Below are 72,089 nucleotides of genomic sequence, written 5' to 3' on the forward strand. Positions count from 1 at the left end.
ATCCACCCGCTCCAGGAGTTTTGGCAACTCATACTCACCCTTCTTGGTTGAGTTCTTTTCTACTCCAACCTTGTCACCAGTTGGCTTTGGTGAAATGCCTTTTCTCATTTGTGGCGATAACGTATGGGGTTATCATTTTCTTCTATTTTGTTAATATGATTGATTACATTTTTTGGTTTTCAAATGCTCAACTAACCCTGCATTCTTGGGATAAATCCCACTTGATTGTGATGTATTATCCTTTGTATCTAAATATAGGTGAGGTCAATTTGCTAATACAATCACCTTCCTGTATCTGTAGGCTCCATACCTGCAGGCATCTGTGGATTCCACCCACAGGTCAGAAATATTTTTAACAATGCATCTGTATTGAACATGTAGAGAAATTGTCTTTTTATCATGATCCCCTGGGTAATACAGCTGTTTAGACAGCATTACATAGCCATAGGGGTTGTAGGTCATCTAGACATGATTAACGTGTTCAGGATGGTGTGCACTGGTTCTACACAACCCTCTGCCATTTGTGTTTGGGACTTGACCTGAGGGGGTCTGACTGCATTTTGTAAAGGATCTTTGTGTGGAGCACCTTCCAAACAAGGACCCAGAGTGTCCCTGAGAGGAGCTGGATGTTCTCTGAAGCCACTCCTCCACCCACCCACCCACCTGCTCTTCCACTCAGCCATTCATCTGCGCTCCTCTCCACCTCCCATCCGCCACACATTCCTCCGTTGACCCATCCACCATCGTCCGGCCACCCACTATCCACTCAAGTGGCCCCAGGACTTGCACCCTGGGGCTGGCACGTGAGCAGCAGCGCTCAGAGGTGCTGGCTCACTGTCCCCTGGGCGCTGTGAGGTGCTGAGGCTGGGCAGCCCCGAGGCAAGTGTGTACATTCTCACCCAGGAGCGCGCCCTCCCATTTCCTGACCTTCAAGAGAAGAATCTGAGGGAATGGGGTGCCAGTGCCAGCGTGAACAGTGACGCCTTGGTCACTTCAGGGCCACCTGGGGCCACTCGTCGGCTCCTGCGCTGCTCTCCTCAGCTGTGAGGCCTGCTCCAGACCTGCTGCCCAGAAGCCTCACCATGCAGCACCACTTCTCACACTTACATGTGCACATGAGTGGCCTGAGGCCTTGTAAAGGTGGGTGGGCTTCGGGGCTCCAGGGTGGGCCTGAGATTCTGTTTCTGACAAGCTCCGGGAAGGCCGGGCTGTTTTGGGAAGCCTGGGCACAGAGCACTACCAAGCTGCCCCTCTGTCCCTTGCTGTGGTAACACGGTTTGCACTGGTGGCAGGATGTTATTCCTGTGGGCAAGTGACTCTCCCTGTACATGACTGGCTGAATCTTAGCATCGGTCCAGGCTTCCCGCCACATGTCAAGTGTCTGACAAATGGCCCTGGGGGCAGGCATGGTGGAGCCACCCCGGGGGCTGTGGACGCTTGGCTACTCTCTGGTTGGCACCCAAGCTACTGAAACTCTGATCTTCAGGGGCAAGGGGGCCAGGACAGGGCTGCAGCCACCGTCCATGGGCCTGTCCTACCTGTCCCGCCTGGAAGGCCAGCTCGAGGCGGGAGCACACTGCAGTCTGAATCTGGAGGGCAGGGAGTCCGGCCAGTTCCCTGAGGCACGTGCCACCACGGGCAGCTGGTGAGCTTGGTGTAGCCACTCATGCAGCAGCTGGTGGCCCGGGGAGCGAGGAGGGGACGCGTGTCTGTACGCCCTGGTTAGCTGCCCCCAGGGGATTAGTCCTCACTTAATGCCTCCCGGTGCCCTGACCCAGCATTCTGCCTGGCCCCCCCACCACAAATAGCATCAGGCAGGACTCCGAGACTTTATCTTTCAAGATTAATCCAGCTCAGCGTGGAATTAATGAGAACATCCCTTTAGACAAGGGTGCCCAAGGTCAGGCGGCAAGAGCCAGTTGGGATGCTCAGAGGTCATTTTCCTGTAGCAGGGCCGAGGGAAGAGCCCACTTTAGGGGAGCAGGCGGGGCTGAGGGAGCACGGACGGAGGAGAGATTTTGTTGAACGAGGGTGCAGTGTTCGGCTAGGAGAAGACCTCGGGGCAGAACAAGGGGTTCGTCTGGCTTCAGATCAGTGTGTTCACAGGCTTGGGGATCGCCTGGGGCTGCCGTCCTCAAAAGTCAGGGGAGCCCCAAGCTCTTTCCGGAACCCTCTGCACCCAGGGCTCTCGGTCGGGCCCGGGCTGCCGCAGGGCAGATGGGCGTGGTTAAAATAGGAGGGGCTGACACGGCGGACGAAGCTTCGCGTGGGCGGGGCGCCGCGGGTGGGCGGGGCCATAGAAGACGGGCCAGAAGGTCCGCAGGCTTGGAGAGCAGGCGTTTCTTGCGCACAGCTTGGTCCTTCGCGGCGAGGAGGAGAGACCGTCCAGAGCCTCCTGTCACTGTCTCCGGAGGGGACCCTCTGCAGGTCTTGGCCAGCATTGTCGCCGCTCCCCTTCGGTCCTGCAGGGGCCTCAGTGTGGGTGGAAAGACCCGCAAGGGGCAGGGGCCTGGAGCGAAGGCGGAGGAGATGGCGCTGGCCAGGGGCCTAGGACGCTCGAGGCCCCACCTTCCCTTGCGGGGAGCTAAGCCCTCCCTCAGGGCCAGCCCTCCAGCCCTCTCCTGCCCCCCTTCCTCCCCGCTCTGCCTTCTCTACCCGCCCAGCCCCGAGGGCGTCTGCGGCGGGCCGGGAGGAGTCCCACCCAGGCGCGGCTCTGGGCTCCTTGGTCCTCACTTCCTGCGTCATCTGGGCGCCTTCAGTCTCAGGGTCACAGGAGAGATTTACTCTTCGACATTTCAGATGAACTTTTTGTCTTGTACGTGTTTGTAAACCACCTCTGTCCCAGTTTAGAGCAGAGAGTCAGTCTTTTGCGGCTGAAAGCGCTCGGGGCTCAGGCGACCAGCGAACAGTGGGAGGGGGAGGGGGAAGCAGAGTCGGGGGCGGGGTGGGGAGAGAACCTAGGCGGGAGACCAGGCCTGATCCGCGCCCTCCACGCGTGCTGGATCCTTCAGTGCCCCACATTCCTTCCTCTGCTGGCTGGGTGGGCCCTGTCGCTCTCCCCTCTTCCTCCTCCTCCCCTCCCTCCCACCTTGGTGGACCACAGCACAGAGGTGTGGGGGAGGGCAGGACGGATTGCGGGTCCACCCCCTCCTGTTTGTAGGTTTAGAGGAACCCCTGGAGTGACCTGACACCCCCCCCCAAAGGACACCCATTGAAGTCGTGAGGGCTTCAAACAAATCCATCCGGAGTTGTGGCCTTTACTGGATCTTTTAAAAATAGATTTGCAGGCTGTCCTTGCTCACTGCCTTTGATTGTGCTTTGATTTAAAATCAGGCCCATCAGATGCTGCAGAACTAAGCATTATACAGTCTAGCCCCTCTTCCTGGGGTCGCAGTAGGAAGGGCTATACGTTTAACTGCCCGGCACCCCCAAGGGGCCGGCCCTCCCTCCCAGCACACTGGCCTTTATTGCTGTGTTAATTTGGAAAACAGGTCATTGGAAATTAAATTGCTCAAAATAGGTCACCAATTATAACTCTGCATTCTATTAAAATGAGAGCATCTGAGATCTTTATTAGTTTATTGTAATTAAAGGCAAAATCCTCGCTCTTGCATTATCGCTGGGTGTGTGTTCCTGTCTCCAGCACCCCTCCTCTGGGCGCATAAAATGCCTCCAGGGAGCCACTGCCTCCTGGCATCCTGGCTCAGAAAGTCTGAGAGCCACTCTGGCTGAGGCCCCTGCTGGACAGAGCACGAATGGATAAGAGACAAGATGTGGAATTATCAACAAAAACGGGAAGCGCTCTCATTCACCAGCAACACGGGGTCCTGATGAAACTCAGCCCCCAAACATGACCTCCTGCAGCAGCGGCAGCCCAGCACAGTGTGGGCCACCCTGCTGTGACCTTGCTCCTCTGAGAAGGCTCCCAGCCAGATATGCCGGCAGCTGTGTCTTCATCTTACACCTCTGAAATTTATCTGTAGGCACTCAGAGTGAGCTGTTTATCCTTTTTGCATGTGAGAGGACTGCAGCACAGAGAGGCTAAGGAAATTACCCAGGGCCACCCAGCTACTGTGCGTGGAGCTGGATTTGGATCCAGATGCCACTGTGGTCCACAGGAGTCTTTTCCATAAAGAATAGGTCCTGTTCACCTGTTCACCTCCCCGACAGGGGAGCTCAGGGGACGCTATGCCCACCTCAGCCCACCTAAGCCACAGGGAGCAGGTGGCCTTCATTCTACCCAGAGGAAGCCAAAGTCTGAGAAACTCTGCTGGGACAGCACCAGGTCCTGACCATACCAAGCAAGGCTAGGGCCTCTTGCTGCAGGCCTTTGGTTGCTGTAGGAGCCCATGCTGATTGAGGCCCTGGGGAACAGCATCTTTCGAAGCAGAGGACAGGTACGGGCTGGGTCACTTCAGCCTCACCAACTGTGACCTGATTCTCCCTGGCCCTGGCTGATGCCAACCCTGCCAACAGCCCAAGTCTACTCCCAAGAGGCAGGTGGCACAAGGGCAAACAGAGGTGACTGTGCCCATTGTGAGGTCCCTCCCAGCTCTTCTCTTTCAGCCCTCCACTCCCCACTCGGAAAGGGAAGCCCAGGGGCTCCCACCCTGACCTTTGTCACCCACCCTCACCAGGCTTTGGTTGTGGGAAAGGAAGTTCTGACCCTCTTTAGGCCCCCCAAGGCCTGCAGGTACCCCCAAAAGCATGGTAGACCCACTTTCTGCCTTCTTGGAGCTGGTAAGGAGATGCCGTGCTGCCTTCCCGTGGTGTGAGAGCCACCTTTGGCCATGTTGTCGGGGCAGAAGGCAGGAAGGACAGGCAGCAGGCTGCAGGCTTGGGTCCTTGACCGGCTTAGACCAGAGTCCTGTGGCTGAGGTGGCTCCTGAGGGCGATGCTGCTCCCTCCACCTGGGGTGCACTGAGCCCTGCACAGGTGTGAGCAGGGGAGCACCAGGAAGCAGAGTGTGTGACAGCCCCACCTGGCATCCCAAGCCCCAGTGCAGTGGCAGTGAGGCTGTCTGGACAGGTCGGGAGCAGGCTGGGCCAGCTGTGGTCCTCTGCCCAGCTCTTCTGCATCTTCTCCATTTGTGTTTTGGGCCAGCATTCACCAGGCACTGCTGTCTGTTTCAGAACAACCTCAGCAGTCTGAGATTTGCTGTTCCTGGTCCAGTGTGCAGAGCCACAGCCCGGGTGACCTGGAGGCTGGAGCGCTAACCTTCCCTGCAAGAAGCCGCCCAGGGCAAGCTGAAGAGGAAGGGAGGAGCAGCTGTTAGATTTTGCACACGATGCATTACACTTGGAGTGGTGAGCAAGCAGGCTGCGTCCTGGGAGGCAGATGACGCCCTTTGTGTGGGGACAGCGACGCAGCTGTGCACGCTCAGACTGGTTGTCACAGACACTGGGCATTCAAGCCCTTCCCTCTGAAGCATGGATGTCTTGATTTGCGCTGGTGGAAAATATCAGGACAGGAAATCCAGGAGCAAATGTAGCTCTGTGGAGCTGCCCGTTCATTTGCAAAAAGAAAAAATATAGATGCCTCTTTCTCAACTTTGCAGGCACTTTTGTGCAGTGAGAATCAGAATGAAGTGGAGGGAGCGGGATGAAGAAGCTTGGTGGACTTTGTGCCCAAGGCAGTTTGGCAGGTCACAGCCACCTGCCTGCAGAAGGAGACCCTGCACCCCCACTCTTGGAGAGGTCCTAGTGGCCCTTCATGGCACCAGTGTGTGTCCCGGGAGTGTTAGCCAGCACTCAGCAGTCACGAGTTCTGCCTGAACCCTGTGGAGTGATGGAGGGGACGTGGGAAAGGACAAGGTGCATCCCCAGCAGCCCTCTCATTCCTGGATTTGGGGTTGTACAGATCTGCCAGTGCCCTGTCTCCTGTCACTTGGGGATCCCCACATGCTTACCCCTAAAACCTCAGTTGTGGGAGTTTATTTCAGGACTAGGGCACAGAACAGTGGTCTTGTGCCCAGACATGGCTCCTTCAACCCTGGGATCCCAATGCAGCTGGGCATGGGAGACCTGTCCTCTTGTCCTTGTTCAGTGTCCGATCTATGAATATGGGGCAGAAGGAGGGGTGGGACAGGGCCCATATTTGCCAAGCCGCTATCCAGAGCAGCCGTAACCCGGCAGAAAGTAGACGGAGTGGTTCGTTAGGCATGGCGCAGGTCTCTGGGGTTTCCCTGAGGAAGGGCCACAAATGGGGTGAAACCGATCCATAGGTCTGGAGGGCAGAAGTCTGAGACCAAGGGTCACAGCCTGTGTTCTCCTTCCACCCCTTCCAGTTTCTGGTGTCCCTTGATTTGTGGCCACATCGCTCCAGTCTCTGCCTTCTTCACAGGGCCATCTTCTCATGTGTCTCAAATCTCCCTCCCTTGTAAGGGTACCAGACATTGGATCTGGGGCCCATTCTAGTCCAGTGTGACCTTATCTTAACCAATACTATCTGCAAAGACCCTGTTTCCAGTAAGGTACCATTCACAAGAATAGGGATTAGGATGTGGGCAAATTTTTCTTGGGACACAAATCAGGCCTTCATAGCCCAAAGGAGCCACTCAGTTCTTGCCCTGTGTGTCCAGGGCCCCCTCACATGCTGCTCCCCTCCCCAACCTTGAGGGAGCCTGTTATTTTTCAAACATACCAAACCATGCGTAGCTGCTCTTCTGAGTCTGCCTGCTCAAGCTTCTTTTAGTGGGGCCCCTTTGTGTTCCACCTTGTCTGGAGGGGATGGTCTTGGTGGGGTGGGGTTGAAAGACCGCCTTGACCCCAGCCAGGGCCCTGGGTTCCCTTCACTTTCTTGTTTGTGCTGAGCTGAGCCAGTGGACAAGTAGGAGCTGAGGAAATGAGTTTTGACTGCCCAAAGGCACGCCTGGAAGTTGGAGAGTGGGACCATTGTTGGACACCTGACTCGGTTTTGCACTTCTTCAACACGAAGTCGAATGCCCGGATAGAAGTGAGTCACTGGAGCAACTTCTAGGTTGCCAGAGAGCTGCCGGGTAAGCACACAAATCAAACACACGTCAGTCGCTTGGGCTCATGCCTATCAGGTTCCCTATGCACAGGATTTCATGTGGCTGTAGCAAATGCCAGCCCAGTGGGAGGCAGACACTGGGGCTGCGAGCCTCAATGCTGGGTTCTGAGCTCCTGGAAAAATGCAGCAGCAGGGCCACCTTGTCCTGAGGGGTGACAGACAGCTTGGGACTGAAATCTTCGAGCCCTTCAGCGCAGGGTGGCTGCAGCCCTCATGGCCTCTGGAGTGGCAACAGCTGAGTCCACTGTGGCAGACTTGCCTTTTGCACCCACAAGCTTTGTGTTTTAGTTGCTTTTTCCTCACTGAGACAAGACACCTGACACCCACAACTTAAAGGAGGGGAGGTTTATTTTGGCTCACGGTTTCTGAAGTTTCAGTCCATGGCTGGCTCGCTCAAATGCAGAAATGGTGTGGCAGATAGGCTTTTTGTGGAGAAAAACTGCTCATGTCCTGGGGGCCAGGGAGCAGAGAGAGAAGGGAGGAGACAGGGAGGGAGACCCTTCCAGGTCACAGCCCCGGTGGCCGCCTCTTCTCACCAGGCCCATCTCCTAACAGCAGTCAGCACATTCAGTACAGCAGTCAGGGACCCAGCCCTCTCGCTCCCTCCAAACGCGATGCTCCAGATCTAAACCATAACACCCCATGACTCGGAGGGACTGTTTACTCTTGGCACCCCAGTCCCTTCATAGCCCACGCTCATCTAGGTGAGGTTGAGTGAGGCCCTGTTAATGTTGGCTGGTCTCCTCTCAGTGACAAGAGTTCCCCATGGTCCTGCCAGGACACTCACAGCAGAACCATGCTGAGGGCCGCATGGCCTTGCAGTCTCTGAGCAGCTTTGGTTGGCAGCTGTGAATAGCTGCTGGTGCTGGACCTGCAGCAGGACAAAGCCCAGGAGAGAGCTGCTTCTGAGCTGTCTACAGCCCAGACTGAAGTCCAGAAAGAAGAGAGTGGGGGTTGGGGCTGCCTGGTTTCTTGCCTGGTGGCCTTTCCAGGCAGAGACACGGCAGTGAGCCTGGATAGACTTCAGCGTTATGCCGAGCTGAGGAGCCAGAGTTTGGAGTTTCGGCTGCAGGACCATTGAGGACTCCTGTGTTGGGAGGCCAGCAGGGCCAGAGCTGTGTGGGCAGCAGCAGGATTTGTCTGAGGGGCCCGAGTGTCCTTGGTGAAGGGCTGGAGTGCCCATACACAGGCACAGCTGTGGGGCCCAGCAGAAATGTTTAGGACAGAGTTACAGTGTCATAATAGAATTAAATAAGAAATTAGTATGCTATTCAGAAAAGCTCCTAATATCTGCAAATGAAGCAACACACATTTAAATCTCTCATCAAGAAAAAAATCATAAGGGAAATTGGCAAATATTTCTAGTAAAATAAAATGAAAATACAACATGTTGGGATTTGTGGATCCAGGCAAAGCAGTACTCTGAAGAGAATGTGTCACTAGGAGAGCAGAGAGGTCTAAATGTCTAAAATCAATTATTTGCTTCCATCTAAGGGGATGAGAATATAAGAGCAAATTAAATGCAAAACCAGTAAAGGGCAGTGAAAAATAATGAGAGGGCTTGAAACCAGTGAGACAGAAAACAAGCAAACAATAGGGAAAATCAACAAAGCCAAAAGTTAACTCTGAAAAGATTAATAAAATTAACACAAGTGATCAAGAACAAAAGAAAATTCACATGCTTGCTTCATTAGGAATAACAAAGACATTAAAAAGGCAATAAAGGGAATATTATGAACAATTTTAAGCCAATTAACTAGACAAAATAAAATGGAAAGTCACTTAAAAAAAATCTCTTGCCAAAACTGACACCAGAAGAAAATGAAAAGATGAATGAATACCTACAACAATTAAAGGAATGAGGTTCACAAAATTACACAAAAAACCTTATCACAGAGAAGATTTCAGGTCCAGTTGGTTTCACTGTCAAACACATAAGGAAGAGAGATTGTGGATCATACACGGATACAGAAAACAGAGACTGAAGAATAATGTCTTGTTTTGTGAGACTGATCAATGGTTTGTTGGCAAGTATCTAACAATTAGCTTTCTGGGAAAATATGATTCATAGTGTTTTCCAGTTTCTGCGATGCAGACATTGCATTGCGGTTCCTTTCAGGTCAGCAGCACGGTGTCAGCGTGGAGTGGTCAGAGGGAGGTGGTTCCTGAGGATCCCAAGGCAGCGTAGTCCTTAAAAAATATTACAAGTAAACAAAATGACAAACTGAATGTTTCTCTTTTTTTTGTACCAGGGATCAAACTCAGGACATTATGCTTGCGAGGCAGACGGCAGCACCACTGAGCTAAATCTCCGGCCTGGACTGAATGTTTCTTATCAACAGAGACAGATATTTTTATTGTTTTTAGGATTTTAAATTAGTGTACTGTATATTGAATATATGGAGCAATATATGGAACCATTGTGGCATTTTTATACATGTATGTGAGAAATTCTTCCCAGCTTGGACAGCTTACTTAGTGAGACCTTCTCTCAAACTAAAAAATAAAAGGACAGGCGATTTAGCTCAGTGATTATGGTGCCTGCCTCAAAAGCGTAAGGTCCCGAGTTCGATCTCTGGTACCAAAAAAATAAATTAAAAAATAAAAAAGGGCTGGGGATGTAGCTCAGTGTAAAGACCCTGGGTTCAATCCCCAGTACAAAAACAAAAATTTAATAAAATTTTAGTAAGTCAAATCCAGCAATATGATAAAAGGGTACTGCCCTATGACAAAGGAGTGTTTATCCCTGGAATGCAAGGTTGGATTAATATTTAAAAAACAATTAATTTATTTTGCCATATTTACAAAACAGAGGAAAACCTGTATAATCATCTAAAAATGATGGAGACAAAAAAAAATCACCAAATTCAACATCAATTTGTGGTAAAATCTCTCCTCAAATTAGAAGCTGAAGGGGTCTTTCTCAATATGATAAAAGGTGAGTCCTGAAAACTTACAGCTTTCTCCTTAAGATTCTGAACAAGACAATGACATTTCCCTGATCTTGATTTAGGTAAGGTTCTCATAGGAAAGACACAAAAAGCATTAACCATTAAAAATAATCCCCAACATGTGGACTTCACTACAATTTAATTTTTAATTTTTATTTCTTTTTTGGTCCTGGGGATCAAACTCCAGACCTCGCGCTTTCCAGGCAGGTGTTGGCACCACTGAGCTGCATCCCTGGCCCTTCGCTACAATTTTAAAAGCATGTCAGAACTACTTCCAGGAAGATGAAAGGACAGGTCACATGCTGGGAGAAGTCTCTAGATCTGATGAAGGACTTGTATCCAGAGCACACAAATCACTCTGATAGGTCGGAACAGATGGAAAATGGACAGGCATTTGTGGCGAAGACATAGCAGTACTCAGTAAGTACATGAGACACTACTTGGGACCACTATCACCAGGGAAATGCACATCAGAACAATAGGATGCTGTTACGCACCTGTCACAACATCTAGTGTGGAAAGGTCTGGCTGTACCATGCATGGGCAAGCAGAGCTCTAACTCAGCTGTCAGGAGTGAAAATTAATATGACTACCTTGAAAAAATGCCCATTTTTCTCATAAAATAAAACGTACACTTCTATGATCCAGCAGTTCATTCCCAAGCGTTTGGCTAAGAGAAATGCAAACATGCATCCACACAAAGGCTTGCGTGTGGGTGTTCACAACAGCTTTGTTCATGGGTTACTCAGACTGGAAACAATGCCAGTGTCCTCTATTATCTAAATTCCCTACAGCAGTGTGTGTGCACTGTGGAATCCTGCTCAGCAAGAGACAGGAAGGGGCTACCGACCTACGTATGACATGTGCCTCCCTTAGACTTCATGCTGGAGAGGGGAGCCAGACAATACTATACAAGGCATAATCCCATTGATGAAGTTCTAGAATAGGCAAAACCAGTCTTTGGCAAAAAATAAAAAATCAGAACAGAGCTGCCTGGTATGTGTTTGGGCGCCCAACTAGGCAGTGAGCACAAGTTCACTTTCTTTCTTTCTTTTTTTTTTATTGAGTCAGGGTCTCCCTTTGTAGCCCAGGCTGGCCCTGAACTCACTGTGTAGTCCAGGCTGGCCTCAAACTTGCAGCGATCCTCCTGCCTCAGCCTTGCGAGTGCTGGGATTATAGGCGTGCGCCACCACGCCGGGGTACAAGTACACTTTCTGGGGTATGATGTGTTGCGCATGTGAATAAGAAGTAGTCACATGGGTACTTACATGTGTAAAAATGCCTGGAATTATACCCTCCAGGTCTGAGCATGAATCATAGGTAACTTAATGGATGCAGAGGGAATGCCTGGGAATGGAATTGCTCAGATATAGAGTGGGTGTATAACTGACTGTTTTGCAAGGTGATCATACCATTTTGCACTTGGTATTCCACTTAGGATTTGCACTTAGGATTCCACTTGTCCATGTGTGATGCAGCCAGTCTTTTTCACACTAGCTATTCTGACACATTAGTGACAACACAGCCTTGTTCTGATTTGTGCCTCCTGACTTTGCCAGAGCAGGCATATGCAGGCTGACAGAGGGCACCAGGTGGGGAGTCAGCTGCTGGGACCTGAGGCTCCTCAGAAGGACCCTGCTTCAGCCTGACCCCAGCCTATGGTCCCTCAGGCTTTGTGTGCTGAGTTAGTCACAACCGCACAGAGTCACCATAAACTGTTCCACAAACACACTCCTTTTCTACTGTACATTTTTACTTTAGCATCATAATAGCCAGGTGTGCATCTCAGTACCTTTACCTGAGGGATACAGGAAGCAATCTTTGTGTTTACCCACTTGGTATGATGAAGGGCAAGGTATGTGGACATGTGCAAAAGTGTCAAACTGGGATTTTTCACCCACATGATGCCCTATCTAACAGTTTTTACATAAATTTATCTGAGCATCACAGAGGGTATAATACACCCACACCACTCCAGGATTTGTTTCTTTTCTTTTTTGCTTCAATTCTTTTACTGGTACATTTTAGGTATACAGTACGTTTACATTTATCATTGGGTGCCTGTACCTATACATGATGAATCTTGGTTCTTATTTTTTCCCCATTCCCTGTGCTCCCTTCACCCTCTCCACCCGTCTCTATTTCCATTTTTTCCTTTTCTCATCATTTTTCCTTTCCCTTCTTTCCTTTCCCCTTCCCCTCCCACTTCCCCTACCCCTTTGGACCTTTTCCTATTTCAAATTATCAGTTATTCATTTTAATAATTTTAATCCTTATTTACACTTTCAGTTTCTCACACCAGAGAAACTATTCGGTATTTACACATGTGTGTCCTATTTATTTCACTTAAGAGTGTCACCTCAACGTGCATCCATTTAGCTATAAATGTCTCTAGTTTCTCATTCTTTATGGCTGAGTAGTACTCCATTTTATAAAAAACCCACATCTTCTTTATCCAGTTTCCAGTTGATGGGCACTTCAGCTGTTGCCAAGCTTTCGCTATTACAAACTGTGCAGCTATAAACATGGGTGCACATATATTGCTGTGGAATGATTCTTTTAATTCTTTACCCAGACCTCTAGTCCTAGTTCTTTGAGGTTTCTCCATACTGACTTCCACAGTGGTTGCACCAGTCTGCACTCCTACCAGCAATGGAGAAGGGTTCCTTTCTCCCCACACTCCCGCCAGCATCTGTTACTTGTTGATTTCTTGATAGTAGCCATTCTTTCTGGAGTGAGGTGGAATCTCAGTGGTGTTTTCATCTGCAGCTCTCGAATGACCAGTGATGTTGAACATTTTTTCATATGTTTATTTGCTGGTTTTACTTCTTTGAGAAATGTCTGTTCATTTCAGATGCCCATTTGTAAATTGGGTCTTTAAATTTGGGGGGTCTGACTTTTTTCAGTTCTTTATATATTCCAGATAGTAGTCCTTTGTCTGAGGTACAGCTGCAAAAAAATTTTTCCCACATTGTAGGTTGTCTCTTAGCTATGTTGGTGGTTTCTTTTGCAGTACAGAAGCTTTTTAATAAGATGTGATCCCAGTTGTTGATTCTTTGTGCTAGTTCCTGTGCTACTGAGGTTTTGTTCATAAAGTCTTTTCCTGTGCCAATGTCTTCAAGAGTTCTACCTAACTTATGTTCCAGCAAGTTTAGTGTTTCTGTTTTAATATTTAGATCTTTAATCCACTTTGATCTTAGTTTAGTGCATGATGATAGACATGGGTCTAGTTTTAATCTTTGGCAGGTTGAAATCCAGTTTTTCCAACACCATTTATTAAATAGGCTATCTTTCTTCCGATAAGGGTGGTTGGCTCCTTTGTCAAAGATGAGGTGGCTGAGTATGTCTGGAGTTGTTTCTGCATCTTCTAATCTTTTCTACTGATCTTCTGGTCTGTTTCTTAGGCAGTACCATGCTGTTTTAATCACAGTAGCTTTGTAGTATAGTTTCAAGTTGGAGATTGTGATACCCCCTGCCATGTCTCTGTTGCCTAGAATTGCTTTTGCTATTCTAGGTCTCTTCTGGTTCCAAATGAATTTTTGGATTGTTTTCTCTAGTTCTGTGAAATATACTGTTGGGATTTCAATTGGCATTGCATTAAATCTATATAGTGGTTTTGGAAGAATGGCCATTTTCACTATATTGGTTCTTCCTACCCAAGAACAAGGGATGTCTTTCAATTTTCTTATATCCTCTTCAGTTTTTTTTTTCAGAGTGCTGCAGTTTTCAGTGTAGAGGTCTTTTGCTTCCTTTGTTAGGTTGATTCCTAGATATTTCATTTTTTTGGATGTTATTGTAAAAGGAATTGTTTCCCTAATTTCTGTCTCAGTGAGTCTGCTATTTGTGTATAAGAAGGCTATTGTTTTTTGAGTGTTGACCTTGTATCCAGCTACTCTACTGAATCTGTCAATTAAGTTTAGAAGTCTTTTGGTGGAGTTTTTTTTTTTGGGTCTTCTATGTAAAGTACCATATCGTCAGCAAATAATGACAGTTTAACTTCTTCCTTTCCTATCTTTATTCCTTTTTTTCTTTCTCTTTTTTAATTGCTGTGGCTAATGTTGTCAGAACTATATTGAACAGGAGTGGTGATAGTGGGCATCCTTGTCTTGTTCCTGATTTTTTTTTTTTTTTTTTTTTTTTTTTTTTTTTTGGTACCAGAGATCTAACTTGGGTCCTTACACTTGTGAAGCAAGCAGCGGAACCACTGAGCTAAATCCCTGGCCCCTCTTGTTCCTGATTTTAGAATGAAAGTTTTCAGTTTTTGACCATTTAGTATGATGTTGGCTGTTGGTTTTTCATGGATAGCCTTAATCAGGTTGAGATAAAGACCTTCTATTCCAATTTTCTGTAGGGTTTTTATCATGAATGGGTGTTGAATTTTGTCGAATGCATTTTTTGCATCTATTGAGATGATCATATGGTTTTTGTCCTTGGCTCTGTTTTTTGTTTTGTTTTTTTTTGGGTACCAGGGATCGAACTTGGGTCCTTGCGCTTGTGCAGCAGGCAAAAAAACCACTGAGCCAAATCCCCGGCCCTTGGCTCTGTTAATATAGTGTATTACATTTATTTTTTTATTTTTTTAAAAATAACTTTATTATCAAACACACAAACATACAGAAAATTAAAACCATTCAAAGAAGAACAATGCAAGGGGAAAAAAAACTACAATAATATTCAAATACAGTGGAACTCAACCAAAACAAGACTGAAAAGCACTTAAACATTTTTCCAGGGCCGGGGATTTAGCTCAGTGGTTCCACCGCCTGCCTCGCAAGCTAAGGACCTGAGTTCGATCCCCGGTACCAAAAAAAAAACCCCAAAAACATTTTTCCATATACCTTAAAAAAGCATCTCAATAGTGTATTACATTTATTGATTTACATATGTTGAACCATCCTTGCATCCCTGGGATAAATTCGACTTGGTTAGGTTGTATGATCTTCTTGATGACCCTCTGTATTCTGTTTGCCAGTATTTTGTTGAGGATTTTTGCATCTATGTTCATTAGGGAGATTGGCCTGTAGTTCTCTTTTTTGGTTGGGTCTTTCCCTGGTTTTGGAATCAAAGTAACACTTGCTTCCAGAAATGAATTTGGAAGTATTACTTCCCTTTCAATTTCATTGATGAGTTTAAAGAGTGATGGTGATAGTTCTTTTTTAAAAGTCTTGCAGAATTCAGCAGTGAAGCCATCAGGACCTGGGTTTTTCTTTGTTGGTAAATTTTTTATTACATTTTTCAATTTCACTCATTGTAATTGGGGTGTTTAGAATTTCTATATCTTCTTCATTGAACTTTGGCAATTCATATGTATCTAGGAATCTGTCCATTTCTTCTGTGTTTTCCATTTTATTAGAGTACAGGTTCTTGAAGTAGGTATTGATGATCCTCTGGATTTCTCCTGGATCTGTTGTGACTTCACCTTTTTTGTTCTTACTTGCATGGATTTGAGCCTTTTCTTTCCTTTTTTTTTTGATAAGGTTGGCTAAAGTTTTATCAATTTTATTTATTTTTTTGAAAACCAACTCTATGATTCATTGACTTTTTTGGTATCATTCTCTTAGTATCCATTGCATTGATTTCTGCTCTGATCTTAATAATTTCCTTTCTTGTATAAGCTTTGGGCTTGCCATGCTGTTCTTTTTCTAGGAGCTCAAGGTTCTGCATTAGGTTGTTTATTTGAGTTCTCTCTGTTTTCCTAATATGGGCATTCACTGCTATGAATTTCCTTCATAGAACTGCTTTCATTGTGTCCCATAGATCCCTGTATGTTGTACTGGCATTATCATTTACTTGTAGTAACTGTCTAATTTCTTCTTTAATTTCCTCTGTGACCCATTGGTTGTTCAGGAGGTTGTTATTAAATTTCCATGTGTTTGTGGGAGTTTTGTGGTTTCTTATGTTATTGATCTCTAATTTTATTGCACTGTGGTCTGATAATATACAGGGGGGTAACTTCAATTCTTTTGCATTTACTTAAACATGTCCTATGAGCTAGCATGTGGTCTATTTTGGAGAATGACCCATGTGCAGCTGAAAAGAATGTATATTCTGATTTTGTGGGGTGGAACACTCGGTAAACATCTATTAGGTCCATTTGTTCAATAGCTTGGTTCAGTTCTAGAATTTCATTGTTGATTTTTTGTCTAGATGATCTGTCTATTTGTGATAGTGGGGTACTGAGGCCCCCACTATAATTGTATTAGTGCTTATTTGGTGTTTCATGTCCATTAATATTTGTTTTGTATAGTTGGGGGCATTCATATTTGGTGCATATATATTTATGATTGTCATCTCTTCCTCTTGGACCGTTCCCTTCACAAGGATGTAGTGACCATCTTTGTCTCTCTTAATTAGTTTTGGTTCTAAATCTACTTTGTCTGCAAATAAGATTGCTACCCCTGCTTTTTTCTGGGTTCTTGTCGTGTGGAGAATTGTTTTCCATCCCTTTATTTTCAGTCTATGAATTTCTTTTTGAGTTAGGTGTGTTTCTTGTCTACAGCATATTGTTGCATTTTCCTTCTTAATCCATTCTGCCAGTCTATTTTTTTTTTTGATTGGTGAATTAAGGCCATTAACATTGATGGTTTTAATTGACAGATATTGATTCATCCTTGTCATGATGTTTTACTGTTGTTGCCTCTTTTATTTTTTATTTTTCCCCCTTTCCCTTTAGTTTCTTCCCTTGCCTGGTGGCTTCCTTCTGTTGGGCCTCATGGAATTGTGACCTTCATTATCTTTTTCTAGGATATTGTTTAGAATTGTTTGGAGTGCTGGTTTGGTGTTCATGAAATTTCTCAGGTGTTCTTTGTTGTGGAAGTATTTAATTTCCCCGATAACTTTGAAAGATAATTTTGCAGGATACAACAGTCTAGGTTGGAAGTTATTTTCTTTTAAGGCTTGAAATACTTCACTCCAGGCTCTCCTTGACTTGAGGGTTTGTGTTGAGAAATCTGCTGTGATTCTGATGGGCTTTCCTTTGTAGGTGATTTGTTTCTTTTCTCTAACCGCTTGTAGGATTTTTTCCTTCTGTTTGGCTTCTGGGATCTTGAATATTGCATTTCTAGGTGTAGATTTTTTTTTATCACAGCTAGTTGGAGTTCTATATGCCTCACTTATCTATATGTCCAATTCTCTACCTCTGTCTGGGAAGTTTTCTACTATTACTTCTGTGAACAGTTTTTTTATGTCCACTTTACTTTCTTCTGCTTTTTCGTGGACTCCTATCAGTCTTGTGTTATTCTTCTTTGCATCATCTAGCACCTGCTGGATTGATTTCTCGTGGTCCCTTACTATTTTTAAGAAATCTCTGTATTCATGGTCATTAACCACAATCCTGTCTACTATATCTGATAGTCTATCTTCACATTCCCTTCATCTGCTGTGTATACTTTCAATGGAGTTTTTAATCTCCTGTATATCTGTTTGAATCTGTTTCATGGATTCCATTTCTTTCTTATGTTGGGTGATCTTGTTTTCCATTTCGTTCTTATGCTGGGCATTCATGGCTTCCAGCATGGCTCTGAGCTCATCTATTTTTTTTTTTATCTGTTTCTGTTCTAGAGTCTAATCATGTCTTTCACTCTGCTCACCATCTCTGTAGTTATCTGGGAAATTATTTCTGTTTTGAACTTTTCTAGAGGCTCATTCATCTGTTTTATTACTTCCTGTGCTATCAGTTCAGGGTGTCCAGGTAGTTGATTATCAGACTTTTCCACCTTGTTTCCCCCAGAATTTGCTTTTGGTGGGGTGGAAATCTGAGTTTGTGCCTTGCTTAAATGTCTCTCATTTTTTGTATTTGGTACTGTCCTTGGTTTAATTCCTGGGTTGCTCCTTCTAAATTGCTTATTGTAAGTATCTTTGTTGCTTGTATTTAGAACCCTTATGGAATGATTGCTTCTCAGAGATGTCTTCCAGATAGAGCTGGTCTTTAGGTTTTGAGTCTCTAATGACTCTGAGCCTATCTCATTTTCATTATACCAGGAAGGACAACTGATTAGATCAATCACAACACCTTAGCCCAAGTGATACAATTAATAACACCATAGCATCAAGCACAGCTTAGAAAATGACAATTTGTGGTAGTCATTAATCTATCACCTTTAACTGTGTGAATTAAATAAAAATCGAGGACCAACCCAACATATGTTTATAGTGAATCAACTCTTCAATATAGCAACTTTACTCTTTGGGATGGGGAATTAGAAGGAGTTGGGGAGGGAGGGATAGGTAGAAAGATGGGGGGAGGTTAGCAGTGAGGCCAGAGGACACAGGAAGATCACACAAATTTTAAGAAACTGTTGAAGACAAGAGGAAAAGACAGAATGAAAGAACAAAGATGAGAACAGAATAACCTAACAGCAATAGGGAGGTAGAAACTGTACTGACTTTCCTTTAAAACTAATGACAATCAAGAGAGGAAAAAAGAGAGGAAAAGAAAAATAAAGAAGAAATCTGAATTAGAGCCAGAACAGGAACAAAAAGGGAGATGAAGAAAAATGTGGGACAGTGAGAGAGTGTGTGAGACAGAGAGAAAGAAAAGAGAAAAGAAAGAAAAGAGAAGAAGAGAAAAATAAAAATTTGAAAAGAATAGAAAAAGAAAAAAAATTAAAATAAGAGGAAAAAAGTAATAATTTTGAAAATAACGAATAAAAATGAAGGGCCTCCTTCAGGGTATGTCTCTGCTGTCACAATAGATGATGTGGGCAGCAGTGTGCATATATATATAAGTCAATGAGTCTCAGCAAGCCAGTAGCAGACCCGTGAGATGCAAGCAGATTTCTGGCTGCAAGTCCCAAGCTGAGCTTCCTGTCCTCTTGCAGGTTTGAACTCTGCAAGGTTCTACTGCAGGTTCCAGCTGACCTTTCCCTGAAGATAGTCCAGGTTCTGATGGGAGGTGATGATCCCTCCAACTTACCAAGTAAGGTGGTCTGGTGTGCCTTTATTGCAGAGATTCTCTTCACTTTTCCAGTGGGCTTCAGTTTTCATCAAGGAGCCTGAGAGAGGCCCTTTCTGTTGTTCACTTCTTCTCTATCTTCTGGAGTTCAGAACAATGGCCTTTATGACCCCCTGTGCCTCTGTAGTGTGGAACCAGGTAGCAGCACAGCCAGGAGGCCAGAGGCAGGGAGGAGGGGGCTGCAGGCACCACTTGGCTAAGCTGGTGACTGGGGGTGGGGTGGAGCGAGGGTAGAATGGAGCAGGGCTCCAGCAGCCAACCAAGGTCCTTGAGATCCTCACTGTCTGCTGCCTGGTTGCTGGTGGGCAGGGCGTGGGTTGGATGGAGCGGAGCGGGGCTCCACATGGCCAAGGTCCTCTCCACCCACCTGACTAAGCTGGTGGCTAGGGGGTGGGGTGAGGGCAGGATCCAAGATTTGTTTTTTTAAATGTTTTCTTTTGATTTTTCTGGTAGAAGTAACCCAATTCAGTACAGTGACAAATGAAAATCCATATTTGCAAGTTTTGGAGGAGATAAAAAGTGAATCATTAGATTATTCATGCATGGATGATGAAGATGATTCACTATGGTAAAATACATGTTTTCATAACAGAGGAGTGGTGTGGGTGTATGAGGATGATGACTTTGATGTTGACCATCTGTGCCAAAGTTCCTGTGACAGTGAAATGGAGCAAAAATCAACTGATAAGACACAGGGACTGTAGAGCTGCTTGATTCAGAGGACAAAGAACAGAGCAATGTGAGTGCATATTTGACTAGTTGAAATGTTACAAAATGGTTATGCAATGAAATGGAATGATCCAATGTTAGAACTAGGTCTGAAAATATAGCAAGGACCTTGGCAGGGTGAAACCTATTGGACAGAATGCCAGCACTGCCATTCAATGTTGGAAATTGTAACAGAAGAAATGCTACAAGATACTGTGAAATACACGAAGGCTGAAATACAAGTAAAATGTTCTGTATTCACCAGTATCCATATTCAAATATGTATTTATTATGACATCTCACTGGCTGAACTGAAAGCATCCATAGGGCTGCTGTACTTAGCAGGACTTTGTCATGGTAATCATGGGAATGTAAAAGACTTATAAAAACGTGATGGGTGGGGCCAGGGATTTAGCTCAGTGGTTCCACTGCCTACCTTGGAAGTGTAAGGTCCCAAGTTCAATCCCTGGTGCCAAAAAAAAAAGCAATGGGTCAAAATATGGCATAAAATTTATACCCTTGTAAATGTGAAGCCTTATTATGCTTTCAATTTAGAAATTTATCCTGGAACTCAGCCAGCAGGTCCTTATCTATACATTAATAAATCAAATGATGTAATAGACTTGTTGTTCATATCTCCCAAACTAATTGGAATGTGACATTTGACAATTGATTTACCAGTTTCTGATCTATGTCACATTTGCTAACGGAGCATGAGTTGAGCACAAGTGCCGGAACTGTATGCAGAAACAAAGCAGAAATTCCAAATGAAATGTTGCAATTTCAAAACAGAGAATTGTATAGTATAATCTTTGGATTTCAGGAAGATTTACATTGGCCTCATATATGGCAAAGAAAAACAAACTGGTACTGCTAATGTCAACACTGCACCATGATGGAAATATTGATAGGGAAAACTCGAAAATACTGGAAGCCTGAGATCGAAACTTTCTGTAACAAAACCAAAGGTGGAGTAGATGTTGATGAGTTTTGCAGCAACTGTGACATCACTTGAAACACAAAACATTGATTGTATTTTACCTGATCCTAAACATGTGTGGTATAAATTGTTTGATAGTTTACAAAGAAATGACAAGTGAAAAACACCATGGAGAAATTTTCTTAGGAGATTGGAACTGGAATTCCTAAGAGATCATTTACAGCAGAGGAAAAACAAAATATTTTTGCCCAAGTGACTACACAAAAAAATTGCGGAGCACACTGGTGAGCTGACAGGTGAACAGGCAGGTGGAGCATCCCAAAGATCTGCTATGACAACAGGAAAACCAGAACGATGTCAACTGTGCCCTACAAGAAAGGACAGGAAAACAAAACGTACGTGCTATCAGTGTAAGCGATTCTGGAGTATAGAACATGCAATTTTCATATATGAAGACTGCCTTGGGTGTGACAATTGAAACAAAGATTATTTTTCTTATAGAATTCTATTGGTATTTTCAGTGTAGTTCATATAGGAATTTATTTCTCTTGTTCTTTTTTAGACTTTGTACACCAAAAAACAGTTGATGTTGAAAATTTTGATGCTTTTTTATAAACACCCAATAAATATTAAAAATACAATATTTTTGTGATTTTTTCCTGTTAAGCACTTATCATTTAATATAATAAAATTAAAAAATAATTTAAGAAAATATAATACAATTAAAATTAATTCAATAGAAATATTCTGAAGAATAAACGTGGGTTTGACACACCCATGTTTCTGTGACTTTATGACAAAAAATGAAACTGCGAATTCACTCAAACAGGGAGTGCAGATTGGAGTGCATCTCCTACCCCTGCACAGGGTTAGTGCTCTGCAACTATTGGGAGTATGACCCAGAGCAATGCTCACTTTAGTGACAGCACAGTACCCAAAGTAAAGCCCGGGTGGAGAGGTGTGTGCACCCTGACACCTGTGTGGGCTTGAGTGTGTTAATTAACACACTTTGACAATGGCTTGGAGAACCTTCGGTGGGTGCCCAGCCCTGTGCCTGCAGCGCTCTGTTCGGCATAGCTGCCTCAGCCCCACACTGGTCTGTTTTGGATGAGTGGCGCTGAGTCATAGAAGGTGGCATCAGAAGCATGGGCTGGCTGGTACTGTGCTGTGACATTGCTTGCCTTTCTCTATCAGGCGATTGCAATTGGTTCCGCCTTGCTGTGCAAACAGATTTAAAAATTGCTGTTGTGACAATGAGGCTTTTTTCATAACCTTGAATATGATTATATAAAATAATACTAGGAAAACAGTTACCAGACTGTGTGCCCAGATTACAGGCAGAAGTGCCTGTCACACAACCTGCTCAGAGGGCTTAGTGTCTCATCACCTGGAATCAAGCAATGCCTCCTGCCATTTCTTCAAAAGGACATTTGAGAGGTTGCAAAGACAGATGTCACAATGATGTCCTGGGCATCTTCCACCAGCCCTTCTGCTTTGGACACCTCCTGCCGACACTTCCAGTGGCCCCGGGGTTTAGCTGTGATAGACACGGGCTGGAGAGATTCAGTTATGCCCTGTGAACAGAGGATGCTCTCTGGAATGAGCCCTGCCTTAAATCACTTCCTGTATACCACTTGAAACTAGGGTTAGCACTTTTGTGTTTTTAAACATTTGCTGTAGTACTGGGATGGACCAGGGCCCGTGCACGCCAGGGGAGTGCTCTGCCCCTTAGCTGCCCTCCAGCCCCAGGGACAGCATTTTTGCCTGGCAGATCATGAGAAGCCATCTAGTTTTTTCTGTTGTATATCAATTGTCTATTGCTGCAGAACAAAACTCACCCAAAACTTACCAGCTCCAAAAACCACACATGTATTATTTTGCAGTGGAAAATCCTGGGCAACTGTTGCTCAAGGTCCCTCATGAGATGCAGTCAGCCAAGGCTCTGGTCTTCTGAGGCTGGAGAGGGATGAGGCTCCCTTTCGAGGGTGCCTGGCAGGACATGGTGCCTGGCAGGACATGGTGCCCTGGATCTCCTGTGTGTGCTTGCAGTGTGGCGCCCATTCCCCAGATTGTCACCTTGGAAGGCACGCCTTCCCCTTGTTGGAAATGAGTCCGGCTGTCTGTTGGAGTCACCTGGGGGTTTCTTAAATGCTGCTTCCTGGCCTCAGCCCAGGTGGGCCTAGGTCTGGGGTGAGCCAGCGCACCCCTGAGGCTGATCCGGGCTCTGGGTGTTGGGCCCACGCCCATGTCCTACACAGGAGGGATATTCTTCTTGATCTTGTGACTTTAACAAAAATTAACTAAATCGGTGTTTTTATTTCTATTTTTCATTTGCTAGTTTTATTAATTTTGGTCAGAGTAAGGTTTGCACTATTTATCTCTCCTGAGTTTCACTGAGTTTTTGTGGAAAATGGTCCAGTGGTGGCCAATTCTGGGGTAACCTATGGTCTGAACATCTGTGTCCCTCCCAAGTCAATATGTTGAAATCCTCACCCACAAGGTGATGGGGTTGGAAGGTGGGACCTTTGGGAAGTGGAAAGACCACAAGGGCGGAGTCAAGGCCCCAGAGTCCCTTGAGCACACAGTGGGCGGGCACCTCTGCCCGGCAGCAGGCTCTCTCCAGACGGAAATCTGTCCAGGCGGAAATCTGCCACCACTGGATCTTGGACTTCCCCAGAGTCCAGAACTATGACCAATAAGTTCTTGTGTATAAGCTCCTGGTCCATGGTGTTCTGTTACAGCAGCCAGATGGACTCAGGCAGACTCCTTCGGCCCCTGAGAAGGTGCAAGTCATGCCCCTGGGGCTGTGTCTGGGGAGGTCTCAAGGAGCCTGCCTGCATAATCCATTATTCATGCTGTTTCCAGCCTGATGACTGAGCTCTTGGCCTCCCATGGCCAGTGTTCCTATGAACACGAATCCCTTCCAGGGCGGGTCCTTGGCAACCAAGGCTTAGATGCCTTGCTGCCCTGGGGGACAGCTGCTGGGGTCAGTGTGTGGGTTCCAGAGCCCCCAGCCCCAGAGTGCCACCTTGGAGGAGGCCTCTCTCTGTCTGGGAAAGTTGCTGATGGACACAATACAATCAGTTAATAAGAAGCCAAACTTGTCCTAAATCCCAAGTCAGCAAATTCCAGATCAATTTGACTAATCCAGTGTCACTGATTTTGAATTTGGAAAATGATTTTACCAAAAGATTTATTCAGCAGCATTTTAATTCACTGTCTATTAACTTAATTAAAGTGTGCCTTTTTGATTCACGCTTTAAAAATATCTTGATTAGGCTTTTTATCAGCCAAGCAGGTCCTTGGTGTTCATTAGCAAATAGTCACCTTTTGGCATCTGGCCTATGCCAGGGAGGGGAGTCAGGCCCCATGAGGAGGAAAGGCTCCTGGCTCCCTCCTTTCCCTTCCTGTGGGCCTGTGTCCAGCTCTCCCCTTGCCTGCCCTCAGGTGGAGTCTACTTCCTGGGAGTCCTGACCTCACTCAAGGGCTGGACTTTCATGGAGTTCTTACCCACAGTCCCTGGTCTCTGCCTCATCCTGTGGTAGAGCAGCGGCCACATGTGGCCAGGTGTGTGGCCCAGTGTGTGGCCAGAGATCCACTGCCAGCCCTGGACACAAAGCCACCTCCCTGATATCCACTTCCACCAAGAACCAGAGGAGAGGGGACAGGAGCATCTTCCTTGCTGAGCAGGGCAGGATGCAGGGTGCTCTGCAGGTGTCATGTGGCATGGAAGGGCATGTTCTGGAGACAAAGTGCCCAGTGCAGGTTGCAGCCACAATGCTGTGAGCAGCCTCCTGCTTGGCAGCCAAGCAAAAGAAACACATCTGAGAGCACATCTGGCCACCGTGACACACAGGCTCAGCCCTCCTGTTTCCTCTGCCTTTATGTGTGTGGTGACACGCATTTACAAGGAACTGCTACTTCACACTGTACCCAGGGCCACACTTGCCTGCCCGGGAGCCACACAGCTCTGCAGAGACTGGGACTAAGGGAAGAAAGGAGCCAGGGATGACCCTGGAGGCAGTGCCAGGTCCCTGGGGCTTGCAGGGACAGCTCTGTCCTACTGCAGCCAGCAGGGTCTCCAGGGTCCCTCCTCCAGCCTGAGCCCACTGTAGGAGGGATGGACTACCCAGACTTTGCTCAGTTTTTCAGTGTGATTTTTATTCAGGTGGTTTAAAAAAATTAATATAAAGTATCTCCCCCAAAGAATTAAAAGCATCATACCACAGTGATATATGTGCATCCATGTTTATAGCAGCACAGTTTGTAATAGCTATAGCTTGGAAACAGCCTAATTGCCCATCAACTGGAGACTGGATAAAGATGGGTTTTTTTTTTTTTTACAAAATGGAGTACTACTCAGCCATAAAGAACGAGAAACTAGAGACATTTATAACTAAATGGATGCACACTGAGGTCATACTCAAGTGAAATAAATAGGACATACACGTGTAAATACCAAATAGTTTCTCTGGTGTGAGAAACTAAAAGTGTAAATAAGGATTGAAATGTATAATTGATACTGTGAAATAGGAAGAAAAGGTCAAAAGGAGTAGAGGAAGTGTGAGGGGAAGGGGAAAGGAAGAAGGGAAAAGAAAAAAACATGAGAGAAGGAAAAATGGAAAGAAAGTCTTTGCAAATAGGGAAGGGTGGAGGGGTGAAGGGAGGGCAGGGGAATGGAGGAAAAATAAGAACCAAGATGCATCATGTACAGGTACAAGATCCCAATGATGAGTGTAACTGTATTGTATGCCTAAAATGTACCAATAAACTTAATCAAAAGAAGAAAAAAATTAAAATAAAGGTACAGACCCACTGCATTGCCCCATGAGCAATCTCGGGTGTCCAGTGGTGGTGTGTCCATGGCCAATGGTCATGCAAGGCTGGCAGCCTCCTGTGCTAATGGGTAGCCAGAGGGTGCAGGTAGCAGAGACCCTGTTCCCTGGGGTCACTGGGACCAAGCCACCCCCAGGCCTCCTTGCTTGGCTTGCTCCCCCGAGCATGTGTCATCTGGAGATGGGCCCCCTTTTTGTGGTACTGGGGATTGAACCCTAGGTCTTCGCAATGAGCTACACCTACAGTCATTCATATATATAGATATGACAGGGTTTCCCCAACCGCCCAGGCAGGACTAGAACTCACAGTCCTCCCACCTTAGCCTGTCAAGTGCTGGGACAGCAGGTGTGTGGCCCTGCACCCAGCAAGAAGGCCCCTTGACCACATCCTTGGAGTGGAAACCCCAGTGGCGTCAGGCTTAGTTATGTGCGGGTGTCTGAATTCATGTACATGAACATGTGTGCGTAAGGGTGTGAGTGTGCACACAGGTGAGGGTGTGTGCATGTGAGTGTGTCTTGTCGGTGTTCGTGTGCATGAGTGTATGCACATGCAGCTGTCAGGGTGCTTGCACGTGAGCATGCACACACGGTGGCAGTGTGTGTGCTGCGTCCTGCACACTGCCACCTGCCCCTGGATCCGCAAGCACACATCCACCAGTGCCTCTGGCCCCACTGAGTCTTTTTTAGGGCTTGGGATGACAGCTGTGCCTCAGGTGCTGGCCGGCACAGTAACTGGGCCCCAAGTCTTCCCAGAGAAGCGAAGTCCCGTGGCTCACACACCAGGGAGGCTCAGCCCCGACTGAGAAAGCACAGATGAGCCTCAGATGTCCAGCCTGTGAGCCCCAGCCCTGTGCTGCGAGGGAAAGATATGCATCACCCATGGTCACGTGGCAGGGTCATAAACAGTGAATCTTTGGCCAAGGACAGAATGAAATATTGCCTGATGTCCTTTTTAATAAAGAGGATAAATTAGGCTTAATTACCAGGCACATCTTTAAATGCCGGTGACCACTCGCTGTGCAGTGGGTCGGCTGTGAAGTCCGAGGGTGGCCCAGCTGAGTCTCCAGTGCCTGGGCTGGGTCAACTTGGTGCTGCAGGGCTTGGGAGTGGAGCTTCCCGTGTGACCACTGATAGTGCAGGTCGCCCAGGAGTGGCCACTCCTGTGGCTGGAGGGGCCTGATTTCCCATTGTTGTTTCTAATCAGGGACACTTTCCACAATGCCAGGCTTGTTTCTGACAGATGGCATCGTCTTAGCAGAGAGTGATGCTTGGCCCCAGGAAGGAAGGAGTTCCAAGGACAGATCCTCTTCTTAAAGCTGCACCCACATGGGACCACATGAGGTGACAGTGGCCTGGGCCACACAGCCTGAGCTGATGAGTGGGTGCAGAACATGGCGACCTAGCACCCACCTGAAGACAGATGTGCAGCAGGCTGTCATGTGCATGTGTGGCTCTGCCAGTGGTCCCGGTCCTTGTGGCGGGTGACCTCCCTCCAGGTGTGCTGGTGACAGCACCCTGTTTATTGCTGCATCCGAGGATAATGCTGTTGGAATTTCAGCTGTGATGTGTTTTGCATGCAGTGGAACAACCTCTGAATTTGTTCTTTGCCCAAAATAGAGAGGGAGACATTAAAGATGTTGAGAGAGCCATAGGTTGGAGCTTGTGGCCCCACCTTGTTGGCATCAGAGCTTCTGTGACTTGCATCCCCCCTCCCTGGTCTTCTGGGGTCAGGGCAGGGAGGCCCTGAGTTCCGCGTCTTCTTCGGCTGGGCGTCCACTTCCCGCATCTCCCGGGAGGACCAGGGGTGATGAGTTGCCTCTGCTTGTGAGGGGTGCGGGGACCCCTCACTTTGCATTTCAATGGTTCTTTTTTATTAATCCACCTGCATATACACAAAAAAATCTCTTTCTGTGCTGCACAGGGCATAATTTAGGCAAGCTTCAGAAATCAAAGGGGACAAATGTTATTGTTCTTCTCCATCTACAGATGTTTACTCTACACCCCTCTATTTCCACTTCTGTCTCATTGGTGACGACATAAATAGAACGTGTCTCCTCAGCGTCTCTGAGAGGCTTTGTTTCCCAGGACAGCAGGCTATTATGATGTCACGCAGTGGGACAGTAATGACCCCCCACCACGCGCGTGTGCGCGTACACACACGCACGCATGCACATACACACACACACACACACACACACACGACAGTGAAAGAAGCCGGGTTGTTGTGAAGCTGGGTGGTGAGTAGATGAGGGCTCTGAGGGGGACAGAGGCTGGGTCCTGAGGAGGAAGAGTGTTCGGGGGTGGGGCATCTTCAGGCAGGCTGCAGAGAGGGCAGGGTTGTGTATGTGTCAGGGACATGACCGACCAAGGCTGTGGCTTAAACATGAGCCTGAGGGGAGGCAGGAGTCTCCCGCGTCCTTCTGTTGACATCAGGGCATCGGGTGGGGCTCCTGGCTCCACAGCTGCTGCTCCCCAGAAATGTGCCCCGGAGGCGGAGGGGGGAAATGGCCTAATGCGGTCCTACAGCAGCCGCCTGGGCACACAGAGGACACTGAGTCCTTTGTGAAGACTCTGAGAAGACAGTCCATCAGAATGACTCCCTGGGGCAACACACTGAAGGGGAGAATCTTATTCTTCTCTTGGTGCAGAAAGAGTTTGATAAAATTAAATTTCCACTCAGGACTTAGAAAAGCCTCGTGGTGCATTCCAGAAGAGGGGGAAATTTTTCTACCTGCAGAAGGGCACCTTCGAGCTTCACTGCACACCAGAGAAGAAGGGGGACTTGCTCCTACCACGGGATCACGGGACAGAGGTGCTGCCACCAGGAAGGGCAAGGTGGGGTATCTGGAGGAGAGAGAAACTGCCCCCGAAGATAGCTGGCTGTGTGCAGGGATCCAAAACAGTCTCAAGCCCCATCAGCCTAGAGAGAAGGTCAAGGTTTCCATATGGCAGACAATATGCAGTGAGCAGTGGTATTTTAATGTACAGACTATAAACAGGAGGGCACTAAATTAAGGAATACCATTTATAGTAACCTCAAAATATGAACTACAGCAGCAAGCACCACACAAGGACTGAGAAATTAAAGCAGATCCAAATACATGAAGGAGAAATCATATAGATGGGTTAGAAGAATCAATATGGTAAAGGTGACAATTTTCCTGAGACTTATTTGCAGATTGGAATCAATACCAATAAAATTTCAATGGGGGAAAATGTGCATGTGTGAATTGGGGGTGGGGAGGGAGAGAAATTGATGCTACAAGCTGATTCTCAGATGTGTGTAGAAGTGCAGAATTGCTGGGGGCAGCCTGGACAGTCCTGAGAAGCAGGGGAAGCCAGCCCCCAGGCAGGGAGCTGCGGGGAGTGTGTGGAGGTGCTGGGCAGGCCAGCTGTGTGCACAGCAGAGCCGGGGCTGGATGCCCCCAGGAAAGGTAGACTAATGCCTACCACATACACAGACGCCCCCTCGGTGAGTGGCGCACCCGAAGATGAGGGCCAGCCCGAGCTCTTACTGGTGTACGGAGCCAGCCCAGCGACCTCAAAGACCACAACCAAGGCCTAAGCATAGCGGTCAGTGAGGAGATCAACCAAGCCATCACCAAAATGAGTAACTTACTCATCAGAAGGCACCACGCAGAGAGCAAAGATGCTAGAGTTCGTGAAACTGAGGAAGAATTCCAAACCAGAACACAAAGGCTGTGATTCAGCAAAGAGAAAAGGACTCAGTAGAAGAGTGAGCAGAGCCCTGGAGGGCACGCACTTGTCCGTGGGGTTCTGCCCGGGCACAGGCCACACACCCCACACCACAGGGCCTGCATCTGCCAGGACGGCCTCCTGTAAATGACTGGCACCTCAGACGTGCGACCTGGTGCTCCCATGTGCTGCGGGTGGAATACAAGTTGAAACCGAGACGTGGAAAAGCTCCTGCATACCACACCAAGAAGGGCAGGGATCCTGGAGACAGTCCGATATCCACCTGCAGCTGACAGGAGCAGGCTGGGGCTACCGTAAAATGCAAGACTGCACAGCTACAGAAATGAAGGAATAAAGTCACAGCGTGGTTTGGGTGAAGGTCCAGGAAGGAAGCAAGTCCAAGAATTACGTATTGGGAGTGGTTCCATTTACAGAGTTCAAAAACAGGCAAACTTGTGAAGTATTTTATCCAGGGGACATTTAATAGAAAAAAAAATCCACTAACCTCACTTCTTCTGGGTGTCTACCCCAAAAGCTGAGTGCAGGAACATGAAGAGATATGTGCCCACCATATTCGCAGCAGCACAAACATGGAAAAACCCCACATGTCCATGGGCAGATGACCATGTGAACAGAATGTGGTTCAGCCACACGGGGTGGAACAGGACAGAACATTTCATACAAGGGGTTCTCACCTGGCCTTAGAGAAGAAGCAAATTCTGACTCACGCTCCAACTAGGGGTACTTGAGGCCAGGAGGCTGAGTGAGACAAGCCAGTCACAAGATGACACAGGCCCTCTGACTCCACCTGAGGCAGGGCCCTGCAGGCGGGGGGCAGGGGCTGGCAGGGAGAGGAGTCAGTCTCTAACAGGGGCAGTTTCTGTTCAGGAAGATGAAAGTAGTGATCACTGCACAGCATGAGCGAACTTACTGCCGCCGAGCTGGACATTCAGATAGTCAAGAGGGTAAATTTTATATGTGTTGCTTTATCACAGCAAAAATTGAGGAAATACAAAGGAAGAGGGGGAAGGAAGAAATAAAAAGCAAAGGCTGGAGCCTCTGTCTGGGGGAAGAGACAGGTGGAGGCTGCTCCAGGGCCTCAGCATCTTGCTTTGGGCTATTTGATTTATAATCACATAAAGACACAAACCGCGGACATTCGCCTTTGACGTGACACTTCGAGATTCACAGTGAAAGTAACTCAGTTGCCTAGGCTGGGCTTCCAGTCCTCCTGCCTCAGCTTCCTAGGGTTCTGGGATTATAGGCATGTGTCATCACATCCGGCTTCTTTTCTTCTTTTTTTAACCAGCAAGCTTCACCTTTTAGGGCAGTTGTAGATTCATAGCAAGGCTGAGCTGAAGGCAGGTGGTTCTCAGGCAGCCCCTGCCCCATCGGCATCCCACAGAGTGGTCCCTTTGCCGCAACTCCTGGGCCTACACAGTGACATCATCACCTGGAGTCCAGTTTTCTCAGGGCTCCCTCTCGCTGTGAGTCTGACAAGTACTGAGTAACATGACCCAGCACTACAGTACTGTGTAGAATAGCTTTGCTGCCCTAAAGACTTTCTGGGCTCCTTCTGATTCTCTCTCTCCTCTCAATCCCTATAGACCACGGATCCCTACTGTCTGCATAGGTTCCAGAATAACGCAGAGTGAAATTGTTAGCAATTTGTATTTGAGTTTCCTCCTCGATAGCTCATTTCTTTTCAGTGCTGAGTAATAGTCCACTGGTCCTGTGCCTTTTGCCCCTGTCCCCAGCAAAGTGAGGCCCAGTGACTAGCTGGTCAGCAGGAACAGGCAGCCTCCCCCTCCTGTGCTCTGGCTTCACAGCTCCCCGGACCGCAGGACGCCCTTGCCCTGCCCTTAGGCCCTGCGGTCCATCCTCTCAAGGCAGACCTGTTTCAAGGGCCACTTCGGGCTGGGACATCTCACCTGTGTCTCACGGCTGACGGCCCTCGAGCAGGTGACTGGGAGGCGTTCTGATGGGGCAGAAGTGTGTGGGGCGCTGAGGGTCCAGGGAGGCATGGAGGGCTGTGTCTCCTTTGTGGATGATCAGTTAATTCCAACTAAGGGGCATCTCGCTAAGCCCGAGATCTCAGGCAGCTCTAGGCCAGCCCCGTCTCAGGGAAGCCTCCCACCTGTGCCTCTCCCTCCCTCACTGTGTGGCCGCACAGGCAGCGCCCCCAGGCGTAATGGTGTCGTTCTAAGTTTGCAATTACATCCCGGGCTCATCCTCATTAGAGACCCAGTGCGTGTTCATTAAACGTGAAACTAGCACACAGGCCTGGGTGAAGAGGGTAATGACTCCATTTCAGGGAATTGTGTCTCTTATCCTGGGGCAACACATCTAGAAACACAGGCCAGTAGTGGAGGCTCATTTCCGCGGCTGATTTGTGGAGCGAGGCAGCCAGCTCCAGGGGGAGGGCTCCTCCATGTCCCCAGCCCCAGACAGCCCTGGGCCGGGGCAAAGCCACGGTTGCCATTGCATTCCTGACCACCATGGTTGGGAAGCAGGTGGGTGGCCACAGCCCCAGCCCTCACCCTGTGCTGGTGCAGGGCTTCCTTCGGACAGAATCTCCTGTTCTGCCCGGTCCCGAGGATGCGGCAGCCATGTAACTGGGTGGGCTGAGGGAGGAGCTGCTGGGGCAGTGGACAGAGCCCCCGCCTGCCAGGGAGCCTGGGCTAGAGGGGCACGGGGAGGAGGGGAGGCCTCCATCCAGTCGTCTGTCCACAGCACCCACGTCCTCGTCCATCCAGCCCCAATTCCGCCCTCACTCGCTCTCCTGTGGGCATCACAGCTGATCCCTGAGCAGTGCCTGCAGCACGTCCCGGGGCACTGGCTGTCCTGGTGGGAAAGGGTTCAGGCTGACGGCTGCGAGGTTGCTCACCTGCTCCTGGCTGACTGAGGCTGCGGTCGGCTGGGGTGCTGAGGTACCCCGGCAAACTTACGCTCCAGACTCACAAGGCCCCATCCCAGAATGAATGCTGTGACCTCGGCTGGGACAGCCACTGCCTCCCTCCCGGGACTGTGGAGTCAGGCGCTAAAGATACCTGGGTGGGCAGAGAAGAGGGAAGAGGAGCTGAGCTGCTGTCAGGCTGTGCCTTTGTCTTGCATTTGGGGCCTTGACGCTGTCTCTCCTGGAGGCGGGGTGCTGCATAGGTCACAGACCATGTTGGTTATAAGGGTGTCCTGGGCAATGTTCGGGATATGCTAACAAAGTATTTGTTGCTTTTCTGAAATTTAATTTTAGGTGTCCCACAGTTTTCTCTGGGGACCCTAATAGCAGGGAGCCCTTAGGGGCTGATGCAGTGTTGGAAAGGCCAAGCCACTGCCTCTGTTTACCAAGTTAACGCCCTGGAAGGTGAGGAGAGGCTGGTACCCCGGCAGTGGGCAGATCCCATGGTTGTGGGGCTGAGTCTGCACGAAGGCGAGCTTGTAGGACCAGGTGGGGTGGCTCAGAGGCTCCTGGACCAGGTTGGGTCCTGAGAGTGGCATCTGAGCCGCATGCCCGTGGGCCTCTCTGGGCAGTTTTCGGCCCCTGCGAGTGGTGGACACAGACATATGTGGAGCCATGACGGCTGCCAGGCTGAGACTGCTGCAGGTGCCCTCAGCCTCTGGGTCTCACTGGGGCCCTTGCAGAGCCGAGGGATGACTCCAGGACTCAGTGCTGATGGCTGGGGCTGGGCTGCCCTCCTGTCTCTGGTGTGGGCTTGCTCCTTTGTCCACCTGGTCCCTCGCCTAGCATGAGGCCATGAGGAGTTCCCTTGGGAGACTCCCTGGCATGTGTCTGGGGCCTCTCAGCTACCAGCGCTGGCCGTATCCCGGGGGGCCCCCAGGAAAGTTCCTGTACTGAGCGGCGGGGGTCCTCAAGGCCAGTGCCTCTCAGCACCCCAGTGCGTGGCGTTCCTCATCATGTGCAAGTTCTCTGAGAGACTCACAGGCCACAGGGGCCTGGTAGGGCCAAGGGACAGTGTCCACTACGGCAAGAAGCCACGTGGTCACCTCACCACAAAGCCAAGTGCTTTCCCCTCTCAAGCCCAGCAAGCAGGACGGGCTGAGACCCAGTTGCAGGGAGTGGGTGCTCTGAGGGCACTGCCAGCCTTCCACGAGCATTTGCCAGGGGCCGTGGCTGGTGGACACTCCACAGGATGAAGGAGGATGGGTTAGTGACACAACCAACCCACAGCACAGCTGACCCCTGTAGGCAGCGTCCTGATGGGGTCCCTTTGCACCTTGAGGGCTGGGGAGGGATGATGCCGGTAGCTAGGTGGCCCCCGTGCCTCTCAACAAAGGAGCGTGGCAGCACCAGCCCTGGAGCAAGAGCACCTCCTGCTGGATCTGGGCGAATCGCGTTCTCAGTGGCTCCTGGCCACCACTGTGTTTCAGAACCATGAAGAAGGACCCCAAAGATCTTTGGATTGAGGGCTGAGGTTGGGGACCCCAAGTTGGAAGACAGTTGATCAGCTCAGGGTCTGAGGGAACAGACAGAGGGAAAAGCCTGGCGTCAGTGGGCCCCATCCCTAAGGCTGTGTGAGCATGAGGGTATAAACACGTGAGCTGTGTGGGAGTGTTTGTATACACGAGTCAGAGGGAGCACGCATATGTGTATACATTGCACCCAAGTGTGCACCTATGCGCATGTAAGTGTATACACCAGGACAATGGTACACATGTGCAGGTGAGTTTGCATGCACGAGCGTGTGTGTGTGCACACAGTATACATGAGTGTGTGCACACCTGTGCACATTTGCATGTGTGTGTGGGGGGTGGTGGACACACAGTGGTAAGGGCAGAACCAGCCCCTGCAGAGACTGCCCCAGCCCCAGCCAGCACAGTCTCCAGCCTGACTCTCCTGTTGGGTGATGCCGCCCAAGCTTACTGCTTCAGCCGAAGTGTGCGGCCCTTGTCTTGCAGCTGGCCTCTGTCCCCAGACCCCGAGGGAATCTAAGATGGTGACCTTTCCTCCCAGGAGCGATCCAGCTCTCCCCCTCCTCTGAAGGTGGCCCTAGAACCACATTCCCTTCCCCACCCTGGGATTGTGACTGCCCCCTCTGACTCAGGGCAAGTGGCCAACGTCTCCATGTCACCATCTCATGGGACCTGGCACAGGGTCTTTTGGCTGCTCCCATCCAGGGCGGCAGGAGGAAAGGCACAGTGGGGATGGGAGGGGGCTGCCTCCCAGCCAGACACACCCGCTCCCACCAGAGAAAGACCAGCCTCTGGCCCCCAGCCTCCCAGGCCCTGCCCATGGTGCTCAGGAGGGCCATTCCAGTTGATAGATGATTTACAAGTTTTCAACTGGCAGAAGAGCCTGCCTGTGTGCTTCTGTTGGTAAACTGAACTCGGCAGCAGAAACGATTATGGAAGGAAATAGCCAGATCATAAATCTAGGACAGATTTTTATTTGCTTCCAAATCAGCCTGTTTCATGTCACCTCTGTTGCATACATCAAAATAGCTGTTGTTCCTACTATTTAACTAACTGTGGAGCCCCAGTCTTTGACATGCGCACACACGTGAGCATACACAGCACACACAGTGCCTGCTGCATTGCACCACACACAGCACCCACCCACGTGCTGCGCCGTGGCTTGTGGGTGTTTCCTGAGCACCGAGCAGCCCTGCCCTGTGCAGGGTAGGAGCTGACTGAAGCTGCGGTGAAAACAGACTGATGCCTGTGCTCCGCACTGCAGCCCTGGATTGCGTCCCGTGCTCCACGGCTGAGCTCTGCTTCCTGCACACAAAGATAATTGGCAAAGAGCCATTCACGCCAAGCCCAGAGTGACAACTCACTCCTGAGGAGCAAACTCCCCAGGGTGGCGCTGTGTTTGCAGGAGGCCAATGCGGGGTGCAGGGGGCTCTGCTGCAATGGATTGGGAGGCAGCAGGTTCACTGAACCAAAATTGCACACGATTTGCTCCCCTCGCCTGGGCTCTAGGATGGGTGGAATTGTTGGAGTTATTGCTTTTATTATCTGCACTGGCGTGGGGAGGTGTGAGTGGCATTATCTCATGCAGCACACGGAGGCTGTGTTTGCAGCTCTCAGTGCTAGAGAAAGTCCCTAACACCCACCTCCTGGGCCCCTCACATCAGAGATGCATGATCACCCTCGTCCCTCAGCACAGGAGCCAACACTGACATCATGCCACTTGTTGACCACCACGATATTTTTAGGGATGGCAGATATATCACAGCTGCCTCTTCCCTAAACAGCAGGACCCAACCCCACGTAGCACCTGTGAGGTTCCAGCAGCTACACAGAGGCCAGGGCATGAGCAGAGGTGCCTGCTGTGTGCATGTCGGTATGCACACGAGCACACAGAGCATGTGTGTGTGAGTGCACGTGGAACACAGGTAGAGCAGGTGTGTGCATCCACATACATGTATGCACATGCTATGTGCATGTATGCATGTGGCGTGGTCTGGGTACATGTTTGCATGCATGTGAGTTGGCTATTTTTTGCTACTTGAGGACTTCCTGAAGGAGACAAAGCTGAGGCCTGCAGTGCCGGCAAGCCCTGACCCTGAGCAGCGGCAGTGTTGATGTTGCAGGCATCTGAGCAAGGGAAGGAAGGGCAGGCAGACCACAACCCCAGCCCTGGCCTAAATGTCGCAGTGCCCCAGGTGACTGCTATCCACAGCCTCCAAGGCCTGCCAGGTCTTGCTTTGTGCATGCTTACGTATGTGTGTGAAGGAGCAGGGAACATACTCCTGTCCTCCCCTGGACCACTTTGACAAAGATGCCAGGCTGGCCCTGTGGAAGGAAGAGCTTCCTTGCATGTTCTGTGACCACCCTGCATATCCCCACACCCTCCTGTGGGGTGCAGATGTTCCCTAGCTGGGTGCCGACTTGCAGGCTTGCCCTGTCTTTGGACACACAGGTTCTGGTTGCCACAGAGTTCAGCCTTGGCAGATGTCAGGAGTAGGCCGTTAGCAGCTTGCTGGGGAGGAGGGTGTGAGCCACTGACTGCTGCTCACCCAGCAGGGAGCCTATGGGTGTGGTAGACCTGCAGGTCTGTCTGTCTGTCTGGTATCCCTGGCCTTGGGAGGAGGCCATCAGGCCTGACCTAGAGTTGTGGTGGGGCCGTTCTGCTCAAAGCCAGCGGCTCCCCTCATTTGTGCCCTGGCCTGGACCTGCTCGGCCACCGTGGCAGCCACCCCCATCCCACCCCACCCCCCATCTGCCAAGGTGTCCTCAGGGTGGGCCAGGACTCACAGATGGGTGCATTTTGTGCACAGCATTGGGGACCTGACAGGAAGTGAGTGGCTGGTTTGGGAGGCCTCTTAAATGCCATCACACAGTAGATGTCACGCCAAGGCTAGACACCCCTCCATGCAGCCAAAGGTGCCCCCTAAGATGACCGAAGCCTCAGCTGCCTGATGAGCGCGCTTCCAAAGTCACACATCAGCCTTGCCCAAGGGGTGTGAAAGCTGTTTTCCGGAAGAGGGGTCCTTGCAGGGGTGGGTGTGCCGCAGGGAAGGGCTTGGGGAGAAAAGCTCCTCCACAGATGTTCTCGGTGGCTGCTGGCTCCCCCACGATGGTGGAGTGAGGAGGCCGGCGACTAGGAGGTCGGGGGAGCCCCAGACCACGGTGGCCACCAGGCTGCAGGGCCGTCCTCCAGCAGCCCCGCAGCGCGACTGGAGAGGGCAGGGAGTCTACTGTAAGGATCAGGGTTTGTGGGAAGTCAGTGGGACAGGGCCGTGCAAAGGGGAGGCCTTGCCTGGAGCAGCAAGGGCTGAGAGAGGAACTGGGCAGGAGAGAGCCAGCCCTGAGTGGCCGCCTGCCCAGGCAGGTCCCAGTGCCCTACAGCCCACTCGGGCAAGGGCCAGGTGTCAGTGAAAGTGCTGGCTTTGATGCCATGGAGGGGGCCAGAGCTGGCCTTCGCCCCACTCCAGGGGGAGCCAGGTGAGATGGCAGGGGCAGCTGCCCCCAGGCACCGGCCTCTGCTTATCTCTTCCTCCTCTGCTCCTTGGCCACTGCCTCCCATCCTCTCAAGCTCTGGGAGGCACAGAAGGGAGTGGGGCTTCGACATCACTCAGTGTGGGCCTCAGTCCTCAGCACTTGGCTGGGGCGTGCTGGCAGACTTGGTGGATTGCAGGCCAGTGGCCAGGAGGGTCATGTTCCGTGTATGGAAGTGTCCACCTCTGGGCTGCCATTCAGGGCCTGGGAGTGGTCAGGGCTCTGGGCAGCAGGCCATTCCTTCACAGCCTCAGGCCTCTCTGCCCCTTCCTCCCTCACCTAGGTGTGGCAGGAGAGGCACCCAGTGGGAGATCTCCTGTCCTAGACTCACTTGCCACGGTCCCTGTGCTCGGGCAGCTGAGGGTCCTCCTAACCCAGGGCTCCCATGGCAACCCGAAGGCACCTGCTCTGTGCCCTGCAAGTCCTGTGCCCAGTGCTGCCACGCTGCAGTGCAGGCCTCGTTAGCCACCACTTCTCAGGACTCGCTGCCGCACAGCCACTGTGGAGAGCAGAACTGCTAATGAGGTTGTGGAAGGGCGGTCTGTCTCATTAGTTCTGGTGGGTGACGGCTGCCTGGGAGGAGTGATCACAAAGATTGCTTTTTTTTAAATTACTCTGTTAATTGATATAAAACAAAAAGGATGCAGATTAGTTGCATGCAATTAGCAAATTAATTCTCCGCAATTACAGACTTAATAATGGAGCGGCTCTGCGGTCGCACGTTGGCCTCCACCACTTATTGATTGTGTTTTTTGAGTGAGAGATTTATGGAGAAAGCGTCAGGGACCCTGCAGAGGTGCAGGGTCTGCAGAGGTCCCCTGGATGCAGACAGCTCCACCCTGTGGCCAGTGGGAAGGGCTCTGCTGCATTTCCAGATGTGGTGGGCCTGCTTGCTCCTAGACCCACTGGCTCACAGCTGCCCAGGACCTCTAGCATCTGCTGTTTCAGGCCTGGTGCTGGCCTGGCTGCCTGTTTGGGGCTGCCTTGCAGTCACTCAGCACCCACTATGGCAGTCAAGGCAGTGGGACCAGGTAGCAGGCAGAATGGTCACTCTGCACGGAGCGCCGGTGCCTGCATAGGTATGTGTGACATGTGCATGTGTATTCGTGAATGTGTGCGCTCCTTGTGTGGAGGCATTTGTGTGTGCCTGTGTGTGTGGGTAGGGAGAAGCAGCCACTCTGCAAGCGCTTCCAGGAAGAGAAGCTGAGTGCTCAGAGCCCATCCTACCTGCATCCCAGGTGTAAGTTAGGGACCATGGAGGCGTTGTGCTGCGGCAGGTGGTAGGACTCGGATCCAGGCCTCAGGAGAGACGTAACTGCTGGCCTCAGTTTCCTCACTGAGATGAGGGTGACAGCGTCTTCCCTGTGGGAGCCTGGGCCAGGCTGTCAAGTAACGCTTGGGTTCAGGGCAGCCCAGAGGTGCTCCTTGGCTGGCAGGGCCTCCCAGAGCACGGCAGGACGCTGTGAGTCACCTCAGGAGGCTCACGCGCTCATTGGAGGACAGGGGCTTGAGACATCGTGGAGTCCAGGGCTGGGGTCTGCGGGAGGGGCTTTGAGGGGCCCGGGTCCCCTCCTCTAGAGATGGGAAGCATGTGCTTTGGGAGATGGAAATAAAGTTTCCTGTGTGAACTACTCACTCCGCTGGATGCCCAACTGGAAAGGCTGCACATTGAGGCCATCCTCTTCAGTGAAATAAATAGGACACACATGTGTAAATACCGAATAGTTTCTGTGGTGTGAGACACGGAAAGTGTAAATAAGGACTAAATGTATAATAGATAATGTGAAATAGGAAGAAAAGGTCTAAAGGGGAAGGGGAAATGGGAGGGGTAGGGGAAAGGAAAGAAGGGAATGGAATTAATATGAGAAAAGGGAAAAATGGAAACAAAGTCTTTGTAAATAGGGAGGGATGGAGGGGTTGAAGGGAGGGCAGGGGAAGGGGGAAAATAAGAACCAAGACACATCATGTAAAGAACAAGATCACAACGATGAGTACAACTGTATTGTCCACCTAACCTAAAATGTACCGATAAACCTAAGGGAAAAAAAGGAAAAGAAAGGCTGCTGGGCCTCTGTGTGGAGGACTCGTGTGCCTGGGTTACCCCTGCTCTGCTGAGGGTGTGGAATGGAGAGGACCTGGTGGACACTTCCCAGTGAAGGCCAGCGTCCTCCCACCGCAGAATCCAGAGGCTCCAGGTCCAGGTGCTCGCAGTGGGGAGAGAGAGGCTCTTGTCTGGTCTCAGCGGGCCAGGTGGTCGTGCCCCCTGCCTTCCTCTCGGTGGCAAGCGTTGTGTTCTGGGACTCCAGCCCATGGTGCTGCTGGACGCCTCCACCTTATGGCTTGCTGTGATTCCTGCTGACCGCTCTGAGCATGGCCCCTGGCTGCCACTCCTCCCTGTTGCAAGTGGGCTGGAAACATCCGGAGCAGGCCGTGTGCACCTGGGATCCTAATGCAGGGTTGGCACCGGCAGAGGCTCTGCTGGGTCATGGTGCATGTGAGGACTCCTCAGCTGCCGTCTGGTGCTGCCAGTCCCCTCCAGCGGGCTGTCCCAGTGCACAGCACCAGAGCCATGTGTGTTCCCAGAGTGCTGGTGCCTGAACCTTTGCTGACCTGGGAGCACCTGGCCTGGCCGTGCCTTGCCCTGGCTTCTGGTGGAGGTGTTGTTATCCTGTGTTTCATGGCCCACTCAGGTTCTTTTCCCTTCCAACCATCTGTCCTGTACTTGCACGGCATCCTCTACTCTGCTTCATGCGCTCTTCACCAGCCTTGTGTATTTTGCCTGTGATGCCCATCAGCCCGACACCGCCCCCCCCCCGCAGCCCTTTGGGCCCCTGCTTATGTTACCTTTGCAATCCAGGGTCAGCACCTTCCCTGGGCTGTGCAGGCTCCTGAGCTAAGGGATACAAGTGAATAGGGATACTCATGGCCACGCCCCTATGGGACACTGTCCCTGCTCCTCAATGGACAGATGATCAAACAGGACGTGGGACAGCAACGTGTCAGAGTCACCCCATGAGCAGGAGGCCCTGGGCTTGGCTCTCGGAATCCTGTCAGAGAGAGTGCTGTGCCACCTCCTGGACACATGGGGGCTCCTCCTTTGGTTGCCTTGAGCCTCAGTTTCCCATTTTCACAAAGGGATAATAACCTCAGGGTTACTGTGGGGATTGGACGAGACCACTGTGCTCGATATGTGCTGGTTGCTGATTCTTATCACCTGCTTGTTGTGGGTCTCGCACTGTACTGGGGAAGCATCAAGAGCACAGTCACAGTGCAGAGCTGGTGGCATCAGTGGGACTCTGCAGAGCTCTGCACCTCTGCTTAGCAAATCGATGCAACAGTTCAGTAGGTTTCAGTGCAGTCACCTCTGCTCCCACGGGAGCACTTTACAGCCTGCTTCTTTGGGTTTTCTTTGGTCCCCGTATTCCAGGGGATTGGATGGAGCCATCTTAGTAGAATATGGATCGTTTTCCTGGCCTAGGAGAGGGGACAACTTGGTGCACCTGCTGAGTCCCCCTCCATGGTGGTTGAACTGGCCTTGACAGTGTTGCCAAGATTGGACGCCTTCCTGAATGCAAAACATACTTGGAAGTAGGGTCAGAGTAAATGTAATTAGTTAAGAGGAGGTCAGACTAGACTAGGGTGGGCCCTGGACCCAGTATGACTGGTGTCTTTATAAGAAGAGAAGAGAGCCAGGCATGGTGGTGCATACCTGTGATCCCAGCACTCTGGGAAGCTGAGGCAGGAGGGTTGCAAATTCAAGTCCAGCCTGGACAACTGAGTGACTTAGCAAGATCATGTCTCAAAATGAAAAATAAAAAAGAGCAATACCTCCCAACACACACACACACACACACGCCCCCAAACAAAACCCAGGCATATGAGGGGAGACAGCCTTGTGAAGACAGAGGTAGGAGCTGAAGTGATCAGACACCTGCCAGGTGACACCTGGCCCCACCGGAGGCTGGAGAGGCAGCAGGGATCCTCTGGGGATGGCACAGCGAGTGGCTCTGCAACACCTTGATTTCAGCCCGACCTTCAGCACGACTCACAAACAACTTACTGCTGTGCTAAGCACCCCATTTGTGGTTACCGTGTCCCCACTTGTGGTGCAACCCAGGGAGACCACACAGATGCAGCCTCGTGCCATGCTGCCTTCACCACCTCCCTGCCCCTGTGTGAGCCTGCCAGTCATCTGAGGCACAGCTGCCCTTTCCAGATGTCACAGTGGCCTGGCCCCTGTCATCTGCCCATGAGGACTACCAGCCCTCGCGCACCCTCCCTGAAACCCTGCAGATGCCACCTCTGGTCACACGCAGCACTGTGTCATTGGCCAAAGTGGAGCAGCTCACCAACCTCATTTACTCCATGGAGAACAAAGAAAGCAACCCCTCCCTCCTCTGTCAATGTCTGTATCAACACAGTGCCCAGTTCTGTGGCTGCCCAATTTATGGGTTTCGTTTTCTGTTTACATTTTGAATTATACTGGCATCTATGAAGCTAGGATCCAAGAAGGAAGGGATGTAGCATTCTTTTCATTCACTTGACAAATATTTATTAGCTCCACTATGGCCAGCACAGGAGTGTTACCAGCCAATAGAGATGACTTCTTGGCTGTGGGTATCTGACCAGGATGCCAGAAGGTGAACCAGTAACACTGAGCCGGTCCAAGTCTCAGCTGAGATGCAGTGCCTGCCTCCTCTGCTAGAAGGAGCTTCATGTCCCCAGCAGTAGGCTGAGCCTCAGAGGAAGCCAAGGCTAACCCCCTATATCACACAGAAGAGGGGCTTCTAGCAAGACAGACCTGGAGCTCCCATTTCTGTTGAGCCAGGTGCCGGTTTGAGGGAATGAAACAGACGTTCAAGCTCCAGAAAAGCTGCACCCATCATGGGTTTGTGGGATCCACTCGGTCCAGTCCGGGTTTCCTAGGAGGACCTGCCCCCACCAACCTCATGGGCGCTGTCCAAGGTTCTGAGTGGCATCGCAGACTCTCCACCCTCCACCTGCCTGGCGCCTGGGGATGGCACTACCAGGAGGGGTTGAAGCAGTGGCCTCTCTATCAGGGACTCCACTCTGCAGCCATCTGGCCCTCTGGTGACTACATGCATATCCATCTGGTTGCTTGCTGGCAGGCTCGAGTGGGTGGTAGGTTCCACGGCAATGAACTCCCAGAATTTGTGCTGGTCATGTTTTTCCCAATAGAATGTGTGTGCTGTGGTTTCATTGTATTTAGTGAAATGAGAGGTAAGGGGTAGAAGGCTGAAAGTTGGGGTGCTGTGGAGCTCTGCCTAGTACTGGGCTACATGGGTAATGTAAGCAAAAATGAAGCACAGCAAGAACCAAAACCTTAACCTGGTGGAGCACACACCAATGGGAGAGATGGCTTATAGTGCTCCACAGGTGGAAGTGTGATTACACTTACCATAAGGGCCACCAGGGGAAGTCTGCTGTGTGTTGAGAACATAAAATGGCACCTGACATAGACTGGGTGCCAGGGAAGGTCTCCTGGATAGGTGGTATTTGAGCTGATGGTGCAGATTAGTTAGAAGTAGCTGGAGAGGCTTTCCCTTGAGATGGTACTTTGCCTAGCACTAACCCAGATCATCAGGGAGAGTGGAATGAAAGAGTAGCCACACAGGGGAGTGGATCCCTGTGCTCCTCCCACCACCTGATAGCTGCCCTGGGGCTCTGCTTGTAGGAATCACTTTGGATACCTCGTGAAGACTTCATCTGGGCTGGAGCTGTGTTTGCCTTGTCCTGAGAGGATGTCTCAGGAGCATGACCCAGCCTCAAATTAGTCCTTTCCATAGAGGTCCACTTCAGTGCTGACAGCCTCTGACATGTGCTATTTAAAGCACATCTAGATCTGCTTCCCCTATGACTCTGCCCTCAACTCAGGGGGCAGAACTGGGATCTATCCAGATCTCCTCACTTGTAAATGCCCCAACCACACAGCTGCCCCATGGCCAGTAACCAAACAGTGTCTGTGTATGCATGTGTGTGTGCATGTCTGTGGGTCTTAGTTACTTTCTTTGTTGCTGAGACAAAATACCAGATACCCAGAATTTAAGGAAGGAAAGGTTTATTTTTGTTCACAGTTTGTAGAGCTTTCAATCCATTGACAGCTGGTTTCAAGGCAGGACAGCATGACAGAGAGACATGGCAGGGAAGAAACAGTCCATGGAAGGGTAGTGGGAAGCAGAGAGATCAAGGGAGGAGGAGGGCCACACCCCAGTGACCACCTCCTCCTACCAGGTTTCACCTCCCAACATCACATTTAGCTATAGACTTATCAGTGGACTAATCCACACTGATGAGGATCACACCCCATGATCCAGCACCTCCCCAAAGCCCCATCTATGAGCACATGAGGCTTTGGGGACATCTAACTAGAAACCATAACAGTGTGCACACATATGTCTGGGTCCCTGTGTGTACATATGGATGTTTGTGTGTGTGCACTTGTGTGCCTATGTGCCTGTGGTGCATATGTATGTACACAAGCATGTGTGGTGCACATGTGTGTGGGGGGGAGGTTTGTCCATCTGGCTCTGCTGAGATGCTGATAAGGTGTCCCCATGTGTATCTTTACAGACGCTGTCCCCTTGATGCTTAACTATGCAGGATGTCCTGCTCAGAAAGTTCATAACAATGGGCAAAACTAAAACACATCATTTTCTTTTCACCCCAGTCCCCCTTTTCCTTTCAGAATAGCCAGGCTTTCTGCAGTGTCAGAGCTGTCACATCCTCATCCTCAGTGGACGAGACTGTTCCAGGAGCTCAGTGCCTGTCCACTGTGGGACAAGGGGCTGTCACGCTCCTGGTGAGACCTGATCTGGATGCCACAATAGTAAACCAGACCTAGAAAGTGAAATAATGAATATTTCTCTTGCATGAGAGGCCTTAATATAAATAACTAAACAAAATGAGATGAGAGGAACTAGAAGGCAGACTCTTGGAAATGGGGAAAGGGATTGGGGAAGGGGGAGGAAAGGGAGAGAGGAAGAAAGGAACTGAAAATGACCAACATACATGGTATGCAGGTACCATGTGCATTCACCAACATGAGCTCTGCTCTTCCGTATCATTAAAATGCACTAATGAGAAACAATCATTTTTAACATAGTGCCTTGAAAGCAACGCTGGGAAACATCACAGCTGGGTCAAATTTAGATGCAGCAGTTGCTGTGGGTTGCACTCACCTCTGGAGGGGCTCACTCTGCTCCGTGTCTCTGCCTGAGATGGTGAGTAGCATTACCCTGTGGGAACAGGGAGTTGGCAGGGCCACCTCGGCCCCCTCATCTGGGCAGGGTCACTGCAGGGCTGCAACCTTCTGCACCCCTCCACTCTGCACCTCTCTTCCCCACACCCCACCACTTTCCTAAGGCCCCCCCCAATAAACGTCTTAGCTCAGTGTCTCTGTGGCCCCAAACCAAAATGCAGACCCCACTGTGGTTCTCAGACGCCGGCAGGCTGGCTTCCTGCAGGAGTGGTGTCAAAGCCCTAGAGTCTCAGCTCTGCTCACTGTGGCCCCTTCCTGACGGCAGAGCTGCCCTCCCTTTGGGTAAGGGTGGGACCGCCTGCCCCTCTCACCCCTAGCTCCCATTCTAAAGGTACACCTGATGCCTTGAGTACTGAAGTCATTAGTTCAGCTTCTATCAGGAAGCAATTTTATGTCTGCAAGTACCATCATCCTGGTTTCAAAGTCCTGGCCACTCTAAACAAAAATATCGCAGGTGATCATGATACCTCGCTTTATCTGCTATAAAAGAAAGAGAAAAGAATGCCCGCTAGCAACAGATGTGGAAGTTCACCTTGAAATCGCTGTCCATTAATTATATTAAACTTCTAAATCTACATCTTTAACAATTACAGCTTTTTTAAAAAATAGGCTCTGGGGCTAGGGATTTAGCTCAGTGGTTTCACCGCCTGCTGCGCAAGCGCAAGGACCCAAGTTCCATCCCCGGTACCGAAAATAAAAATAAAAATAAATAAAAAATAGGCTCTATTTTTCAGGGCCGTTTTAGGTTCACTGGTAATTATCTTTAAAGGGATCTTTGAATAATGGGCATCTCAGTTGGACAAAACAAGACAAAGAAGCGGGTTGGGGAAGGTTCTCCCGGCGTTCATTGACACACAGAGGCAGGCAGAGTCAGGACAATTGCTCTAGAGCTTTGCGTCGCCTCTCCAACTCCCAGGCTGGCAGAAGGGGTGAGGCCTGGCAGTCCGATGTGCTCCACACTGGGGTCTGCAGGGAGGTCGTGGGCTGCAGCTGCTCTGCCTGATCCTGGCTCCCCAGGGTCCCTAAGCCAGGCTGACCTCGCTGGTCACAGAGGGCACTGGGGCTCTTGGCTGCCAGACACAGCTCCAGCTGAGGCTTGGCTGCTCCAAGGGGGAGACGAGGTCCTCCATGACTCTCACTGCTGAGCTGGAGGTCAAAGTAGTTCAAAGAGCTGGAATGGGGCCTGGGTTTGACTCCAGTGCAACAGATGGCATCAGGCAGCACGAACGACCTTTAGCCCAGTCTGCGCACCTTCAGCCACCTCCCCGGGTGCTGGGGGCCTGCTGAGCCCGTGTCCCCAGAGTGTTAGTCAACTCAGGGAAGGGGCTGCTTTCCTGCTGCAGCACCCCCATGCCAGCCGCTGCTGGCTCAGACCTTTGCACATGCTCACACCGGGCAACCCATAGCCCGTTCTCTCCCCTGGCTTCAGCATCCTTTCTCCTGGATTATGTCTTGCCCCGCCCAGGCTGACCTGGGGCTCATCTGCCTGTCCCCACCCTTCAGCGCCTCCTTCTCAGGAATCCTCTCGGTCTCCTGCACTGTCCCTGGGCCTCAAACCCCAATGGACCGATGAGATCATCATCACTTCTGCACTGGGAAGGCCCGGACAGCAGGTCATAATGAAACCAGGGTATCCCAGACCCGGCTCCTCCAGCAAGACTGGTCAGACAGAAAAAAATGTGTGCATGTGAATGGTGGGAGAGTTGAGAAATAGGATAGAAAAATTATGAGACTCTACGTTTGCAGATACGATACAGATTTTCAAAACCATAAATCACACTGAGCACTTTTGTCAGTAAAATTAAAAATGTTGATGGAATAAATGAATGTATTTTAAAAATCTAAAGCAAAATTGAATCCAAAATATAAAATACAATTACCTTCCATTAAAGAAATCAGATCAGTAAATGAATCTCTCTTTTTTTTTTTTTTTTGGTACCAGGGATCAAACTCGGGACCTTGCACTTGCAAGGCAGGTGGCGGCACCACTGAGCTAAATCCCCAGCCCTTGAATCTCTGTTTTACACACACACACACACACACACACACACACACACACCCTTTTTGACTTAGATTTTACAGGTGAAATCTGTATCTGGCAAAAATTTATTTAAAAGTAACTCATAGAAAAATAAAGAAACTAAACAATTTTCTGGGGCTGGTATATAATCAAAACAAGACCAAGACTAAAGAAATGGCTAGTAAATTGAGTCCTCAGTGTATAAAAATAATATGTCACAATGAGGGACTTGGAGCCAGCTCAATCTCCAAAATCTTGCTGTAAGTGTTAACAGCTTGGCAGAGGCCAACCCCACAGTGCTCTCAACAGAAAGCCAGTGCTGGGCTCTGTCTGGTCCCAGTGAGCCAGGGATACCATGCAACAGGGTGTGGTAAGCTTTGCTGGGTGGGAATGAAACTTCAGCAGCACTGGTGTGCAGGTAGAAATGCTCATTGCCACACTTCCACTCAGCTTGTATTGGAAGCAGCCAATGATACATGGCAAAAGCATGAGGACCAGGAAATCGAGGAAGAGACAAATGTCCCTATTTTCACAGAAGTGAAGGGAAACATGCAGATCAACTACAAGAGCTAATCAGCATTCAGCAAAGTCGCCAAGTGTGGAATTCAGGTACAAAATCAAGCTTCCATCACACACAAAATAACACCCAAACAGTAACAAAAAGAAAAAGAAACTCCATTTGCAATGGCAATTAGTTATGAAGCACCCTCTCAAAGCCTGGCCAATGACCACAGCACTGTGAGCAGTGGGAAGACGCAACTGCACAGAGATGCTGATGTCTGCCAACTTTGTCTCTGAAGCCTTTACCTCCCCTACCCAAGCCCCAGTGAGACTTCAACCGGGGGAGCTGAAGCTCTGGTTCCACTAGGCTGGAGTTACCTCCCTGCCCTCAGTTTCCCTCTCCAGCCCAAACCCTGGCCACTGCAGAGCTAACACATAGGAAGACGGAAAGGTGGAGAGAGGGGTGCTGGATCTCCTGATGGTGAGCCTTGGGATTCCCTGTCCCCCCACAGCCAGGCCAGACATTGCAAGACCCTCCAGAGAGAATCACCCACAGACCCAGGTCATACAGATCCAGAAGGCTTTTCCTCTCCAAAGACCGGAAAGACTGGGTTAACAGCAGAATGCTTTTTGGCAGTACCCACCCTACTCCAGCCAAGACACCATTGGGAAAGCCACACCCCAACCCTGTGGCTCCAGGGTGGCCCCCAGCTGGTCCTGCCAGCGGAGGCAAGGTCAGGGCTGATTTCCCTGTCTGTGGTGTCAACGGGCTGAGCAGGCCCTGGTGTCTTGTGACCTCCCTGGTGGAGGCCTGTGGGGCCAACCCCTGGCAGGGGTGGCATCAAAAGGACCTAGTGGGGAGCTGAGACTCCACAGCCTCCCAGCAGCATATTAAAAGGCGTATACGCCACGATTGCATAATGCAAGTGTAGCTCAACACAAGAAAATCAGTCAGTGAAATAGATCACATTTTTTTAAAAACAAAGTTTTTAAAAGTCCATATTATTGCATTTGAGGCAGAAAACACATACGACAAACTGTAGCCCCTTTTCATGATAAAATACTTGGAATACAAAGGAATTCCCTCAACATAACAAAACGCATTTGTGGAAAACTCACAGCTGCTGCTTTTATACTTGATGGTGAAACACTGAAAGGTTTCCCACTGGGATCAGGAACAACACAAGGGCAGCCCATTGTCACTGCTAATATTCAACACCGTACTGGAAGTCCTAGCCAGAGCAATGAGGCAAGAAAAAGAAAGAAGAAGCATTTAAAATGGGAAGGACAAAGGAAAGCCATCTGTATTTCCAGATGACACAGACCCATATATAGAAACCCCCAAAGAAACTGCAGAAAGAATTGTGAGAAGTAATACTTTAGTTCAACAAATGGGCAGGGTTTGCTAGTTGGTTTTCTGTTGTGTTGCAAATAACAATACAACAAACTGGGTGGGGACGCAGAAGACAGGTTTCTCCTGGCTCATGTTTCAGGCGGTGCAGGGCTGAGGGCTGCGGCTGGTGATGAGCTTCTTGCTGTGCAGGTTGTTGCGTGGTGAGGGAGGAGCAGCCTGTGTACCTGGGCCGGGGCCTTCTCATAGTTACAACGGCCTGCAGAGTCAGCGCAACCTCTACCAAGATCCCAAGGGCTTTTTTGCAGAAAATATAGCTGAACCTCAAATTTACATACAATTGCAAGAAGCTTCAAGTAGACAAAACAATCTAAAGAAAACAAATTTGGGTGACTGTTATTTGTTAACGTCCAAAGGTACTGTGAATCTACAGTAATCAAGATAGTACTATACCAGCATAAAGTTAGATACAATAGATTAATTAAACCAATGGACTCCAGAAATAGACTGTATAGAAGGAGTGATCAAAATATTATACAGTGGGGTTGAGGATTTAGCTCAGTGGTTTCACCACCTGCTGTGCAAGCTCAAGGACCCGAGTTCGATCCCCGGTACCAAGAAAAAAAAAATTATACAGTGAATGTTTAAATTTTAAAAATGTATTACTGTAAAGACACATTACCATTAAGCCCCCTCAAAATATTTATCTTCACTTTGAATACACTTATCCCATCATGCTTGCCACTTTCTGAAGTAGTTCTGGAAGTCCTCTTTCGTGAGTATCAAAAATATAGTGAATGCTGCTGCATGGCACTATCCAAAGGAAAGGCAGGCTTGTAAAAATGTTCCGATGTGTCTCATCCATCTTAGTCACTGAATCTGGCACAGTGTGACTTCTGGCTCTTTCCCAAAGACAAATGTTTTGTCTGGATACTTTGAATCAATTCAGGACATCGAGGCAGCCAGAATAGCACAATTAAAGCCACTCATGAAAGAGGACTTGCAGAACTGCTTTAGAAAGTGGCAAGAACAATGGGATAAATGTGTTTAAAGAGAAGGAAAGTATTTTGAGGGGAGTTAACGGCAATGTATCTTTTGCTGCAATACTTTAAAAAAAATTTAAACATTCACTATAGTTTCTGAGCACACTATTACTATGGCCAATTAATTTTCAACAAATGGCAAAACCATTCACTGGGGAGTCTTTCTAATACATGATGTGGGTCAATCTGATACCTGTAAAAAGCTGAAGTTGATCTCCTACCTTATGCGACTTGCAAAAATTAAGCCTAGCTGGGTGTAGTGGCACATGCCTGTAATTCCAGCATTTGGGAAGCTGATGTAGGAGGATCACCATGAATTCAAGGCCAGCCTGGACTACATAGTAAGACCCTGTCTGAAAAATTTTTTAAAAAATTAAGTCTAAATGGCTTAATTAACCTCAATGTAAGATCTCTTAGAATAAAAGCGAGGTAAATTTTCCATCAGAATTAAAATTTTTTTTTTGGTACCAGGGATTGAACTTAGGACCTTGCACTTGTGAGGCAGGCACCTGAACCACTGAGCTAAATCTCCAGCCCCAGAATCAAAATCTTTTGTGTATCACAGCACATTATTAAGAAAGTGAAAAAGACAACTCCTAGAATGGGAGAAAATATTGGAAAATAATATGTCTGATACAGGACTTGAATCCAGAATATAAAAATAATTCTTATAAAACAACAACAAAAAGACAATCCAATTAAAAATGGACAAAGGTCTTGCATAGACATTTTTTTCCAAATAAGACATGAATGGTGCATAAGCCTTTGAAAAGATGCTCAGGGTCACCAGTCATTAGGGAGACACAAACCAAGCCATAAAGACATACCACTTCCCAACCACCAGAAAGGTGACTGATAAATAACAGAAACCAGCAAGTGAAGATGAGGATGTGGGGAGATCAAAACCAGGGAAAAGCGGGCCTACTGATTCCTCCACAAGGTACACGCAAAATTCCTCCACAAGGTACACACGTGACCCAGCAAGGCCAGCTCTAGGCATGCACCCCAAAGCTAAACACGGTACTCCAACACTTGCACACTTAGTGCCTGTTTACAGCAGTGCTATTCACAGTAGCCAAAATCCCATCAATGACAACATGAGACACACATACAATGGAGTACTATTCAGCCAGAAAAGATGTGCGAAAACCTGCCACAGTGCGGGTGAAACACAAAGCCACACTATGTGAAAGCAGGCGGACACAAGCGATCTCATCTGTCACAGTCCTATTGATATGAAATATCCAGAGTAGAGTTATTCATAGAGACAGCAGACTGGTGGCTGCCAGGGCCTGTAGGGAGGGGGAGGAGTGACCACTTAGAGGCATGGAATTGGGGTGCAATGAAAGTATCTTGGAACAAGTTAGAGGAGTGGGTGCATATTTGAGTAGACGACACGTCACTGAAAGGTTCATTTTTAAATGGTTAATTTAATGTTATGTGAGTTTTGCCTCAATTTTAAAAGAGAAATTACTGAAAATGGAAAAGCTACATATCAAAGTATGTGGGATGGAGCTAAAGTAGTGCTTGGAGAGAAATGTATAGCTTTAAATTATAGCTTAAAACAGAAGAAAGAAAAGATACCAAATAAATCATCTAAGTCCCTACCTTGAGAAACTAGAAAAAGAGGAGTGAAATGAGCCCAGAGCAAGAAAAATGAAGTCAATAATAAAGATAAGAACCAAAATCAATGCAATCAAAAAAGGAAAAATGGTAAGAAAATCAATGAAACAAAATGCTGATTCCTCAGAAAATAAAATAAAACAATATAAACTACTATACAACCAGCCATTGCTTCCTGGGTATTCATCCCAGTGAAACGAAAACGTCTGTTCACATAAAATCCTGTGCAGTTGTGCACAGCAGCTTTACTCATAATAACGCAGCAACCTTGGGGGCCCATTACTCTGCCTACCCTGGGGCCCTTGGCTGAAGAAGAGTTTCACTCCCAGCCTGGACGAGGCAGTGACAGCGGCAGCTTTGGATATTGCAGGGGCCTGAAGGCTGGGCCGAGCAGAGCTGGTCTGCAGGCAGCTGCGCTGGGGTGCAGTGGGTTCCTTCCCTCCACCCTGCGACAGGGCCCTTCCCTCAAGGGTTACAGTCCCTGGGCCCCTCCAAACACAGGCCACGGGCAGTCACCAAGCCCACGGTTCAAGCGGTCCCTGCTATCCCAGGGGCCCAACGTCCTCCGGTGGTTTTCAGGGAAAGCTTCACACCCTTCTCCAGCATCCCGTCGAGTGTGTCCCCCACTCCCGTCAGAGAGCAGACTCGGTCGCCCACACGGGTCCCCTCTGCATAGAGACCCTGCTGCTCCAGGTGCACTGCGTGCAGCTTCCTGAAGGTCAGGCATGGGGTAACCCTTCTTAAAACAAACAGGCTGCAGGGCGAACAGCCCCTTGTGGGTTGTCAGGTGTCTTGGCGTGGAGTTCCTTCTGTGGGATCCTCCAGAGTGCTGCCCAGGCCCAGGCCCTGTTCTGCAGATGGTTGCATGGGAACAGGCTCCCAGGCCCCGAAGCCCTTGCCCTGCTTGGTGGCCAATTCCAGCTGCCGGCAGGAGCTGCTCGGGCTTGAATGAGCAGGGTGTGAGGACATTGAGCTGAGAAATGAGACCACAGGAGCCTCACAGGGAGCCACAGCAGGGCCTAGCACACGCTCCACTCCCCAGAGCTCCTAAAGGCCCGGATCTCTGAAGGTGGCTCTCACAGGAGCACGTGACCCTGGACAGCCCTGTCCCTCACCTCAGGCTGGAAAGAGACTCCTGAGAGAATGGAGAGGGAGGACTGTCCCTCTTGTCCTCCCCAGGCCCCAGGCCCCCTCCACTCTGCTGAGCTGGGGACCCTCACCTGTTTCCTTTCCCTATTACTTCTCTCCAGCACCTTGCCCTGGCAGCTGCAGAATGCAGTTTAGCCCCAGTCTGTGGGTTAGGGACCAAGAGTGGCCAGGATGTGGTCAGCACCCACTCAGGCTTCATCAGGAGCGGCTGCTCTGATTTATGCCTGCTTGGGCACAGACAGAATCCCTTAGGCTCTTCATGGGGACCTGGGAACTCAGTGGGACCTCAGTTACACTGAAATGAAATGACAGAGCCCATGGCCTAGAGGCCAAGCTCTGGGACCACATCAGGCTCCAGAGCTCACGACAGGGGCCAGACTGCAGGCCCTGCTTCCTGGCAGGTGTGAGTGCAGGACTGGAGGGGGCAAGGTCACCCCGGCCTTCCCAACCGTCAGAGGGCGGCAAAGGCTCAGGTTACTGGCTACCGCATGAGCCCTGCGGAGTGATGGCTGGTTAGTGCCGCCAGATGACAGGAGCTGCTGACCCCATGATGGTAGAAACGAGACTGGGCCACATATTGCAAGCACGCAAACTGCTGCACAGGCAAAGCTTTGATGACAGGTGAGGGGCTTTGGCTGAAGGGAGCCACGAATTGGTGGAGAGAATGACCAGGCTGCTGCTCACAGAACAAAGAGAACAGCAGGTTTTTATTGAGTTTGTGAGTAGACTAAAGTCCAGTAATTTCCACTGACCAGGGGTATAGTTCCAAAAATTCTTTTTGTGACCAACTCGGACCACAGGGCGGTCACGGTCAGCTCATCCTAGAAGCTGTTGCATTTTCCTGTGCCTGGCACCATCACTCTGCACCAACAGCCCAGCCTTGTACCTGGACTCACAGGCGCCTGGCTCCTCCCAGGAGCTGCCGCGTTGCTGTTACACTGAGGTCATTGTCCTGCAGAGACGACCTGGCCTCGCAACAGGGCAGAAGGGTTGTCAGGGCTTGAGCTGCTGCAGAAGCACAGGAGTGGGGTAGGAGCTTCACAGCCTCGGACAAGACATCCCCTAAGTGGTCCCCTCGGCAGAGCTGGGCAGGGTCTGATTGGAGGGGAGGCCCGCAGAGGGCCGGACGCAGTGTGAAGACAGAGACGCCGAGCCTTTTACCCCAGGCCAGTCACCCTTAGACACTGAGCCCGAGTAGATCAGCGTTCTCGGCCTCAGTTCCCGGGAAAGGAACCCAGGCGACTGTTGCCACGACGAACACGTCAGAGCCGTCGCCTACTGCAAAGCCAGAGGGGAACTAATGGTGTATTGCCCGGCTGTGTGACCCCAAAGTAGAGATTTTGAGGCGACTAAGCAAGAGCAGTTAGAGGGCCTATTTAGGGTTTTTTTCTTGTAAAATTTCTCATTTTGTACAGTCTGCTTTTGTGGTTTTATCAGGTTTCAGGACAGTCTGCTGAAGCAGGCCCTGTTGCCAGGGGTAACAGTCTACAGCACCCAGGAGTTGTTTTGCTGTCTCCGCCTCCTGCCCCACCACTGTCCTTCATGGTGGCTCCTGGTGGTTTGTCAGCTCAGCAGGGAAAGTGCAGCAGTGAGCCCAGGACCAGCCCTGGCCCCAGGCCACTGGCTTTGAGCAAGTCCTGCTCCGGCACTGCAGGGGCAGCTGGGTACCTGGGAGCCTGTTGGAAACTCAGGGTGGTGGCTCCCTCATCAGGATCTGTACCTTGACAAGGTCTTGGGGGGGCTCCTAGGCACACTAAGCTGAAGCTGTACTCGGGGGAGCCCTGGTTCATGGCAAGACTCGGGGCCCATCTGGGCCCTGTGCAGCTGGCTCAGCTGAGGCAACACCAGGTGCCCATGCCCAGGCTCTGCTGCTGCAGCTCTGCTGAGCTCTGGACACTGAGGGTCCACCTCATGGATGAAAGTCTACACCGACTTGGATGAGTCTCTGTGCCATTCACGAACTGCGGCCTGAGTCACGAGCCCAGGGTGAGGTGTTTTTGACCAATCCTGCAATTACAACACCATGCAGCAGCAGTTCAGAAAATGGTATTTGCATAATTTGAAATTTGAGGAAAATCTCCCAATACTTTAATTTTGATGGGAACTGTTTCCACTGCTGATGTGTGTCTACACCTATAATTTCAGTTGATAAATTGCTGTAATTTCTCCTCCATTTCATGTTCTTTGGAACATTAATTGTCAGTTGCAGGGTAAGACACTACAGAAAAGAGGAGAGAATAACGCTGCAGCCAGGAGGTGTGGAGCGATTTTTTGGTGATTATGCAGCTCAGAGATGCAAGTGGGGTCTGGGCCTCGGAGCCGGAGCCTTGCTGACACCCGAGTCCCCATCCTACAAGCGCAGCCCACGCTGACAAAGCCCTGCAGTCCGTGGGCATCACAGCTGCCACCCGACGTGCGTGGGTAGCGCATCCAGTGTGACTCACTCACTCCAGTACACGCACACACACTCACATGGGAAGCCTCACTCACATTCACATGCACACACACACATGCTCATGCATGCAGGCTCTTACACGCACACTCACGACCAGATGCACTTGTTCACACTCACACCATGATCCCTGAGCAAGGGCTGCTGCTCTGCTTCGTCACTTGGGCTCACCCTGAAACGGGTCTCACAGGAGGCCGCTGGATGGGTGCCTGGGTCCCTGCCCTGTGCCGCTCTCTAGCCAGTGCCCTCTGCCTTCTCCCTGCCCCTCCCTCTGGACTCCACTTCTCCCATCTCCAGTATCCCTCTGGTATGTACAGCTGGTCTACCCTGGACCGCATCCCTGGGTCTTACCCAGTATGGCCCACAGCAGATCAGATCGGCTCCTCCGGGGGTGGCAGGTTGTGCCCTGTACCACCCACTACCCTCCACACCCAGGGAAGGCTGCACTAAGAAGTCGGAGCTCAGACGGTGCCAGGTGGGTGCTGGGCCCAGCAACCCGGCCTGGGCCAGCAGCACTGAAGCAAGCAGGGAGGGCCGCACAGATGGCTCCCTCTTCCTGTGGTGACTGCCGCTCCTCTCCCTCCTGACCCCAATAACACCTCTGAACGTCCATGCCCTGTCCCTGCTCTGGCCACGGCTGACTAGCCAGGAGTGTACACTTGGCCTGGGCTGAGACAGAGGCCGCTGAGCCTGTCCCCGAGGTGGACCTGAGGAGGCCGGTCCTGTCAGCCCCACTCAGGTCCTGGGGACAGGTCATCCACGGACTGGAGCAGGGTCTGAACAGAAGGGCTGGCCAGGAGACCCCAGAAACATCCCCTTCCCCTCTGATCAGCTGCTGCCCTGTGCATGGTCATAAATTTCTCAGGACTTTGAGGCTTGCAGAATTCCTGGTCTTTGCAGAGGGGGGTTCACTGGGGTGTGGAGACGGTGAGATGCACCCCGCTCAGCAGGCTGTGCTCAGGGTGCTCAGATGAGACAGGTGCTGCTGGTGGCCAATGAGAGCCAGCTGGGCTCGGAGGAGACGCCCTCGGCTGTTGCTGCAGCTAAAAGCTCCCTGGGACTTGGCCCCAGGCCTTGCCCACCGACACCCTCAGGCCCATCCCCCTGCCAGCAGACCCCTCCTTGGCCTGGCGGCCCCAGCTCTGCCCTCCTCCTACTCCCCACCCCCCACCGCTGGAACAGAGCATCCTCTTATTGGGCTTGTCATGTGATGTGGCCAGATTACTCCACTAGCTTATTAGTCATGATGAAAGATTATTCTAATAACATTTTCCGTGCTATTGATATTCCAAAGATGAGCTATTTGAAGACCTTGCCTGTAGCCCTCCGCTTGGTGACAGTCAACCTATTTTTAACAAAGTATATTGAAATTAAAATCTAATCATGTGCAATATGCTATGTTTAACAAATTTGTTCTCAGAATTGGAGAGATTGTTGGCAGCAGGGAAGAGCGCTGTGGAATGCCCCGAAAGGGGCTGCCCCTGTCCACAGAGTCCCTGGGGCTGGGACCCTTCCTCAGGAGGGAGCCAGCCCCTCTGCCGAGCCCCTCGGCCTTGTTCTCTCCCCTTTCCTTCCCCATCCAGCCCTCGGTCTCGTGTCCCATGATCAGAGTCTGGACCTCTGGGATGTCCCTTGCATCGGGAGGGGGCTGCTCCTTGTTGACGGGGCCCTTCCTGACCTTGCCTTCCCCACCTGGCTGCTCTCTCTAGGGGTGTCCTTGACCCCCCTCCAATCTTCAGTGCAGCCCCAGCAGTGTCCTCTGGCACCTTCGGGGGCCAAACCATTCTGTCCCTCTTCTGAGCACATTTCACGTGCCACTGCACACAGTCCACTGCTTGGCCGGATGTGTTTACATGGGTGGCTTCTGTCCAGCCACTCTGTATGTCTGGCAGGACCCAAGAATGAGACTGGAGACTGTCTCATGGGTGGGCGTCCTTAGACCCCTCTGACCAGCACCCAGGTCTGCTACACCAGAGCCTCATGCTTAGTTTCCAAGGAGAAGTGCAGGAGAAGCAGCCCAGCAACAGGCTTCTCCACGTGGCCATGGCCCTGAGCCAGGTCTCTGCCTTGGCTGGGATGCTCAGGAGGGATGTCCAGTTTTATCAGCCAGGCCATGTCATGTGGGCAGAGCTACCCTGGCTCAAAGCAGTCCCTCCAGCTTCCCTAGCCTGTGACTGAGTATCTGTTCCCATCTGTGATTGGTGAAGAGATTTGCAGTGTGCACAAAGGTCTCAAGGACCTGGAGCTGGGAGAAAATCCTGATGACCCAGGAGGCACAGTGTAATCCATCCTCATGAGGCGGAGCAGGAGGGCAGAAAAAGGTGATGGAATGAAGAGAGCTCTAGGGATGCGGCTGGCTGTGAACAAGGGCAGTACCTCTAGGAGCTGGAAAAGGCAGGAACCTGGTCCTCCCAGAGCCTCCAGGACAAGCCAGCCCTGCCCACACCTTGACTTTAGCCGGGGAGACCACGTGGGACTTCTAACTTCCCAATGGTCAGGTAAGAACCCTGTGTTGCTCTGAGCTAGTTAATATGTGGCCATTTGTTACTGCAACAGCAGGGGAAATGCTAGGGACTATGGATGCCTCCTCCAGGGGAAGGCAGAGGAGCTGGGGCACCCTACCTCCCCTCCTCTGTATGAAGTCCCCTGATCCATGCCCAGCCCCAGACTCAGGGACACCCAGCATGGTGCATTATTTTTCATGCTTTTTTTTTTTGGTAATGGGGATTGAGCTCGGATCCTTGCTCTTGCAAGGCAGATGGCAGAACCACTGAGCTAAATCCCTGGCCCCTTTCATGCTTTTTAATGGCCACTCTCCCTCACAGGAAGGAGCTTCTACATTAAAGGCTGGCAGGACCCAAGGGAGAAAATGGATCAAAAGCTGCTTCTGATACACAAACTCCATGCACCCAGCTCGTCTGCTCACCCTCTGTCTGCAGGGCCCTGTCTGGTCTCCAGCTAGGTGGCACATGGCCCGCAGAACACCAGAACCTGGAGGATCAAGAGGTTGAATGGTTCCATCAACAATACAGCAATTGGGGGCAGACACTGTTACAAACCTGCAGCCCAGTGCACCAGACCAGCCAGGACTACAAAAACCACGTGTGGGTTTCTACAGAGCAGAAGACAGGAATGGACTTCATACAGCTGGGTTTTCTGGCTCCTCTAACAAATTATCAAACCCAGGGGCCTAAAGCAACTTGATTTTCTCTCTTACAACTTCATTGGGTAGCATCTGAAATGGTGTTACTGGGCTAACATCAAGGTGTCACAGAGCTCCTGGCTCCAGAGAAGAATCTGCTTTCTGCTTCCTCTGGCTTTAGGGCACCTACATCCCTTGGCTCATGGTGCCTCCTCCATGGACACAGTGTCACTCTGAGCGTGCTTGTCCCTCGGCTTCAGCCTCTGCTTTCAAGGACCCCCTATGACTCTGGGCCCACTTGGATCATCCCGGACCATCTTCCCATTTGACAGTCAGTGGGTCAGCAGTCTGGGTTCTCTCTGTCACTGATGCTCCCCTTTGTCATGGAGCCTTACTTCCAGGTCCACATCCTAGGACATGGATATCTTTGGCGGCCACTATTTAGGGGCCTCCCAGGATCCTCAAGGGCTCACCATAATTTTGAATCATGGCTAGGGTGGTCAGACTTAGTGAATAAGAACACAAGATGCCCAGTTCAATGTAAATTTCAGATAAACAAAGGGTAATTTTTTTAGTGTAAGAATGTCTCAAATATTGCCGAATTCACTTAAACGTTCCTGGACTTGCTGTGTTTTGCTGTGAGGATTGCTGTCCCCCACGTTCAGAGGTGATTCAGTGTGCCTGTTTCAATGTCAAGTTTCCCACGGGAGTTTCACCATCAGAGAAGTGGGGCACAGTTTAAGTCCCCAGCCCCCCCTCAGGACCCAAGGATCAGCATGGGGTGGTCAGGGTCAGCAGCTTTGAAATGCATTTCTTCAGCAATGATTTTGAACTCAAGACCCACTTCTGGGTGTCTCTGTCTCCCGTGGATTGACCTGAACTTTGCCAGGTCTGGCCTGGCCTGGACCTAACTGGACGTGGTCATCAGGGCCCCTCCAGATCCCCTGGCCTCAGGTCTTTACTGTCTGTGTGGGCCCCAAACCTGCTCCTTCGACCTGACCATCTGGTAACGACTCACCGTCCTCCAAGTAAACCAGAACAAGAGAATGTGACTTTCTCCTGTTGGACTGAATGAGGATTTACTTCCCTAAAGAAAAGGGAGTTGTGGAGATCAGCACCCAGGGAGCAGCGAACAAGCACATGGAGGTGGCTCCCCTGAGCGTGGCCTCCACTCAGGCGAAGTGTCCCGTCTCCTGGGACCAGGAGCCCAGGCAAGGCCTCACCACACCCAGGTGGCAGTGCTGGCCAGGGCAGGGCAGGGCATCGAGGAGTGTTTTCTCCAGAATATTCCAGCAGAATTCCTGTGCAGTTCCCTCTGTTCACCGCGTGTCCACAGCTCAGGACCCCCTCCTGTTCGCTGGGGTTTTCCAAGGAAGCACCCTATGGGTCCACGCCCCGGAGCTGCTCCTGGTCTCCCCGCAGTGCATCTCTGTGGGCTCTGCCCACCTCACGCGTGGCTACTTCTGCAAACTGTCCTTGAGAGCCCATGGCCCAGAGCCGTGGAAGATGATGAGGTGGCGACAGTAAGAAATTGTAATTGATTTCTTTTTCAGTAAAAGGCAAAGCTATTTTTTTTTTGGTACCAGGAATCGAACTCGGGACCTTGTGCTTGCAAGGCAGGCACTGGAACCACTGAGCTACATCCCTGGTCCCAAGGCAAAGCTATTTTTAAATTGCATGTCTGATTGAATTAAAAATTTAGACAACTGGCTGTCCTTTTTTTGTTTTTCCACATTCTTTAAAATGCATATTGAATTCCATTGTTTTCTGATTTTCAGTGTTTTCATGTGTCCTGGTGTTGGGTGGTGTTGGAGCTGAGACTAAGGGTGCAAAGATGCCTTCTGCAGTGGCCGCTGGAGTACATTTATACACAAGAACTTTTACGGAAACCCCTGCCCATCATCTAATGATCATCTCCCTGCACCCTGCTCCTACCTCCAAACCCAGCTCCTGGCTGCACCACTGCCTTCCTGCCTCACTGGCCACACAGATTTTCTGGGGGCAAAGAGGCCAGGATGGGGCCAGGGAGGGAGGAGAGTGGGAGGAGAGAGTAAGGAGGAGGATGGAAGGAGGAAGGAGGACTGGGGGGAGGGATGAGGTCAGAAGGGAGATGAGGAAAACTCCCAGGGAGGATTTGGCCTCGTTCCTCAGATGACCTGGGTTCTGACACTTGCATGACGGTAGCTCCTAAAGCTTACAGAATCACAGGACAGCGGATGCCAAATCAGCAGCAATGGCATCTGCCTTAGTTACTTTTCTCACTGCTGAGACAAAATACCTGTTACCCAGAGTTAAGGGAAGAAAAGTTTATTGCAGCTCACAGTTTGTAGAGTTCAGTCCATAATTGACTGGCTCCAAGGCGGAGGGTGTCCCAAAGCAGGCAGGGCGCAGTAGAAAACAAACAGCAGCAACAGAAACAGCAGCAGCAAGCAGCAAGAGACATAGTGAAGAAGCAGCAGCTGTAGCCTGCCTCTCCTTTTTATCCCCTCCAGGCTACCCATCCTTTGGGTGGTGCCACCCACACCCAGGGTGGGCCTTCCCATTATCCACAAAGAACTATGCTAAACCAATCAGCTGACTAATTTAGCAATCACACACCCTTAATCCCAGTATCACATTTAATCCCAGCATCACTCAATTCCAGAATCACACACCCTAGATCCAGCAACCTCTGAAAAGCCCAGTCTATGATGACTGCATGAGGGTTTGGGGGGATGTCTAGACACAAGCAAAACATCCCACCCTGGCCCTCAAAGACTCATGCACACACCTGTATGCAAAAGGCATTTAGTCCATCTCTAGGACTTGCCCAAGTCCCAACAGTTTTTAGCATTGCTGAAAAGTCCAAGTCCAAAGTCTCCTCTGAGATTTAAGACAAACGTTTAGCTACGAGCCCCAGTACACATGAAAAGAAAGTTAAACACTTCCAAAATACAATGGCATAAGATAAACATTCCCATTCCAAAGGATACAAATAGGGGGGCAGAAAGGATGGGGACCAAAGCAAGTCCAAAATCCAGCAAGGCAACTATTAAGCCCTGTATTTCCATGCCCAGCACCTGGTGCAGTCTGTGGCAAGATGTGAGCTCTGAAAGGCTTGGGTGGCTCCGCCCCTCTGGCACAGCTGGTAGTTGTGGCTCTTATGACTTCTCTCTTGGCTCGGCTCTGCTCACTCTTTGCAGCTTTCCTCAGACTAACCATGTTCGTGCCCTCTCCAAACTTCTATAGTCTCCACTCCACCTTCAGCTTCACACTCACAGCTTCACACACTGCCCTCTCAGGAGCACCCTGCCTGACCTCCCAGGCCTTCTTCTGAAATCTAAGTGGAAGCCTTCCAGACCCCAAAACTCTTGCATTCTGCATGCTCCTAAAACCAGTGTCACCTGGATGATGCCAAGATCTGGGGCCAGATGAAGCAGAAGCCAGGTTTCCTTCCTTCTCTCTTGATGGTAACAATGGAGTGCCTGGATTGCTGACCGCTCTGAACCCAATCCAGAGGAACAAATTCTCTAGGCCACTGCCATTCTGGTACACGGTGCCCTAGGACTTGGTTCTCCAAGTGAAGTCTTTCACCTTTGAGATTTTGAGGCTGTAAAAGGTGGAATCCTGCTGGTTCTTATGATGTCCTCAGCCATCTTTTCTATTGTTCTGTTCTTTCTCAGCAGCTAGGTTCTCTTACACTCTGAGTTTGTGATCTGCAACTCTACCAGAGCTTTCTTTCTGGCCAAATGTTTTAAATCATTCCACTGGGCTTTTTGCTCTTGATTCTTGACGTAGATCTGGCTAAAAGTCCCCAACAGTAGCCATGCCACCAACACAACATTAGACTGCTCTGAAATTTCTTCCACCAGATTAATTAATCCATAGCCCTTAATCAAGGTCTCAGGCAAAGTTTCAGGACAACAGCAAAATACAGACAATTTTTCTGTCAAATTACAATACACATAGTTTGGAATCCAACAGCTAGTGCAGTCCTTGCTCCTAACTGAGCCTGGTCTTTACTGGATGCATTTCTATCAGTGTACTGGTCTTCTGAGCCCTGACCAGAATCTCCCATCAAGTTCAGTTTACAGCATTCCAGGATGTTTCTTCAATTGGGATCTTAAAATCTTTCCAAACTCTTCCTGCAAGCCAGTTGCAGAGGCTCCTGAGCCATGTGGTCAGGTACAGTCACAGCAATGATCTCACTCTTTTGGTACCAAAATCTGTCTTAGTTACTTTTCTTATTGCTGAGACAAAATACTTGACATCCAAAGTCAAAAGAGGGAAGGTTTATTTCAACTCACAGTTTGTAGAGGTTTCAATCAGCTGGCTCCAATTACAGGGTGGCATGGCAGAGGAGCATCACAGAGGAGAAACAGTCCATGAAAAAGCAAGCAGGAGTCAGTGAAGCAGCAAGCAGCCTGCTTTCCCTTTTATTCCATCCAGGCTACAAATCCTTTGGGTGGTGCCATTCTCACTCAGGGTGGGGGTTCTGTCTTCAGTAAATCCATCCAGCCACACCCAGAACTGTGGTAATTCCACTCAATGGACTGATTTAGTACCATACACCCTTAATCCCAGTACCACATGCCCTAGGTCCAGTAAAATTCAAAAAGCCACACTTCTGAGGGCATGGCGGGGGGGGGGGGGGATTGGGGGAACATCTAGATACAAGCCATAACACAATCAAACCTAAAAAGGAGAGAAATGATCCAAATAAATCCAATTAGAAATGAAAAAGGCAAAATCATAATGGACATTGCTGAAATAAAAAAGATTACCAACAACTACTTTGCAGACCTGTACACCAATAAATTGGAGGATTCAGAAGAAATGGATAGATTCCTAGATACATATGAATTACCAAACTGGAACCAAGAAGATTTAACCCCCCCCAAATAACCTAATAATAAGGAACAAAAATGAAGCAGTAATAATAATAATAAAAAACCTACCAACTAAGAAATGCCCAAGTCCAGATGGATTCATTGCTGAATTCTACAAAAATATCAGGGAAGCTCTCACACCAGCACTCCTCAAGCTCTTTAATGAAACTGAAAGGGCAGGAGTACCCTTAAAATCCTTCTTGGAAGAGACTATTATCCTGATTCCAAAACCTGACAAGGATCAACTGAAAAGAACTATAGAACTAATTCTTTAATGAACTTAGAAGCAAAAAGTCTTCTACAAGGTACCAGAAACAATGCAGTGAATCATCAAAAAAGATCATACATCATGATCAAATAAGCTTCATTCCAGGAATGCAAGGATAGTTCAACCTATGCAAATCAATAAATGTAATATACCACATAAACAGAAGCAAGGACAAAAATCACATGATCTTTTCAATAGAGACAGAAGAAGCCTTTGACAATCCAACATCATTTCATGATAAAAACACTGAAGAAAATAGGTATAGAAGGAGCTTATCCTAATCTGATAAAAGCCACTTACAACAAACCTACTCCTAACATCATATTAATTAGGGAAAAACTGAAAAACTTCCCTCTAAAAACAGGAACAAGACAAGAATGTCCACTACCATTACTTCTGCTCATCATAGTACTTGAAACATTAGTAAGAGCAATTAGAGAAGAAAATGAAATAAAAGGAATGTGTATAGGAATGAAAGAAGGCAAATTATCATTGTTTGCAGATCTTCTATGTAAGACATGATCCTCTATGTAGAAGACCCCCCCAAAAAATCCACCAAAAGACCCTCAGAATTAATAACCAAATTCAGTAATGTAGCAGGATACAAAATCAACACACAAAAATTAATAATATTCTTGTACACTAATAATGAATTCAGTGAGAAAGAAATTAGGAAAAAATACCATTCACACTAGCACCAAGAAAAATTAAATACTTAGGAATTAACCTAAGGAAGTGAAAGACCTCTGTAATGAAAACTGCAGTACTCTGAAAAAGGAAATCAAAGAGAATAATAGAAAATGGAAAAAATACCCTGATTCCTGGATAAGCAGAACAAATATAGTCAAAATTGCCATATTTATGAAACTGATATACAGATTTAATGCAATCCCAATCAAAATACCAATAGGATTCTTCACAGACCTGGAGAAAACAATCCTAAAATTCATATGAAACCAGAAGAATCCCAAAATAGCACAAGCAATCCTGGGCAACAAAAGCAAAGAAGGAGCTATCTCAATCCCAGACTTTAAGTTACAGTACATTACAAATCACTGTGATAAAACAGCATGGCACTGGCACAAAAACAGGTGCAAGGATCGGTGGAACAGAATAGAGGAAGCAGACACAGCCCCAAACACATTCAACTGTTTGATCTTTGGCAAAGTGACCATGAACATACACTGGAGGGAAGATGGCCTTTCCAATAAATGATGTGGGAAAAATCACATGCAGAAGATTGAATCTAGACCCATGGACTGAATACAAATCAAAATGTATCATGGGGAGGGGATTTAGCTCAGTGGTTCTGCCGCCTGCCTCACAAGTGCAAAGCCCCGAGTTCAATCCCCAGTAGGAAAAAAATAAATTAGACCCCTCCAAATGAAAGATCCTATCAAAAAATGGGCAATGAAATGAATAGTCATTCTCAGAAGAAGTACAGATGGCCAATAAATACATGAGCTAAGAAATGCTCAACATTGCTAGCCATTAGAGAAATGCAAACTAAAACAACACTGAGATTTCATCTTACCCCAGAAAAAATGGCCATCAAGAAATCGAAGTGTTGGGCTGGGGATTTAGCTCAGTGGTTTGGTTGCCTGCTGCACAAGCGAAAGGACCTGAGTTCAATCCCCGGTACTAAAAGAAAAAAAAAAAGGAAATCAAAGTGCTGGCAAAGCTGTAAGGGGGAAAAAGAACTTTTCTATGTTGCTGGTGGGAATGTAAATCAGTACAACCACTTTGGAAAGCAGTATGGAGATTGTTTAAAAAACTATAACTAGGGCCAGGGATTTAGCTCAGTTGTTCAGGCGCCTACCTCGCAAGTGCAAGGTTCGATCCCCGGTACCAAAAAAAAACCCCCCAAAAAACCTAAAACTAGAAATTCCATTTGACCCAGCTATTCCACTTCTAGGTATCACCTTCTTTAAAGAGTTAAAGACAGCATATTATAGTGATACATGCATATCATTTTGATAGCAGCACAATTCATAATAGCTATATCTTGGAAGCAACCATGAATGGATTTTTAAAATGTGGTATTACACACAACAGAGTACTACTCTGCCATAAAGAAGGATAAAGTTGAGTCATTTGTAGGCAAATGGATGCACCTTGAGATCATAATGTTAAGTGAAATAAGTCAAACACACAACCTTAAATATTGCCTGGTTTCTCTTATATGAGAAACCTAAAATATAAATAAAAAGAGCAAAAAAAAAGATAATAGGGAGTAAGGAGATAGAGCATTCTCAAATGCCAAGGGGATCGAGAAATAGAGAGAAGAGAGGGAAGGGGACGGGAAGAAAAGAGAATTGAGGAGTGTTGTGCACAGCACAGCCTAACATGAAAGTAGCTATTCCGTACTGAAAACTTGCACTAATAAATTTTTTTTAAAATGCCAGTGCCCTGGAATCGATTGCAGTGTGTCAAGGAAGAGTTAACCTAATTTAAAACAATATTGACCTTTTCTTCCTATCCCTTTTGCTCTGACTAAATTGTAGGGTGCTGCTCTGAATTGTATTGAGTGTGTGTCAGCCCTGCCCTGGATGCTAGGAGTGGAACTAGGGGCACTCAGGGGAGCAGGAGGAGGCGGAGCCCTGAGCAGTGCTGACTGCCCCTCCTGGGTCTCCTGTGGGCCTTCGAATTACAGACGGGGAGCCGTGGGTGAGCTCTGCACCCTCCCATGACAGAGGCCCACAGAGAGGTGCTGTGTGCAGGGACTGTACAGCCCTGGGGCAGCTCTAGGTGCAGCTGCCAGCCCTGCCAGCCCTGGCTCTCCCAGATGTTGTGTCAGTCCCCGAATACCATGCTCTCCCTGCTGAGGACCAGAAGAATGTCCCTGGTGGGTCCCAGGGGAGCTCCCCACAACACCCACAGCTCTGCTCTTCAATCAGATCCTGAGCCACCCTGGGTGGGGAGACTGAGGCCCTAGGGTGACCTGAGCTGAATGGCCCGTGCATGACTTGCCATGCATCCTGGGTGGCCCAGATGCTTTGTGCTGGAAGTGGGCAGTTTGGGAGTCTGGAAACTTCTAGAGTGGGGGCCGGCAGGATGCCCTGTGAAAGGAAGGGCTTAGCTGGGCAGAGCTGGAGAGCTGCAGAAACCTGAGCCAGGGAACAGACAATCAAGGGGCAAGGCCAGTTCTGTTGTGCCACAGCTGCAGGAGCAGGACCAGGCCCAGTGTGTGATCCCAGAGCCTTCAGTCTGAGGAGCAGCCCAGCCCAGCACAGGGCCTGCTGCCAGTAACAGTCCTTGCACAGGTACCAGCTATGTGTGTGCCTGCTGTATGCACAAACAACACTGTGTGGCTCAGCACCTGCTGTAAACCTGAGCACTGCTGTGTGTGAGCCCCTGCTGTATGCATGAGCACTTGGTGTGTGCCTGAGAACCTATTGCATGCACGAATGCTTACATGCGTATGAGCACCTGCTCTGTGTGGGCTGTTCCAGCAGAAGCAAGAACTCAAGCCTGTGCCTAGAGGACTTCAGTCCCACTTCCCTCAGAATGCACCACCAGACCCCTCTGGCATGGCCCCTGCTCCTGCAGCTGTCAGATGGCTAAGGGAGCCTTTCTGCTCATGTGTCTAACATATTTAGTGAATTTCTAGCATCAATGTGTGTTAGAGATAGTGTAATTAGTATTCTGAGCCTCCAGATTACTCACAACCCACTTTCTCGATTCTCTAGGGCCCCTTGGTTTCAAGTAGGAGAAGTCCGATCTGGACTTGGGCTGGCAGCCTTTCCCACAAGGACCCAGGTGTGGACATTGTCATCTTTGGAGCACAGCCTCTCCCTGCCACGGCACTCAGCCCTGCTGTTGTAGGTGAAGACAGCATTGAACAATGTAAAACATGGCAATGCCTATGTGTCAATAAAACTTTATTTACAAATGCAACTGTGGCAGGCTTAGCCTGCCACACCGTGCTCTTGATCAGTGGTTCTGACCTGGTTGACATTTGCTCCCAGGAGACATTTGGCAGCATCTGACATATTTCCCACTGCTATAAATAAATACATTTTGGAAGGCTGAGGTAGGAGGATTACCACTAGTTTGAGGTCAGCCTGGACTACATAGTGAGACCTCGTCTCAAAAAAAATAGAGAGGGTGCTACTGGATCCAGTGGAGGCCAGGGATGCTGCAGAGCACAGGACCTCCTGTTGGAAAGAACTCCCTACTCCAGGTGGGGAGTCAAGCCTGAGGGCCCTGACCTGGAGCCCTGGGTCAAGAGTCAGGAGCTGGGAGTCTGCTGCGCACTGACTGGGGCTTTGGGCAAGTGCCATCCAGCCTCCGTCTGAGCCCCCACAGCAGGTGAACTCTGTACAGGTGATGCGGGCAGCACTGCAGGGGATGTGAGGGTGCTCTGCGGGCCACACATGCACACAGGCTGCTCCCACCCTTCTGTGGGGTCAGCAGCAAGCAGGAGCCACAGTTGAAGTGATCAGTGTGAGGGCAGCTGGTGTGAGCAGAGCGGCGGCTGCTGTCCGGCTGTGACAGAGGGGTTTCTGAGGTAGGTTCTGGCGGTACCATGCCAGCAGCCAGCTCGACTGAGACCCAAGTCACCAGGGAGAGCAACTTTCTGGAGAGGAGATTAATCTCCCAAACTGGCCCCATCAAGTGGGGTCCACTCCCGCTGAGTTAGGTTGCGCTCAGCACCTGGGGTATGGGCAGAGGCGAACACCGATCCGTAGGAGGATAACCATCTGCCCATCAGTGTGCCATTACCTGGACACAAGGACCCCGTGTTGGTACAGTAACTACCCATCCCATGGTTCACCTGATTATTTTACTGGAGTCAGCATGTGAATCAGTGTCTAATTATCCTGCATAATTGTTCAATCTCATAGTAACACTTTAATTTGAAAAGCAAAAATAACCATGTGATTACCCTGCAATTACATGATAGTTACTAATCAATTACTTTATAGAGTTTTGTCTAGTGTTTACAGACTGGCTAATGCCCATGCCCCTTCCTTAGCACAGTGTTCTGGGGCATCCACCTGCCAATCGCTCTGTGACCCCCTCTGTTGGCTGACAAAATCCAGTTTAGGACCCTGACCTGGCAAGTCATAGCTGCCCAGCCTGGAGGTGCCCCCTCCCCCCTGCACGTCGGGGGCCGAGATTCAGGAAGCGCTCTTAATAGCAGTGGTCCCTGCTTCAACCTGTTGTGCCAAGGCCTGAGGCACTTCATCCCTGCAGGACCCTGAGCGAGGGACAAAGAGCGCCCTCCTGTGTAGGAACTGGATGAAGCTGGGTCCCCGGAGGCACACAGCCCTAAGTCTGTGCAACCAACAAGAGGCAGGGTGGACCACCATCTGTCTAGACACGATGTCCACTCCCCAGACCCCTCAGCCTATAGTTCTGTGCAGTAGATTCAGGGCAGGATTGCCCTCTGAGGACAGGCATAGCAAGCATCACACACCTGTGCCCTTTCCTGGGTGACTCAGTGGCGAGCACCTGGCTCCTCTCTGGGAAGCCACCACTTTCCAAAAACTGTGAAAAGAAGTTGTCCGGGTGAAAGAGGTGATCGAACCACTGACCAAGAGCCCAGCAAAAGTAATTATAAAAGGCATTGAAAGGAAAACTCCTTTTTTCCTCTTAACTGTTTTTTTTTATTAATACATGTTTGCAACACCTAATATTTACATTCCTTGTGTGAAGTTGACACGTGCACATAACAAACAGGCATAGAAAAGGATGTGCATGGAATGGATTGTCAGGCTTGTGGCAGAGGGAAAGGTAGCACCCACGTATCATGTTTGGGAGTAGTTACACAAAGGTGGGAGGGAGTGAGGCCAGACCGGGCTGTGGGCGTGAGGACCCGTGCAAGGGAATAACTGCCAGATGTGTTGTGGGCTTTGTAATCCTGAGAGAGTCACATGTACAGAACAGTGCCATAAAAGCCAGAGGGAAGGAGCTGTGTGGGAGTTGTATTTCCTGACCCCCCCATCCCCACCCCCACAGAATCCTGCAGACCCTGAGGTTGACTCTGATGAGATGTACACAGAAATCCTACAGCGACCACTAAAGACAGCTCAGGAGCCAGAGGGTTGTGTCTGGAGCCAGATGCTGGGGGAGAGAGGTGACCGGCAAGGCTCAGTGTGGTCAGGTGGACACTGCTGGGGAGGTGGGTCAGCAGGCCGGCAGGGGCAGGAAGGACAGGGGCTGGATGTGGCTCCCACAGTTGCCTCTTCCTGGCCTCTGAGAGAGGCCAGGTCACCTCTGCAAGCTTGGCTTCCTGACGTCCTTCTGCAGTGGACAGAAGTGTCTCTGCAAGCTCTTCTGGCTCCAGGGTGGAGGCCCAGGGGACGGGACTTTGTGCCCTTGGGGAGGTGCTTGGAGTGGACTCTGGGACCTGCAGACGGAGCTGTCCACACCTGCCTGGATGGAGCAAGGGGCACTCAGCTGTCAGCTCTGTGGTGGAGACTCCTTTGCAGGCTGCTCCAGGCATGGGAAGCCAGGGAGCTTTGTTGAGGCAGGAGCAGGACACAGAGCAGGAAGAGGAAGGACCGCTGTGTTTCCCTTGGCTCCTGTCTCCTCTTCAGAGCCCAGTGCCACAGAGGGCAAGGATCAGAACAGGCCAGGGATGCCCTGTGTTGGCGGTAGACATATGTGTACACATACACACACACATGTACACATGTGTACACATCCTAGAATCACATTCCGGTGGAACAAGCTTCTTAATAAGGCCATGCCACCCACAGGACTGTGCCCCAACCGGGCCCCTGTGTTTGTTAGGCTAGTTCCAGGGCTGGTGCCTGGCACTCCCAGTAAGGAACTCGTGGCCTCTACAGCCTTGGACCCCCAAGTAAGGCCAGGAGGGACCCTCAGTTCCTGCCCTGCCAGGCTCCCTCAAGATGCTGCAGTGTCATCCAGTCTGGCCCATGGTGGGGAAGGGGAAATGCTCACCTTTCCCCTGAGAGGCAAACCGCCTTTGGACCAGGTGGGCTGGTGTAAATGCACTGCAGGGCTGGGGTAAATCAGGGAGTATTTGACCACTTGTGAGACACTTACTCTGTGAAAGTGAACACAGGTAACCCAGTGTTCCAGGAGTGCTGGGCAGATAAAGGCGCTCGGTCGGCAGGGAAATAGCACCATGGCAGGGTACAAGAACACCCAGAGGAGATTCAGAGTCACCTTGGAAGCCACTGGCCAGGCTGGGACATGGCCCTAGTCCCACCTGCCCTCAACCCCCCACCCAGCAATCCTACCTCCCTGATCCTTTTAGACAAGATTTGTTTTTTTTGTTTTTTGTTTGTACCAGGGATCGAACTCAGGTCCTTGTGCTTGCAAGGCAGGCAGCAGAACCACTGAGCTAAATCCCCGGCCCTCCCTGCTCCTTTTAAACCTGAGGCTGGAGGGCCACTGCCTTCTCCAGCCCCGCTGGCTGAGCAGACTTGCACTTCAAACAGCCTGAGATCCAAAATGAGAAATAATGATCTGTCTGTTGACTCAGAATAAATCACAGGACAAAGTGCAGCCCGCTACTCTGCGCTGTCGTGTTGCGTTGTTTCCTGCCTTTATTTCCAGGATGGGCAAAACTCAGCAAGAGCTCAGTCCCTGCTTTGAATAAACACCCGGAGCTGACACCCAGGTTCCCCAGAGGTGCGGTTCACTGGAGAAGTGGATGCTATGCTGTGCACCCATCTGGAACATACAGGTGAGCAGGCGCTCACTCGGACACACAGACACACACACAGACACATGGGTGCAGGCATATATGGACACGTAACATGCATGTGCCCACACACATGCACAGATATAGACATGCAAACATACACATGCACAAGCGCATAGACACACAGAGGGCAGGGACGGCTGCAAGATGCCGAGATTCCCAGGGGAAGCTGCATCCTTAATGATACACATGATAATTAAAGAATACAATAAACATGATTAGCATATGTTTTCAACAGCTTATTAGTGAAGCTTACCATAAACTCAGAATAGAGTGCTCCGGGGTGGGTTGGGATAACAGCTTCTAATCCTTAGAGCCATAAAATCCCTGGCTCAGAAGAAATGGCATCTTCAAATGATGGAATCAGCTGGCCTGGGCGCGGAGCTGCCAGTGTGTCAGCCCTGCCGAGTGTTGTGATGCAGAGGTGAGGCACAGGGGTCTCCACTGCACAGCCAGGCAGCAAGGGCAGGTGTGGCCGCAGGCGAGGCCTGTGTCCTCTGCAGGTGGCTGTTGATGGCATCCAAGGAGGCTCTCAGCTCATGGTAAGATGACAGCACACCTGAGGAGTCAGGTCACGCTGACAGTGCTGAGCCCTCAGCCAGGGTTAGCTGAAGGTAGAGAAGCAGGTGAGGCTGAGACCCCAGTCCGCGTCTCCCAAGGCTCCGGAAGCTGCTTGTTTTGTCTTTGTGTGTGTGTGCGTGTGCGGTCCACCTCAGAACCCCTTGGAATTCCTGGCAGTGGGAAGCAGAGGGGAGGGCAGGGCTCGGGAGGTCTTGCTGCTGATGCGGGGAGGAGGTCCCAGGCCTCGGGGCTTCTTCTGGAAAGGGGCCATGATCTTGTGGCCTGTGGCCCCACCGAGGGAGAGTGGTGACCCCAAAGGGCGTGCCCAGGCAGCCCCACCCACGAGGGGCTCACAACTTCCCCAGGCCTGGGAACTGCGCCCCCTAGAGGGTGATGGCCCCTTTTACTTCCCTTTCCGGAGGAGGCCTGTGACTAGGTCCATGTGACCAAGGGGGCAGCTGTTGCCAGGGCCCCAGGCCTGTCGCTGGGCACCATGGAAAGGGCCCGGGGGTGACACTGAGGTCAGCTCCAGCTCCGGGCCAGCTCTCAGGTGGGAGCAGGGACTTCTTCAAGGGTGGCAGCTGCCTGGGACACGCAGGAGACACAGCCAGGGCCGTGCTGTGGGCAGACCTCAGGCCGCCTGAGGCAGGCCTTTCCCACGAGGGCTCTGCCACTTCCCACAAACAGCTCCAGGCCTGTGCGGGGCCCACTTGGCCTTGGCTGACCCCGCAGGCCCCTCCATGCCGGGGGTAAGAGGACGTGGGGGGTCCTCTTAGGGAGTCCTCTGTGGGTCACACGGAGAGCAGGGGGCTCTGGCCCTGGGCAGGGATGTGTCCCGAGACAGAGCCAGCAGTGGCTGCTCCATGGTCTGTGCTAAAGGAGCCACCACCCTCTGGGCTCGTGGTCCTTCTACTGGGACAGGAAATGAGTGGCTGCTCCCACAGGAGTGGCTGCTGCTCCTGCTGCCGGATCTTGGCTGGTAATGTAGCCAGTAGAACCCAATTCATGCACCTGTGTTCCGGCTGCCCAGGGCCTGTCTGGGAACTTAGTGCACTTCTAGTTTCAGTGCAGAGCAAA

The sequence above is a fragment of the Heterocephalus glaber genome, unplaced genomic scaffold, assembly GCF_053883595.1.
Source record: "Heterocephalus glaber isolate CG9 unplaced genomic scaffold, H.glaber_assembly_v1.0 deba00001673, whole genome shotgun sequence".
NCBI classification, from domain to species: Eukaryota; Metazoa; Chordata; class Mammalia; order Rodentia; family Bathyergidae; genus Heterocephalus; species Heterocephalus glaber.